The sequence below is a fragment of the Pan troglodytes genome, chromosome 3 (genome assembly GCF_028858775.2).
Source record: "Pan troglodytes isolate AG18354 chromosome 3, NHGRI_mPanTro3-v2.0_pri, whole genome shotgun sequence".
Classification (NCBI taxonomy): Eukaryota; Metazoa; Chordata; class Mammalia; order Primates; family Hominidae; genus Pan; species Pan troglodytes.
This window is the reverse complement of record NC_072401.2, coordinates 72,998,868-73,063,459: the sequence shown is the minus strand read 5'-3', so window position 1 is coordinate 73,063,459 and position 64,592 is coordinate 72,998,868. Positions and strand designations below refer to the sequence as shown.

Genomic DNA, 64,592 nt, shown 5'->3' with positions numbered 1-64,592 from the left:
TGGCGAAACACCATCTCTACTAAAAATACAAAAATTGGCCAGGCATGGTGGCAGGCACCTATAGTCCCAGCTACTTGGGAGGCTCAGGCAGAAGAATCGCTTGAACCCAGGAGGCAGAGGTTACAGTGAGCCGAGATCACGCCACTGCCCTCCAGCCTGGGTAACAGAGCGAGACTCCGTTTCAAAAAAAAAAAAAAAAAAAAAGAAGAGGAGACAGGGAATCTTCCTCTCTGCTCACCAACATTTGAGGATACAAGACAGCCATCTACAAACCAAGAAGTGGGCCCTCATCAGACACTGGATCTGCCAGCACCTTGATCTGAGACTTCCTAGCCTCCGGAGCTGTGAGATGTAAATTTCCATTGTTTAAACCATTCAGTCTGTGTTATTCTATTATAGTAGCCCAAACTAAGACCTCCTTTCTTCCTTGCCAATGAAACTTTTACTTTATTGCAAATGTCAATATGACCAGTTTAAGAAAATTACTTTTCCCAGTCTTCCAAGCAAATAGGCATGAGTAAGTGGCAAAATTTTGGCTGGCAAGATGGGAACAGAAATTGTTGAATAGGACATCTGTAAAGCTTCTTAAAAGGGGGAAATGGCTCATTTGCGGGCCCCTTAATATTTTTCCCTTCTTCTTTCTTACTTATGCATACTAAGCACAAACACGGCACCACTACATATATTACAAGGATATGTGTATATTCAAGAGCACATCTCAATCACACCAGAGCGGGATGCCCGCAAAAGGCAGGCAATGGGAATAAGTGGCTGGTATGAATGGGAAAAGCAATTTTTTGGTGGGGGTTGTGGATTTCATGTCCAAAAAGTTGCTCATCTTTTAAAAACACGCACACACACACACACACACACACAATTTTAGGTTTGGGGGTACATGTGAAGGTTTGTTACATTTGTTGTACAGATTATTTTATCACTCAGGTATTAAGCCCCATACCCAATAGTTATCTCTTTGTGGTTTTGATTTGCATTTCTCTAATGATCAGTGATATTGAGCTTTCTTTCATATGCTTGTTGGCCACATGTATGTCTTCTTTTGAAGTATCTGTTCATTTCTTTTGCCCACTTTTTAATGGGGCTGTTTGCTTTTCTCTTGTAAATTTGTTTAAGTTTCTTATAGATGCTGAATACTAGACTTTTCTCAGATGCATAACTGCAAATATTTTCTCCTATTCTGTAGATTGTCTGTTTACTCTGTTGATAGTTTCTTTTGCTGCAGAGAAGCTCTTGTTTACTTAGAATCTACTTGTCAAATTTTGCTTCTGTCGCAATTGCTTTTGGTGTCTTTGTCATGAAATCTTTGCCCATTTCTGTGTCCAGGATGGTATTGCCTAGGTTGTCTTCCAGGTTTTTTATAGTTTTGGGTTTCACCTTTAAGTCTTTAATTCATCTTGAGTTGATTTTTGTATATGGTGTAAGGAAGGGGTCCAGCTTCAATCTTCTGCATATGGCTAGCCAGTTATCCCAGCACCATTTATTGAATAGGGAGTCTTTTTCCCATTGGAAAAGCAAATTTTTTAAAAGAGAGGGGAGGTCAAGGAGGAAGATCAGGCCGGGCATGGTGGCTCATGCCTGTAATCCCAGAACTTTGGGAGGCTGAGGCAGGTGGATCACCTGAAGTCAGGAGTTTGAGACCAGCCTTGGCAACATGGTAAAACCCCATCTCTACTAAAAATACAAAAATTAGCTAGGCATGGTGGCACGTGCCTGTAGTCCCAGCTACTTGGGAGGCTGAGGCAGGAGAATTGCTTGAACCCGCGAGGTGGAGGCTGCAGTGAGCCGAGATTGTGCCGCTGCACTCCAGCCTGGATGACAGAGCGAGACTCCATCTCAAAAAAAAAAAAAAAAGAGGATCAGTCACACCTGTAATCCCAGTAATCCCAGCACTTTGGGAGGCCAAGGTGGAGGCTTGCTTGAGGCTAGACGTTTGAGACCAGTCTAGGCAACATGGCAAGACCCCATCTCCACACACACACACAAAATTTTAATTTAGCTGAGCATGGTGGTGCGTGCCTGTAGTCCTGCACATAGTGATACACTCCTGTAGTCCCAGCTTCTCAGGAGGCTGAGGAGGGAGGATCACTTTATCCCAGGAGTTCGAAGCAGCAGTGAGCCCTGATAGTGCCACTGTATTCCTGCCTAAGTGACAGGGCGAGACCTTGTTTCAAAAAAACAAACAAACAAAAAACAGTAAAAAGGGCTCTGTACAGACTGTTGATAAAAATGTTTTCTGAAATAGGTGTTATGGGTGTTTTTATTTAACTCAGCTCTCTGCACCTTATGTCCTGGAAGGGAGGGGGAACGGGGAGAGGAGAGATGAATAATCAGAGCCAAAAGCTATGGTCAATAATCATATGAAATCCTGCGGTGGTGCAGCAGCCTCTGCTCTGTGGGTGACTAAGAGGCGAACTCTCCACTTCCAGTACTATTCCTTGAAGATGTGAGCAGCAACCCCATGCTGTCCTGCAGGAAAGACGTGGGCTGCTGGCCAGCCCTTCTATCTCAAATCCAAACATGCATTCCCTTTCCAGATCCTCTGTCCTAGGCGGTGGGCAGGGGCAGCCGGGGGAGGGCGGGCGCCTAGCTTCAGATCCTTGATCCATCTTATCTTTGCACAGCTGTCCCTTTTAGGACTCAATAGACTTAACTTCCTGTTTAGGTTCTCTTTTCCATCAGGAGAGACTGCTGGCTGTCTTCTTCCTCTAAGCAGAGGTGCATAAAATTAAATGTTACCTAAAGTCTCTGTGTTGTGGGAGAAGTTAAAGGAGCAGTGTGGTAGGCTGTCACACAGGTGACCCCTGCTGAGCCATGCCTCCTTGTATACTCCCCTGCCCTTGAATTACAGGCCAGGGGACCTGGCCTATGACCTGCTTTAATCAGTAGAAGCCGGCAGAAGGGGTGCTGTTTGGAGCCTGGGACTTAAGGCCTGGAAGCTTCCGCTTTGGCTATCTGAGGGAAGCCAGCTGCCCTGTAGGAAGACGACTGCCCTAAGCCCAGCGTGCTGTGAAATAGCCCTCATTAAGTTTTACAGTGGTTTGTTATGAACACTAGATAACGAAAACAAAGAGCCACCCTACTGCGTTATATTTAGGGCCTGTGTTTCCACCTTAGGGGAACAGCAGCTTAGGGGAGAAGGTAGTGTTTCTTCTCACAGGGAAAGAGAGTGGTTGTTTAACAGACGTCTTCCATGCATAAGAGGATGCATAACACTGCAAAGCATCATCAAATGCTGACTTCCCCTCTCTGCATTTCTCTCCTCTGGCTCCTTTTCTCCCTCCACCCACCCACCCACAGCGTTTTTTTTAGACAAGGTCTCACTCTGGTTGCCCAGGCTGGAGTGCAATGGTGTGATCTCAGCTCACTGCAGCCTCAGCCTCCTGGGCTCAGTGATTCTCCCAACTCAGCCTTCTGAGTAACTGGGAATACAGGTGCACTCTATCAAGCCCGGCTAATTTTTTTGTATTTTTAGTAGAGAAAGGATTTCGTCATGGTGCCCAGGCTAGTCTCAAACTCCTGGACTCCAGCAGTCTGCCCACGATCAGCCTCCCCAAGTGCTGGGATTATAGGTATGAGCTACCACGCCCGACCTCCTCCCCCTTTTAATGAGCTGATCCCCCCGCACCCCGGATTTGCCTTCTGCTTCTTCCCACTCCTGTCGCTTTGCCTGTGCTGTGCCATCCACCTGCAACACTCCTCCTTTATCAAAATCACTCCAGTTTTTCTGAACCATTGTAAAGTATAACTTTTTTTTTTTTTTTTTTTGAGACAGGGTCTCACTGTGTTGCACAGGCTGGTCTTGAATTTCTGGGCTCAAGTGATCTTCCTGCCTGTGCCTCCCAAAGTGCTGGGGTTGCAGATACGAGCCACCGCATCTGGCCTAAGTATAACTGTTTTAATAGTTTTCCATGAATACCTCAGCCCCAGCAAAAGCTGTTCCTTTCCTCTGAAATCCATCCCCAAAGCAATTCTAAGTGGAAAATTGATTTGGCCATTAGTCAATTTGTAACATCATTTCTCTTATTGTCTTGAACTAATAAGCAAATGTACCTTGATTTAACTTTACAGTAGTCTGTTTCTTGTTCACTGAATCAGATCGTAGTTCATTAAGAACAAGAATATTGGGCCAGGTGCAGTGGCTCACGCCTGTAACCACAACACTTTGGGAGGCCAAAGTGGGCGGATCACGGGGTCAAGAGATCGAGACCATGCTGGCCAACATGGTGAAACACTGTCTCTACTAAAAATTCAAAAATTAGCTGGGCATGGTGGCGCACACCTGCAGTCCTAGCTACTTGGGAGGCTGAGGCAGGAGAATCACTTGAACTCGGGAGGCGAAGCTTGCAGTAAGCCGAGATTGCACCGCTGCACTCCAGCCTGGTGACAGAGTGAGACTCTGTCTCAACAAACAAACAAACAAAACAAAACAAACAGGAATATTGGCTGGGTGTGGTGGCTTAGGCCTGTAATCCTAGCACTTTAGGAGGCAGAGGTGGGGGGATCACTTGAGGTCAGGAGTTTCAGACCAACCTGGCCAACATGGTGAAACCCCGTCTCTACTAAAACTGCAAAAATTAGCTGGGCATGGTGGCGCCTGCCTGTAGTCCCAGCTACTCAGGAGGCTGAGGCAGGAGAATTGCTTGAACCCAGGAGCCAGGGGTTGCAGTGAGCAGAGATCATGCCATTGCAGTACAGCCTGGGGGACAGCAGCGAAACTCTGTCTCAAAAAAAAAAGAACAGGAATATGTGTTGTCATCCACTCATTAGAAAGTTAGTAAATATCTATTGATTTCAACTGTATTTACCAGTTCTATCCAGAACAGGCAGCCAAATAGTTTTCTTTTTAAAGCTCTCATATCCTATCAAAATGATTGCAACAATTTTAAACTTTTGCCTAAGACTAGGGGATTTCTGGGAATGAGAAACTTCAGTTTTAAAACTGAAAAATTAGCCGAGTGTGGTGGTGCGCACTTGTAGTCCCAGCTACTCTGCAGGCTGAGGCAGGAGAATCACTTGAACCAACGAGGCAGAGGTTGCAGTGACCTGAGATTGTGCCTTTGCACTCCAGCCTGGGTGACAGAGCAAGACTCTGTCTCAAAAATAAATGAATAAATAAAATAAATAAGACTGAGAACATCCCATGCAAACCAGGACAAGTTGGCTACCCTACTTATAAGTTTATTGCCCCATCTAATTCACATGGTACCCCACCCAGGGTTTCAAACAGCAGAACAGTTGCCCAATCCTGTTTTCACATAAACCATTCTCGTAAGTTCTATTAGTTCAAACAGGTGGTCTCCTAAACAAGTTTCACTGTCATTTAAATTTGATAGGCTTTTGAAAATCATTTGTGATAATTATACGTTACCATAATGGAGGTTGTTTTCATAGTAGAAGCTATAAAAAGGAAGGATAAAAACTTGCTGGATTTTCTCCAGTTTGGTTGTTGGAGGGAAGGTGTATGTGGCAAGCACATGTCATTCAGCCCCAGATGGTCTTAGTATATTCCATCCTGCTGCAGAGGAAGTTCAGGGCTTCACTAAGACCTTAGTTAGACCTTTTGCTACATTGTATTGAAACATTTACCTGTCACTCTTTACCTCCCAGTATTGTGAGCTGCTTTTTTTTTTTTTTTTTTAGACGGTGTCACCAGGCTGGAGTACAGTGGTGTGATCTCTGCTCACTGCAGTCTCCGCCTCCCGGGTTCAAGTGATTCCCCTGCCTCAGCCTCCACAATAGCTGGGACTACAGGCATGCGCCACCATGCCCAGCTAGTTTTTTTGTGTTTTAGTAGAGATGGGGTTTCACCATGTTGTCCAGGATGGGCTCGATCTCCTGACCTCGTGATCTGCCCGTCTTGGCCTCCCAAAGTGCTGGGATTACAGGTGTGAGCCACCCCGCCCGGCCTACTGTGAGCTTCTTAAAGCCAAGGGCTGGTATATTTATATGACAACATTTATAAAACACATTCAGTGTGTCAGATAATGTTTTTTGCTTTTTACAAATTTTGTGTGTGTGTGTTTTTAAGAAACATGTTGTAATAACATGTTCTCAAAGTTTGCTTCCAAAGATGTTTCTCTGTCAAACTCTTATATTCACTAACTGAAAACAGCTTTTGATGCATCTTTAAGAAATCATGCTTACATTTGCCTTTTTTTGGTATAAATTTATGGGGTACAAATGTAATTTTGTTTCATGCATAGATTGTTTAGTGGTGAAGTCAGGGCTTTTAGAGTATCTATCACCCAAATAACATACATTGTACCCATTAAGTGATTTCTCATTATCCGTGCCCTTCCCACTCCCTCCCTCTTCTGAGTCTCCATCGTCTATCACTCTGCACTTTAATCCATGTGTCCACATTATTTAGCTCCTACTAGTAAGTGAGAACATGCAGTATTTGTCTGTTTCTGAGCTGTTTCACTTAATGGCCTCCAGTTCCAACCATGTTGTTGCAAGACATGATTTCATTCTTTTTGTGGCTGAATGGTATCCCAATGTGTATGTATACATATATATATCACATTTTCTTTATCCAACTATCCATTGATGGACAGTTAGGTTGATTCCGTATCTTTGCTATTGTGAATAGCGGTGTGATAAACACATGAGAGTAGATGTCTTTTTGCTGTAATGATTTCTTTTCCTTTGGGTAGATACCCAGTAATGGGATTGCTGGATTGGTTGGTAGTTTTATTTTTAGTTTTTTGAGAAATCCCCATACTATTTTTCATAGAGAACACACTAATTTACATTACCACCAACAGTGTATTAGAGTTCCCTTTTCTCCACATCCTCACCAACATGTTATTTTTTGTCTTTTTAATAATGGCCATTCTGACTAATATAAGATGATCTGTCACTGCGGTTTTAATTTGCATTTCTCTGATGATTAGTGTTGTTGAGCATTTTCTCATATGTCTGTTGGTCATTTGTATGTCTCCTTTTGAAAAATATCTGGGAGGCTGAGGTGGGCAGATTGCCTGAGCTCAGGAGTTCGAGACCACCCTGGGCAACATGTTGAAACTCCATCTTTACTAAAATACAAAAAATTATCTGGGTATGGTGGTGTATGCCTGTAGTCCCAGCTACTCAGGAGGCTGAGGTGGGAGAATTGCTTGAGCCCAGTAGGTGGAGGTTGCAGTGAGCCAAGATCGTGCCACTGCACTCCAGCTTGGGCAACAGAGTGAGACTCTCTCTCTCAAAAAAAAAAAAAAAAAAAAATGTCTATTCATGTATTTTGTCCACCTTTTAATTTTTATTAGAGACAGAGCCTTGCTCTGTCACCCAGGCTAGAATGCAGTTGCATGATTATGGTTCATTGTAACCTTGAACTCCTGCTTTGCCCACTTTTGTTTTGTTTTTTGTTGTTGTTTGTGATGGAGTTTCACTCTGTTGCCAGGCTGGAGTGCAATGGTGCGAACTCAGCTCACTGCATCCTCCGCTTACCAGGTTCAAGCAATTCTCCTGCCTCAGCCTCCAGAGTAGCTGGGACTACAGGCTTATGCCACCACACCTGGCTAATTTTGTATTTTTAGTAGAGACAGGGTTTCTCCATGTTGGTCAGACTGGTTTCGAACTCCCGACCTCAGGTGATCCGCCCACCTCGGCCTCCCAAAGTGCTGGGATTACAGGCCTGAGCCACCGCACCCGGACTTTGCCCACTTTTTCAGTGGAGTTATATGTTTTTCATTGTCGAGTTGTTTGAGTTCCTTGTAGATTCTGGCTATTAGTCCCCTGTCGGATGCATAGTTTGCAAAATTTTTTTCCCATCTGGCAGGTTGTCTGTTTACTCTGTTGATTATTTGATTATTTCTTTTGTTGTGCAGAAGCTTTTTAGTTTAATTAAGTCCCATTTGCCTATTTTAGTTTTGTGGCCTGTATGTTTGAGGTCTTAGTCATAAAATTTTTGCCTAGATCAACGTCCAGAAGAGTTTTACCTAGGTTTTCTTTTAGTATTTTTATAGTTTCAGGTACATGTAAGTCTTGTAATTCATCTTGAATTCATTTTTGTATATGGTGAGAAATAGGGGTCCAGTTTCATTCTTCTGCATACGGCAATCCAATTTTCCCAGCACCATTTATTGAAAAGGATGTCCTTTCCTCAATGTACGTTCTTGTCAATTTTGTTAAATATCAGTTGGCTGTGCTTTCTTACAAATGTTGACTCATTTAATTCTCATATGACCTTTATCAGAAAGGTGCAATTATTATTCCCATTTTACAGATGAGGAAACTGAGGCACAACTTGACAGTGGTTAACCAACTGTCAAGCTAGTAAATGGTAGAGTTGGAATTTGAATTCAGGCAATTTGGCTCCAGAATGTGTTTTTTTTCTTCTTCTTCTTTTCAATGTTTAAAAATTTTCAATAGAGGGCCGGGTGCAGTGGCTTAGGCCTGTAATCCTAGCACTTTGGGAGGCTAAGCTGGGCAGATTACCAGAGGTCGGCAGTTCAGGATGAGTCTGGCCAACACGGTGAAACCCTGTCTCTACTAAAATACAAAAAAAATAATTAGCCAGGCATGATGGCGGTGCCTGTAATCCCAGCTACTTGGAGGCTGAGATGGGAGAATTGCTTGAACCTGGGAAACAGTGACTGCAGTGAGCCGAGATCACACCACTGCACTCCAGCCTGGGCAGCTGAGCAAGACTCCATCTCAAAAAAAAAAAAAAAAGTCAATCGAGATGGGGTCTCACTATGTTGCCAGGCTTGTCTCGAACTCCTGGCCTCCAGTGGTCCTCCCTACACAGCCTCCCAAAATGTTGATATTACAGGCATGAGACACCAAGCCTGACCCCCAGAATGTGTTTTAATCACTACATAATCCTGCCTAGTCCTTATTTATTGTACCACAGCACCTAGCTCCATCTCTGGCATGAAGTAGATGTTCAACAGAATATTTATTAAAGAAGAAACAAGTGGCTGGGCATGGTGGCTAATGCCTGTAATCTCAGCACTTTGGGAGGCCAAGGCGGGTGGATCACCTGAGGTTGGGAGTTCGAGACCAGCCTGACCAACATGGAGAAACCCCATCTCTACTAAAAATACAAAATTAGTCAGGCGTATCAGCGCACATCTGTAATCCCAGCTATTCGGCAGGCTGAGACAGGAGAATCACTTGAACTCAGGAGGCAGAGGTTGCGGTGAGCTGAGATAGTGCCATTGCACTCCATCCTGGGCAATAAGAGCGAAACTCCATCTCAAAAAAAAAAAAAAGAATAAACAAGTAAATGATTCCCTTTTGTACAACAATCACATTCCAGGATAGGTTATTCTTGGGGAGTTCTAATTTAAAACATTCTGCCATGTTTTCAAAACATGTTAAATTAGGCATGAGATGATACATCTGGATTTAGGGATCAGAAACCGTGGCACAGTTTCCATAAGATTATTAATTCTATTTACTCTGATTCTATGTTCAACACATCATCTTCAAATTGATAATTCTTAGTCTGCCATCTTAATACCAGGAATGAGGTGCCCTGGGATAATGGTTGTCAAATGCCAAGCACTGGAAAAATATCAAGTGTTGACCAGGTGTGGTGTCTCATGCCTGTAATCCCAGCACTTTGGGAGGCTGAGGTGAGAGGATCACCTGAGACCAGGAGTTCATGGCCAGCCTGAGCAACATAACAAGACCCCATCTCTAGAAATATATTTTTTTATTTTTTATTTGAAAAGTATAGAACGTTTTGTTTTAGAGATGAGGTCTTGCTATATTGCCCAGGCTGGAGTGCAGTGGCTGTTCACAAGCACAATCCCACTACTAATCAGCACAGGAGTTTTGACCTGCTCCATTTTCGACCTGGGCTAGTTCACCCCAGGTGAACCTGGTGGTCTCCTGCTCCCAGGAGGTCACCATATTGATGTCAAACTTAGTGTGGACGCCTGATCGACATAGCACAGCACAGCCCAGAACTCCTGGGCTCCAGTGATCCTCCTAGCTCAGCCTCCCGAGTAGCTGGGACTACAAGCATGCGCCACTGCGCCTGGCCTCTAGAAAAAATGGTGTGGCAGTGTGAGCCTATAGTTCCAGCTGCATGGGAGGACAGCTTGAGCTCCGGAGTTCAAGGCTGCTGTGAGCTATGATTGTGCCACTGCCCTCCAGCCTGGGCAACAAAATGATACATTGTCTCAAAAAAAAAAAAAAAAAGAGAGAGAGAGGAAGAAGAGGAAATTTGGACACAGAGAGGTACAGAGGGAAGACCATGTGCAGACTCAGGGGGAAGATGGCCATCTTCAGAGCCAAGACAGGCCTTAGAAGAAACCAGCCCCGGAACACTTTGATCTTGGATGTCTAGACTCCAGAACTGTGAGAAAATTAATTTCTGTTGTTTAAGCCATCCAGTCTGTGGTACTTTGTTACAACAGCCCTAGCAAACTACCCCAAGGCCCTAGCCAGGAATGTACCTTGTTAGGATACTATTTTATGGTAGGGGCTGCTTATCTTGTATTATAATCTGGTCTACAGAATCTTTCAGCTAAGGATTCCATGGTCCAGAAAACTTTCTATGCTAGTGGTTCTTATGTATTCCCTGACCAGCAGCATCAGCAGCTCCAAGGAACTCATTAAAAATACAAATTTTCAAGCCCATTCTATAACTATGAAATCAGAAACTGGGAGTGGAGCTTAGCAATGTGTGTGCCCTCCAGATGATTCGGCTGCAAGCTAGAGTTCAAAAGTCACTGATCAGCTGGGAGAAGTGGCTCATTCCTGTAATCCCAGCACTTTGGGAGGCCGAGGCAGGCAGATCACTTGAGGTCAGGAGTTAAAGACCAGCCCGGCCAACATGGTGAAACCCCATCTCTACTGAAAAAAAATACAAAAATTAGCTGGGCGTGGTGGCAGACGCCTGTAGTCCCAGCTACTCGGTAGGCTGAGGCAAGAGAATCGCTTGAACCTGGAAGGCAGAGGTTGCAGTGAGGTGAGATCATGCCACTGCACTCCAGCCTGGGTGACAGAGTGAGACTCCATCTCAAAAAAAGAAAAGAAAAGAAAAGAAAGCTACTGTTCTACAATAATAACTAAATTTGGTTTGTTTTTCAACTCAACTTTATTAAAAGAGAAAGAAAAAGAGATGACAGGTACATCCCAAGTTCCAAGAATCCCCATGAGGTTAAAGGGGCATTTGTTTCATGTATAATCAATCAGAGGCTGCCCCTCCTCTACCAATGGTGCCTTGGTGCCCTGTCTGCTCTAGCTGTGCCTTCAAGACTAATTCTGGCACACCTTGCCAGAGTGCTCCCAGAATGCCTTTTTCTCCTTAAAGAAGCCTGCAGGGAAAGGAGCTTTGGGCCCTGCTCCACGCTTCTGGGGAACCCCAGGTGTTCTCATGAGCACACCCAGGCCAAGGCTGGACCCTTTTTCAAGGGGCCAACCACTGCCGCCTCCCCATTTTCCCCTACCGACCATTCCGTACAAGCGCTGCTGCCTATTACAGTGCCTTCTTTCAGGCTGGGGGCTCTCAGCCGTCTCTCTCTCTGCCGTCACTGCTCTTGGGGTTGTCTCCCACCTTGAGATGCTCTCTCCCCTTTGCAAGGAAGGAGCCACAGAATCCTAAGAAGATGAATGTTCCCTAACTTGCCCTTACGTGCCAGGGCTTATGCAACTACTGACCACCTCAGCCTCCCTGCTCCTGGGGGCCTTTCCTGTCCCCCAAGAGCATCAGTAAACTCTTCTGACTCTGGGTGGTGGGGGGATGATAGGACTGATTATACTTTCACAGCTGTAACTACTGCTATTATCTATCAGAGCTTTGTTCACTTTCAGGGTGCTTCCTGTAACATGCCAGCTGTAGCTCCCACTCTCTTAAGTGGGCTTCTTTCTTTCTGTGTGATTTTTGCTCTGCTTTTATATCAGAGAGGTCATGTACACTGACTTTGGGACAGGAGGAGAACAAATTCTAGTAGTTCATCCAAAGTACCTGGAAAGTCTACCGCAATGTGCAGGAGATATTGACTTCATTGTTATTTTCTGGGTGACACTATCCAACTCCCCTTGGCAATAGCTCCTCAACACTTCCCCATTTAACAATTCATGCCCACTATGTGTGGGCTTCACTTATCCTAGGGTTAGAAGACTATCTGTGTGCAAGCCTTGATGAATGAGCTATTTGAAGACAGCTAGTTGCTTAGAAAGGCCTGAAAATGTTTCACTATTTTAAAGTAAATATTCCTAAAGTATTCTTTTGTAGTTCTGCCACCCTTGTTTGTTATTTCTGCCATTAAAATAGAGTGGCCAGGCGCAGTGGCCCATGTCTGTAATCCCAGCACTTTGGGAGGCTGAGGCAGGCAGATCGCAAGGTCAGAAGATCAAGACCATCCTGGCTAACACGGTGAAACCCTGTCTCTACTAAAAACACAAAAAATTAGCCAGGTGTGGTGGTGGGCACCTGTAATCCTAGCTACTTGGGAGGCTGAAGCAGGAGAATCATTTGAACCCGGGAGGTGGAGGTTGCAGTGAGCCGAGATTGTACCACTGCACTCCAGCCTGGGCAACAGAGCAAGACTCTGTCTCAAAAAAAATATATATATATATATAAATATATATATATATAGAGAGAGAGAGAGAGTGTTAGGCAAAAAGCCTAGGATGCAATTGTGATGTAGAACAAGATTGACCTTAATATTTATCCTCCTTATGCCCTTATCATCCAGTTTGCTGGTTTCTGGAACCCTGACCATGAAGATAATATATTATCAACTCATCCAGATTATGCTGCTAAGGTAGGGAGGGATACCATATAGACTTCTACTCATATGCCAACATTGACTAGCCTGCATAGGTGGCCAGCAGAACTGTGTTGAGGATTCCCTTTTTTTTTTTTTTTTTTTTTTTTGAGATAGAGTCTCACCCTGTCACCCAGGCTGGAGTTGTAGTTCACTGCAACCTCTACCTCCTGGGTTCAAGCGATTCTGCTGCCTCAGCCTCCTGAGTAGCTGGGATTACAGGTGCCGGCCACTATGGCCAGCTAATTTTTGTATTTTTTTTTTAGTAGAGACGGGGTTTTACCATGCTGGTCAGGCTGGTCTCAAACTCCTGACCTCACGTGATCCACCTGCCTCAGTCTCCCAAAGTGCTGGGATTATAGGCATGAGCCACTGTGCTCGGCCTTTTTTTTTTTTTTTGAGATGGAGTTTTGCTCTTGTTGCCCAGGCTAGAGTGCAATGGCACGATCTCGGCTCACTGCAACCTCCACTTCCCAGGTTCAAGTGATTCTCCTGCCTCAGTCTCCCGAGTAGCTGGGATTGCAGGCACCCACCACCATGCACAGCTAATTTTTGTATTTTTAGTAAAGGCGGAGTTTCACCATGTTGACTGGGCTGGTCTCAAACTCCTGATCTCTGGTGATCCACCTGCCTCGGCTTCCCAAAGTGCTGAGATTACAGGCATGAGCCACCATGCCCGGCCACCTTGAGGATTCTAAGGCTAATTCCAGACTCTGTGAGGAAGCTTGCGATGATAGATTAGTAACACCTGCTGTCAACTGGCAGCATGCCTGGGAACTTGCCTAGAATTTGCCATCCCTGTGTTAAAAACTTAATATATTACCTTTCTATAGGACATTTGCATGTTAAAAGAAGAATGTGAAGAAGACAACCATTTATTAAAAGACTGATGAAATATGGAGGCTCAGACATTGGTAGGTCAGTGGGATATATTAAATACATTTTGCAGGAGCCATAGAGATAGTTGAGGAAGGTGGAAGCAACATCTGTTCCACAAGAAAGAATCAGCTTGAAAGCGTGCAGAGAGAAATTGCTTATCCTAGCCTTACTAACTACCATTTTATAGACCTAATATTAACTCAAAATTCTGGTTAAATGTATAAAATATGTCCAAGGTGCTGTGATTTATTTTGTGATTTATTTAGTTTCTATTTAAAAAACAATTTTCCAGGCTTCGCATTGTGCCCTGGCTAAATTGTTTATTTTATTCTCCTTTGTCTGATGTGAGCCAAGATGCCTGGGAAGGCGGGCTTATAGAAGGCATGGAAGGTACTGTGTGTGATTTTCCTACTGGACTGAGCACATCTTTGGTGCTCAACAAATAATAAACCACCTAAGTGCTGCCACGTACTTGGGAACCAGCTTTTTTCCCCAACAGAGTCTAAATGAGAAGCTCCTGGCTCAGCAGCACTGAGAACTAAATCCTTTCAGCACCTTAGTTGTTTATGTAATCCCAGCACTTTGGGAGGCCGAGGCGGGGAGATCACTTGAGGTCAGCAGTTCAAGACCAGCCTGGCCAACATGATGAAACCCTGTCTCTACTAGAAATTCAAAAATTAGCTGGGTGTGGTGGCGCATTCCTGTGATCCCAGCTACTCAGGAGGCTGAGGCAGGAGAATCGCTTGAACCCCAGAGGCAGAGGTTGCAGTGAGCTGAGATTGCGCCACTGCACTCCAGCCTGGGTGACAGAGTGAGACTCCGTCTCAAAAAAAAGAAAAGGAAGAAAACAGTAACAGTAGCCACCAAATCCACTGCAAAGAAAGGAAACAAAGGTACTGTTGATTACAAGTCCCAAATATATTTACAAGCATTTATTTAGTGTGTAAAACCACACTACCCTAAAAACTCTGTAGCAAATGCTCCTTTTGAAAGATTTTTCTGCATGAGTAAGACTTGTTGCAACTTTTGAAAATATATGGTTTAGAAAGACAACTTTCCCTAATAAATCACCTGTGGCAAACAAAGGAATTCTTCACTCTTCCAAAGACCTCCAAACCACATTGAAAATGAAGGTCATCTGTCTCACACGTATTCATTGCCGATTTGATGTGCACAGATGCCTGTGAAAGTCTTTGAATAGAAAACGCTTCTACAGTGTCGCCTTGCTCTTCCTTTTCAGAAAGAAATTCGCTGCCAAACTCCATATTTGAGATCCTGGACCTTCCACGCTGCCCACATCAGGAGCTTTAGCCAGCAGCCTGGTCAGTGTTCTCAGGCCAATGCGATGTCATTAGGGCTTGGTCCGGTAATCCAGTGGTTTCTAGTATTAGCTTTAGTCACTTAGGGTGTACTTATTTCCAATATAGTGAAGGTCTTTAACGTGGGAGTCGAAAGCCCAAACCATTTCAAATCATGGGTGGAAAACACGCATGAAAATGGTTTATAAAGTATAAACAACTTTGTAAACAGTATAGCCAAGCAAAGATAGAATGTTATATGCATTGCCTGAAGTAATGCATAAAGGCAGAAGTTTTAGCCAGAATGAAAGATTGTGAACTGGGGGTGGGACAGGGGGCGGCAGTGTTGAGGCAGAAAAGCTGGAGAAGAAGAGTGGGAACTTCCTCCTCAACTTGCTGCCCATAGAGAAGCACGCCCCTCTTCCTGATGGCTGTGGGAACTAGGTCAACCTGGACCGCTAAGTTTGAACCCTATCGTGGCAGCTTTTCAAATCCCTTTCCCGGACTCCTACTCCAGAAGGCAAAATGGTTTCGGTTTGTCTTTATTTCCCATCTTTTCACCCAGGTCCTCAACTACATGCTAATCCCCGCCGGACCATCGTTCAGTTTTATTCACAGAAACGGTGCCTTCAAGAAATCAAAGCATAAGAGCCTTCGGAAGCAGCATGTAAGTGCAACGTAACTTTCCCGAGTTTGGTGACGATGAATCGATGAATCGTAGACCGCAGGCTGAGCCGCCTGAGCTGGGAGCAGCAGCAGTTCTCAGGGAGCCACTGCCCCCTGGTGTCTCCACACTGGCCAGGAAGCATTTTTGGTCATGATCTGTAAGATATTATTGCTGGGCTCTTTCTGACTCGTGGCTTCATCTCATGGCTTTTAAAATCAGACCTTTCTTCCTCCTCTCCCCCACTCTGATTTTTAATAAGAGCCATTTTATTATAATTAGCAAAATAGTGTATACTCCTTGAAGAAAATTTGAGTATGATTATTTAATTTCATTAATGTTTTAATGTATTTCCTCCCCCAATTTTTTTTCTTTCTATGTACAAGGAAATCTAATTTTACTTGGGGACAGAAGAAAAGCCAAAAAACTGTGAAATCTAATTTTATCATAAATGTCACATAAACACGATCCCCTGCACAGTAAGAAAACCAGTTTTTGAATCTGCTAGAGTACTAAGAAACAGAGTTGATGTTTCTCTCTTAAACAATATAAAACATAAAGGATAGCACTTTAGATCATAGGCCCTCATAAAATGTGCCTGTAGTTTCAATACTATGGATTAAGAATACTGGAGCAGGTTTTGGCCGGGCTGGGTGGCTCACGCCTGTAATCCCAGCACTTTGGGAGGCCAAGGTGGGCAGATCACGAGGTCAGGAGTTCGAGACCAGCCTGGCCATATGGTGAAACTCTGTCTCTACTAAAATACAAAAAGTAGGCGGGCATGGTGGTGCGCACCTGTAATCCCAGCTACTCAGGAGGCTGAGGCAGGAGAATCACTTGAGCCAGGAAGGCAGAGATTGCAGTGAGCCGAGATTGCGCCACTGCACTCTAGCCTGGGCAACAGAGTGAGACTCCAAAAAAAAAAAAAAAAAAAAGAAGACTGTAGTGGGCCAGTGGGCCAGGCATGGTGGCTCACACCTATAATCCTAGCACTTTGGGAGGCTGAGGCGGGCAGATCACTTGAAGTCAGGAGTTCAAGGCCAGCCTGGCCAACATAGTGAAACCTTGTCTCTACTAAAAATACAAAAATTAGCCAGAAATCGCTTGAACCTCGGAGGCAGAGGTTGCAGTGAGCCAAGATTGTGCCACTGCATTACAGCCTGGGCGACAGAATGAGACTCCATCTCGAAAAAAAAAACTGCAGTGAATGCAACTATAGACACTCATTAAATTAAATATTATCTCATTTTCAACACAGAAAAATAAAACTCCCTGCTCTAAAGAGAGAATGTGTCAATTATGTAATGTGGCAGTCTAAATGGTCCCGTTATTGGCAACTGCTTTCACATGTGATTGATCATATTGCTAAATATTGTGTAGGTATGTTGCTTCCTCTCACTATGGAGAATATAGAAACAGAGGCTTAGATCTGGGTATTATAGAAGGAGGTGAGAACGAGGTCTTTGCTTCCCCAAGTTCCTTTTCTTCTGTATTTTATTCATTGTGTGTGTCAGTTAAATGCGTATACAATACAATATAAACGTAGTTGTATGATGTCAGAGAGTAACTGTGGAGGAGAACTGGAATGGGGTAGAAGGAAGCTTAATGGTTTCAATATTTTGTCTGATGCTTTATTTTCTTTGAAGACCCTGCGACTAAGAGAGGACATTTCAGTATGAGCCGGAATTTGATCTCAACTAGGAGTTTAGAGAGGGACAGGTGAAAGAAGCCCTGGAACATGGGTTCTCAATTTTTTTTATGCTGAGATCACTTTAATTCTATGGGAAGAAAACTCCATGGCTGGATGTGGTGGCTCACTTCTGTAACCCCAGCATTTCAGGAAGCCAAGGTGGAAACCTCATTTGAGCCCAGGAGTTTGAGACCAGCCTGGGCAACATAGTGAGACTCCCATGTCTATTATTTAAAAATAAAAATAAAAATAAAAAAGGCCAGGTGCAGTGGCTCACGCCTGTAATCCCAACAATCTGGGAGGCCGAGGCAGGCAGATCACTTGAGGTCAGGAGTTCGAGACCAGCCTGGCCAACGTGGTGAAACCCCATCTCTACTAAAAATACAAAAATTAGCTGGGCGTAGTGGCGCATGCCTGTAGTCCCAGCTACTCAGGAGGCTAAGGCAGGAGAATCCCTTGAACCTGGGAGGTGGAGGTTGCAGTTAGCCAAGATTGCACCATTGCACTCCAGCCCGGGCAACAAGAACAAAACTCCGTCTCAAAATAAATAAATAATAAAGACAAATAAAATGCTTTTTTTGTTGTTTTTATTTTTTTAATTATACTTTAAGTTCTGGGTTCCATGTGCAGAACGTGCAGTTTTGTTACATAGGCATACACGTGCCATGGTGGTTTGCTGCACCCATCAACCTGTCACCTACATTAGGTATTTCTCCTAATGCTATCCCTCCCCTAGCCCCCCACCCCCTGACAGGCCCCAGTGTGTGATGTTTCCCTGCCTGTGTCCATGTGTTCTCCTTGTTCAACTCCCACTTATGAGTAAGAACATGTGGTGTTTGGTTTTCTGTTCTTGTGATAGTTTGCTGAGAATGATGGTTTCCAGCTTCATCCATGTCCCTGCAAAGGACATGAACTCATCCTTTTTTATGGCTGCATAGTATTCCATGGTGTATATGTGCCACATTTTCTTTATCCATTCTGTCATTAATGGACATTTGGGTTCCAAGTCTTTGCCATTGTGAATAGTGCCACAATAAACATACATGTGCATGTGTCTTATATAGTAGAATGATTTATCATCCTTTGGATATACCCAGTAATGGGACTGCTGGATCAAATTGTATTTCTAGTTTTAGATCCTTGAGGAATCCCCACACTGTCTTCCACAATGGCTGAACTAATTTACACTCCCACCAACAGTGTAAAAGCATTCCTATTTCTTCACATCCACAAAGTGCTTTCTTAAAAACAAATAGTGTTGGCCAGGTGCGGCATGTCACGCCTGTAATCCCAGCACTTTGGGAGGATGAGATGGGAGGATCGCTTGAGCCCAGGAGTTCAAGACCAGCCTGGGCAATATAGCAAGACCCTGTCTCTACGAAAAAAAAGTTAAAAAGTGTTAGCTGGGCATGGTGGTGCATGCGTGTAGTTCAAGCTACTTGGAAAGCTGAGGCAGGAGGACTGCTTGAGCCTGGGAAGTCAAGGCTGCAGTGAGCTGTAATCTTCACTCCAGCCTGGGTGACAAAGTAAGACCACGTCTGAAATATATATATATACACACACACACACACACACACACACATACACATACAGTGTTCAGCAAATAAATGTTCAATAAACTAAGACATAGGTCCCCTTTTTTTGAGGTTTATGGCCTGGGTGAGCTCACCTCCAAGACATAGTGAGGAAGTGGCTCCCCTGAAGGTTGAATGAGAGTGATTTATATCTAACTGTTGCCACCTGCTTTGCTGCCTGAAGCTCAGCTTCTCCTTTTGTCCAAAATACTCTTGCCATTGTAAATCTAGCCACAGAATGCAGAAGCCATCAGAATGAAACTGACTTCAGTAAGCCCGCCCACGAGTACTTATTAGGTTTTTATTGTGTGACAGGCACTGTGCCAAGTGCTGGGAATTCAGTAGGGAACACAACAAATACTGGTTTTAACCTCATGGAACTTAAAAGTCTACAGCAGACATCAGATTCTTGGTTTTCAGAAGTGAGAGTTGTTCTGCTTTTCAGAGAAAAAAGAATGATCCTATAAGTTCTGCATGTACAGGAGCTAAGGGTCATTTGTCATTGTATACCCCATGCTCATCACATGGTAGATATCTGTAAGTGTGTACGACATAAATGAGTGAATGATCAGATGTAAAGATTTTTTGTCATTAAAAAAATCTAAGGCAGGGCCGGGTGCTATGGCACATGCCTGTAATCCCAGCGCTTTGGGAGGCCAAGGCAGGCGGACCGCTTGAGCTCAGGAGTTCAAGACCAGCCTGGGCAACACGGCCAGGCCTCATCTCTACAAAAATTAAGAATAATTTTTAAAATTAAAAAAAGGGCCGGGCACGGTGGCTCACATCTGTAATCCCAGCACTTTGGGAGGCTGAAGGGGGTGGATCACGAGGTCAGGAATTCAAGACCAGCCTGGCCAATATGGTGAAACGCCGTCTCTACTAAAAAATACAAAAAATTAGCAGGGTTTGGTGGTGGGCACCTGTAATCCCAGCTACTCGGGAGGTTGAGGCAAAAGAATTGCTTGAACCTGGGAGGTGGAGGTTGCAGTGAGCCGAGATCACACCACTGCACTCCAGCCTGGGCAACAGAGCAAGATTCCATCTCAAATAAATTAATTAAATAACAAAGAAGAATCTAAACCAGTTTAAGGTATGCTCCTGGAACTGTTCAAAATCTTCTGGGCATGAAGCATTGTTATCTTTTTCAGAGTAACATAGGAAAAAATGAAATTCACTGTTGGGCAAGTCAAAACGTTGTTTTCTTTGTGGTGTGTGGGATTTCTGGTTTGAGTTATCTTGCCTGTTCTTGCAGGAAGGAAATTCATGGAGGTTAGTGGTTTTGTTGTCATTATTTTGTGAGCTTCCTAAGCTGTATTTTCATGTCCTCAACCAACAAATATGCACTGTGCTAGGTGCTATTCTGGGCACTGAAAATACCATGATGAGCAAGACTTAGAGGATCTCCATCCTTGGGCAGCTTCTATTCTAGAACTCTCCATAGACTGTTGCACTTTCTTCTCACCATTTACTTGAGACAACTATAATTACTATGCCACTTTTAAAGAAGAACATTAGACCAGCCTGGCCAACAAGGTGAAACCTCATCTCTACTAAAAATACAAAAACTAGCCAGGCATGGTGGTGTGTGCCTGTAACCCCAGCTATTCGGGAGGCTGAGGCAGGAGAATCACTTGAACCCAGGAGGCAGAGATTGCAGTGAGCTGAGATCGCTCCACTGCACTCCAGCCTGGAGCGAGCCTCTGTCTCAAAAAAAAAAGAAAAGAAAAAAAAAAAAAGAAGAAGATTAAAGGGAAAAAACGAATTTTTCAATAAAGAATGAATGCTAGCCAGGTGCAGTGGCTCATGCCTGTAATCCCAGTACTTTGGGAGGCTGATGCGGGCAGATCACCTGAGGTCTACAGTTCGAGACCAGCCTGGCCAACATGGTGAAACCCCATCTCTACTAAAAATTCAAAAATTAGCCGGGCGTGATGGTGGGGACCTGTAATCCCAGCTACTCTAGAGGCTGAGGCAGGAGAATTGCTTGAGCCCCAGTGATGGAGGTTGCAGCGAGCCGAGATGGCGCCACTGCACTCTGGCCTGGCTGACAGAGAGAGATTCTGTCTCAAAAAAAAAAAAAAAGAATGGATGCAAACTGAGTATACAGAACAACTCTAACTGAGCAGATTCGGGGCAGCACTACTTCTTTAACTCAATGGTAGTAGAAAGCAGAACTAGGCACTCATTTGTCACAGAGGATGTAGATAGGTACACGCTTTTCAAAAATATTTTGAAATCTCTTTCAATGTTTTAAGTTTGTGTATCTTCTGACCAAGTAATGCCAATCTTATGCATTTGTCCTACAGAATGTGCACAAAGAAGGAAGGGCATGAGTACAAAGACATAAGTTTAGCCAGGCGTGGTGTCACATGTCTGTAGTCCCAGCTACTCCGGAGGCTGAGGTGGGAGGATTGTTTTGAGTCCAGGAGTTCTGGGCTGTAGTGTGCTATCCCTATGGGTGTCCACACTAAGTTTGGCATCAATATGGTGACCTCCTGGGAGCAGGGGACCACCAGGTTGCCTAAGAAGGGGTGAACCGGCCCAGGTTGGAAACAGGGCAGGTCAAAATCCCGGTGCTGATGAGTAGCAGGATCTCACCTGTGAACAGCTACTGCACTCCAGCCTGGGCAATATAGTGAGACCCATCTGTATTAAAAGAAAATTTTTCACTTTTTAAAAAATAAATAGGCCAGGTGCGGTGGCTCACACCTATAATCACTACACTTTGGGAGGCCGAGGCGGGTGAATCACCTGAGGTCAGGAGTTCAAGACCAGCAAGGCCAACATGATGAAACCCCGTCTCTACTAAAAATACAAAAAATTAGCTGGGCATCATGGCTCATGCCTGTAATCCCAGCTACTCAGGAGGCTGAGGCAGGAGAATCACTTGAACCCGGGAGCCGGAGGTTGCAGTGAGCTGAGATCGTGCCACTGCACTCCAGCCTGGGCAACACAAGCAAAACTTCACCTCAAAAAATAAATAAAAATTTATAAATAAATAAAAATAAAAGACATAATTTCAGCATTAGTGATAGTGAAAAATGAGAAATAATGTAAGTGTCTATCAGGATGAGATTGAATAGACAAATTATGGTATGTCTATATAACAGAATACTATGCAAGTGTTTTCAATGATGTAGATCTATATGTATAGATTTGGAAAAACATCCATGAAATATTAAGTCAAAAGAGCAAACTGTTTTTGCAAAAAAAGGTATAGTTTTCTATAATACAGCCAACATTTCAAGTGTCCTGAGCACCTTACATGCATTATCTTAAGTAGATACTATTATCTTCCTCACTTTATAAATGAGGAAACTGAGTTAAGCAGTAATTTGGTCAGTGAATGCAGATATCTGGCTTTGAACCAGTGTGCTTAGTCACTTCACTATATCAAGGAAGTAATTAATTCCCCTTTTAGCTTAGGCTAGTTTGAGTTGGGATTTCCCACTTTCAATCAAGAGAATCCTAATAATCCAGATATAGGTCAATAGAGACTGGATAAATTATGGCACAATAACAGTATACTGTGTAGCTGTTTAAAAGAAGAAACAGGCTGGGCACGGTGGCTCATGCCTGTTATCGCAGCACTTTGGGAGGCCAATGAGGCAGATCCCTTGAGGTCAGGAGTTCCAGACAAGCCTGGCCAACATGGTGAAACCCTGTCTCTACTAAAAATACAAAAATTACCCAGGTGTAGTGGTGGCATGCCTCCAATCCCAGCTACTCCAGAGGCTGAGGCAGGAGAATCGCTTGAACCCGGGAGGCAGAGGTTGCAGTGAGCAGAGATCATGCCACTGCACTCCAGCCTGGGCCACAGAGCAAGACTCAGTCTCAAAAAAATAATAATAAATTTGTTTAAAAAAGAAGAAACAATATATATCAACATGAAAACAAACCCAATATTTAAGAGTAAAAGCAAGTTTACAGGACTTGTGTGTGCACATGTGTAATTTTGTATACACGTGTACTTAGAGAGAGAAAAAGACATTTCAAAACAGTCTTGGGTGCCTCTGGAGGCTAGGATGGGCAAGACTTTCACTCCATTTTTATATACTTCTGTATCTAATTTTTTTCATTTATTTATTTATTTAATAGAGACGGGGTCTTCTGTGTTGCCCAGGCTGATCTCGAACTTCTGGCCTCAAGTGATCCTCTTGTCTCAGCCTCCCAAAGTGCTGGCATTACAGAGGTGAGCCCCTGCACCTGGTCTGTATTTTTCAATTTTCCAAAAAGCATATATGACTTTTTTTTTTTTCCAAGATGGAGTCTTGCTCTGTCAACGCAGGCTGGAGTGTAGTGGTGCGATCTCAGCTCACTGCAACCTCCACCTCCTGGGTTCAAGCGATTCTCCTGCCTCAGCCTCCCGAGTAGCTGGGGTTATAGGCACTTGCCACCACGCCCAGCTAATTTTTGTATTTTTAGTAGAGACGAGGTTTCACCATATTGGCCATACTGGTCTCGAACTCTTGACCTCATGATCTGCCCGCCTTGGCCTTCCAAAGTGCTGGGATTACAGGCAAGAGCCACCATGCAGGCCCAGGCTCAGTTCTATCACCTTAGGCAAATGTGTTTGCCTTTGTGGGCCTGTTTTCTCCTCTCTAGGAGGGGTGTCTGAAACAATAGTAGCACCTATTTCAGTGGCTTCTATATGTCAAGCACTATGCTAAACAGTTTCCTCATCATAGCTCCAGGAGCTAAACATCAACCCCATTTTCAGATACGAAAACTGAAACACAAGTGTTGGAATCAGAATGAACTCATATTTAGCTCACCCCCAAAAGCCATGTTCTCCCCACGATACCACTCTCCCAGCCACCTCTTGCCTCGTGTCTCACCATTTCCTGGTGCTCGAATGTATTTAAACCTAGGCCTTATGACTAAAATTCTCTACCTGGAAAATGCTATCATTCTAAATCCCTGGTCACTTATATTATTGTTATAAAATGTTTATGCTGTATCAAACTCTAAAACAGGGTGTCTCAACCTTAGCACTACTGACATTTGGATTGGAAAATTCCTTGCTGTTGGGGGCTGACCTATGCAATGTAGGATGTTTAGAAGCATCCCTAGGTAGCACCCCACACCTCAGCAGTTATACCAAACATTCCTCCAGACATACTACCAAATGTCCCCTTGGGGAAAATCACCCTGGATTGAGAACCACTGCTCTGAAAGAAAGAAAAAGCCAAACTCCTGTATGAACTCAGAATGAAAACTGTATTGAAAGGAAATTTTGAATCTAATAAATATTTGTACCTCCATGATTCTTTAACTTTACGAGTTTGGGTTAATGTTAACGCCAAGTATCTTACAATTATTGGCCATGTGCAGAACACTGTACCAACTACACATAAAGTAATTACCCGAGAATTAGGGAAAGAAGGAGTTAGGATAAATCTTGCCCTCTCAACAATAACTCCACTTCACACCTACTGAAATTCATCCACGCCTGAGAGGAACAGGGCCATGTGAGGCCGCTGATGATGAAGGAGTTAATATGCCAACCCAAAATATGCTGCCCTGGCATATTAACTATTTTGAGTTAAAAGCACTTGAAAAACAGCAGGTGCAAGAAGATCATTCTGACTTTCCTTCTGTTTCTTAAAAGCAGGAGATAAAATTCCCCTGTGAAAGATGTCCTCCCTATGCCAGAAGTAAAGTAACATTCTTATCATCAAGGACTGGGGGAAATTGGAAATTGAGGTCAAGGGAAATGTGTACAAACCAACCTTGTTAGACTAATGCTTATCCTCAGCCACTTCTCTACCCAATTAACTCAGCCCAAGCCCCTCTGCCATGTCACACTTTCATAATTCACTACTCTTTGTCTAATTCAGCATATAAGTGTTCAACTCTGTGTCTTTGAGCGTTTATTTATTTATTTATTTTTGAGACAGAGTCTCGCTCTGTTGCCCAGGCTGGAGTGCAGTGGTGTGATTTCAGCTCACTGCAACCTCCGCCTCCTGGGTTCAAGCGATTGTCCTGCCTCAGCCTCCCAAGTAGCTGGGACTACAGGCTTGTGCCACCACACCCAGCTAATTTTTGTATTTTTAGTAGAGACGAGGTTTCACCATGCTGGCCAGGATGGTCTCGATCTCTTGAGCTCATGATCCACCCGCCTCAGCCTCCCAAAGTGCTGGGATTACAGGCGTGAGCCACCATGCCCCGCCGAGTGTTTCTTTCTTTATGAAGGCTCCCATGCCAAGTGAAACTTGTATTAAATAAGTCTGTATGCTTTCCTCCTGTTGATCTGTCTTATGTCCATTTAATTCTCAGGCCCAGCTGAAAAACTCTTAAAGGATAGAGGTAAAACTCTGCCTCCTCTGGAATGAGAATGGTATTTTCAACAGAGAACAGTAGGAACTGAATTCAATGCTGATTTTATTTCAACTAAATAAAGCAATGCACAAGTCACCTGGGCAGTAAGCTTAACTCCAGGAGCAAAAGCCAAGAAACAAGGATTCTTTTTTTCTTTAAATTATCCATCACTACACATGGCTGTCTTCCATACCTGCTCTCAGAAAATGTGTGTTAACAAATCTCATGTAAAGAAACACAGGAAAAGGGAAAAAGGGGAAATGCAATTTATCTAGTCTGCCAGTGAAGGTGGTCTCTCCATCTTCTTTTCTGTACACTGCTCCATCAGCAGGGTCCATTTCGAATGATTTTAATATTATGACCACCTTCCCTGCAAATTGAACAATCACAGAAATACATTTATTACCTACCATACTGAAACTGTCTCATTATTTGTGTTAAAAAGACCCATGTAGATAGATATATATTAGATTCCTTCCACAGCTACACTTATTTAATCATTTTTTAAGCTAAATCTAGGAAACAAAGAGGGTGAAAGTCCCCACTCTGCCATTTTTTCCCCTAACGCTAGGGCACAGGACACTAACCCCAAAGAATCACTCAGAGAGCTGGGCATGGTGGCTCATGCCTGTAATCCTAGCACTTTGGGAGGCCAAGGTGGGTGGATTACTGGAGGTCAGGGGTTCGAGACCAGCCTGGCCAACATGGTGAATCCCCACCTCTACTAAAAATACAAAACTTAGGCTGGGAGCAGTGGCTCACGCCTGTAATCCCAGCACTTTGGGAGGCCGAAGTGGGTGGATCACCTGATCACCTGAGGTCAGGGGTTTGAGACCAGCCTGACCAATATGGTAAAACCCCATCTCTAACAAAAGTACAAAAATTAGCCAGGTATGGTGGCACATGCCTGTAATCCCAGCTACTTGGAAGGCTGAGTCAGGAGAATCGCTTGAACCTGGGAGGCAGAGGTTGCAGTGAGTCGGGCGACAAGTGAGACTCAGTCTCAAAAAAAAAAAAAGAATCAGAGAAAACTGACTAAGGTCAAATAATGAATCCCTGCTACATACAAAGCTGCATACCTGAAGGAGCAGTGACAGTCACCTGGTCAGGTGTGCTACATGAAGCACATCAAGTATCATACACTCATTACTTAGCATTCTACTAAGCAGAGTCAGTAAGTCCCACTTCCCGACTACTAATACAGGGTGTGCAGACCACCTACACATGCCCTTTGAATTAAAAATAAAATTTAATACTCCACAGAGTTTAACTATTAAATAGACTCTTAATTTTAGGAAATTTCACATTTGTGGGCAATAACATAATTTGATTACCTGGCCTATAGTTGACTAATCACACATCTCATTGTTTAACTTGACCTGAAAAATTCACTGAGGATTTTGCATCTCTTTAAGCATGACCCTGAAAACTGAGAACTACCATACCACCTTTGATTCTTACATCCAAGAAAATTGTCACTACCTCCTAAGTAATCAAAATTCAACAAAAGAAATGAAGAGGTCAGGTGCGGTGGCTCACGCCTGTAATCCCAGCACTTTGGGAGGCCAAGGCGGGTGGATTACTTGAGGTCAGGAGTTCGAAACCAGCCTGGCCAACATGGTGAAACCCTGTCTCTACTAAAATTAAAAATTAGCCAGGTGTGGTGGCAGGTGCCTGTAATCCCAGCTACTCCAGAGGCTGAGGCACAAGAATTGCTTCAACCCAGGAGGCAGAGGTTGCAGTGAACCAAGATTGCACCACCGCACTCCAGCCTGGGTGACAGAGTGAGACTCTGTCAAAAAAAAAAAAAAAAAAAGAAGAAGAAAAAAAAAAGAAATGAAGAAAACTTGGCTAGTCTACAGCTGTAAAATCATGTTACCTGATTTTCATGCACAGAGTACATTCATTGGCATAAGTGGACATGTCACTGCCACACACAGGGTTAAAGTGTCTGGGACATCCTGGTAATCTATACTGAGAGCAGTTTGGCTGGAAAAAAGAAAGAGAGAAATTCGAGAATGACTTGAGACACACTCATATAAAATAGTTCAGAGGAGAAAATGTCCCAGATCTCCCTAGATTTCCTAGACTCATTTAATAAAAATATTTTTATTTTCCAGAAAAATTTTTTCTTTTCTTTTTTTTTTTTTTTTTGAGACAGAGTCTCGCCCTGCAACCTCCACCTCCTGGGCTCAAGCGATTCTCCTGCCTCAGCCTCCCAAGTAGCTGGGATTACAGGCGCGCGCCTCCATGCCGCTAATTTTTGTATTTTCAGTAGAGACAGGGTTTCACCATGTTGACCAACCTGGTCTCGAACTTCTGACGTCATGATCCACCCGCCTTGGCCTCCCAAAGTGCTAGGATTACAGGCGTGAGCCACTGCGCCTGGCAAAAAAATATTTTCTAATGCAAAAATCAGATACAATGTTGGTGTGACGGTTCAATACATATTATGTTAAAAAAGGACTTTGGCCGGGAGCAGTGGCTCACGCCTGTAATCCCAACACTTTGGGAGGCCAAGGTGGGCAGATCACCCGAGACTGGGAGTTCGAGACCAGTCTGACCAACATGGAGAAACCCTGTCTCTACTAAAAAATAAAAAATTAGCCGGGCATGGTGGCGCATGCCTGTAATCCCAGCTACTCGGGAGACTGAGGCAGGAGAATCGAATGAACCTGGGAGGCGGAGGATGCGGTGAGCAGAGATCACGCCATTGCACTCCAACCCTCCAACCTGGGCAACGAGAACGAAACTCCATCTCAAAAAAAAAGAAAAAAAAAAAAAAAGAAAAAAAAAAAAAAAAGGACCTCAGAGGCTTCAATCTGGCTGATTTTTAAATGCAAGTCTAAGACATGCCACCACACCTACTTTTTTATTGTCTAGCTTCATAATTTGCACTTCACTAAAATCTCCATGTGGATGTTTATTAAATTCCACCTTAATCCCTTGCCTTAATGCCAAGACAAAATCAGGAATCTAATCTTTCAACCTGAACTTTTAAGGCACTGACATTTAACCAAAAACATTAAAGAAAGCAGGAAATTGAGAATTGAAGCAAATTTGTGCCAAAGGAAAAATGTTCAAAACAGGTTCATCATCTATGGAGACTCCAAATTTCACCGCACAAGATACTAACTACAGGAAGAGAGTTCAATCTGGGCAGACATTGCCCCAAAACTTCCTCTCTGCTCTCTGGAAGAGGGCCACTGCACATTTATTATTCCTTAATGTCATTTTAATTCTCATAGAAGAGCAGAGCGTGGTGGCTCATGCCTGTAATCCCAGCACTTTGGGAGGCTGAGGCAGGTGGATCACCTGAGGTCAGGAGTTCAAGACCAGCCTGGGTCAACATGGTGAAACCCCGTCTCTAGCAAAAATACAAAAATTAGCTGGGGGTGGTGGCGCATGCTTGTAATCCCAGCTACTTGAGAGGCTGAGACAGGAGAATCGTTTGAACCTGGGAGGCAGAGGTTGCAGTGAGCCGAGATTGCACCACTGCACTCCCGCCTAGACAACAAGAGCGAAACTGTCTCAAAAAAATTACAAATTAAAATAAAAATAATTCTTATAGAAGGATATGATAAAATTTTAAGCAATTCTCTGACCTTTATACTCTAGAGCAGGGGTTTCCAACCATCAGATCACAAACTGGTACTAGTCCATGGCCTGTTAGGAATTGGGCCTCCTGTTAGGAGGAGGGAAGTGGCTGGCCAGTGAGCGTTATCAACTGAGCTCCGCCTCCTGTCAGGTCAGCGATGGCATTAGATTCTCATAGGAGCACGAACCCTATTGTGACATGGGCACGTGAGGAATCTAGGTTGTGCATTCCTTATGAGACTGTTTTTTTTTTTGAGACAGAGTTTTGCTCTTGTTGCCCAAGCTGGAGTGCAATGGTGCCATTTCGGCTCACTGCAACTTCTGCCTCCCAGGTTCAAGCAATTCTCCTGTCTCAGCCTTCCCGGTAGCTGGTATTACAGGCGCATGCCACCACGCCCAGCTAAATTTTTGTATTTTTAGTAGAAACAGGGTTTCACCATGTTAGCCAGGCTGGTCTCAAACTTCTGACCTCAGGTGATCTGCCCGCCTCAGCCTCCCAAAGTGCTGGGATTACAGGCATGAGCCACTGCACCTGGCCCTTTTTTTTTTTTTTTTTTTTTGAGACGAAGTCTCACTCTGTCGCCCAGGCTGGAGTGCAGTGGCGCGATCTTGGCTCACTGCAACTTCTGCCTCCCAAGTTCAGGCGATTCTCCTGCCTCAGCCTCCCATATGGGTAGGATTAAAGGCACCCACCACCACGCCCAGCTAATTTTTGTATTTTTAGTAGAGACTGGCTTTCACCATGTTGGCCAGGATGGTCTCAAACTCCTGACCTTGTGATCCGCCAGCCTCAGCCTCTCAAAGTGCTGGGATTACAGGCATGAGCCGCCGCACCCTGCCGAGACTCCTAACTAACGCCTGATGGTCTGAGTTTCATCCCAAACCATCTCTGCCCACCCCACCCCATTCCTCAGTCCATGGAAAAATTGTCTTCTACAAACTGGTCCCTGGTCCCAAAAAGGCTGGGGACCGCTGCTCTAAAGCTTTTTTCCTGAAAGGTTCTTATACCGTTTACTGGTATAATCACTCATTTACAGATGTTACGGGAGACACAAAGACAAAGAAAAGTTGGATCCTGCCTATAAGAAGCTTAGGGTCGAATAAGGCAATTGAGAAATACACATGCTGGTCTTGAAGAAAGGGTAAAATTTAATATAGAAGGCTGGGAGAATGTCTACCGCAAGGAAATAAAATTGATCAAGCAAAGGCACAGTGGCAAGAGAAGTGGTTGGCATTGGAGTTAACAGTTTAAAGGAACCTCCAAAACTCTTTTATGATTTTTTTTTAAAAAAAGAGGTGGCTGGGCGCGGTGGCTCATGCCTGTAATCCCAGCACTTTGGGAGGCTGAGGCAGGTGGATCACGAGGTCAGGAAATCGAGACCATCCTGGCTAACACGATGAAACCCCGTCTCTACTAAAAATACAAAAAATTAGCCAGACATGGTGGTGGGCGCCTGTAGTCCCAGCTACTCGGGAGGCTGAGGCAGGAGAATGGCGTGAACCCAGGAGGCACAGCTGGCAGTGAGCCGAGATCATGCCACTGCATTCTAGCCTGGGTGACAGAGCAAGACTCCGTCTCAAAAAAAACAACAACAAACAAACAAAGGCTGAGGCAGGAGAATCACACAGGAGGCAGAGGTTGCAGTGAGCCAAGATCACTCCATTGCACTCCAGCCTAGGGGACAAGGGTGAAACTCTGTCTCAAAAAAACAAACAAACAAACAAACAAAAAACACAGCACTCAACGAACCAGGAACAGAAGAGAACTTCCTCAACCTTATAAAAGTCATCCATAGAAAAAACAAAAACAAAAATAAAATAAAATAAAAGGCATCCATGAATAACCTAAGCAAACATTCTACTCAATGGTAAAGGACTCAATGCTTTTCCCTAAAATCAGAAAAAAACACAAGAATGTCCACTTTCACCTCTTCTATTCAACACTATACCGAAGTTTCTTGCCAGGACAATTACCCAAGAAAAATAAATAAAATGCAGCTAGATTGGAAAGGAAGAAGTAAAACTATCTCTATTCAAAGATGACAGAGGGGCTCATGCCTGTAATCCCAACACTTTTGGAGGCCAAGGCGGGCAGATCACTTGAGGCCAGGAGTTCGAGATCAGCCTGGCCAACATGGTGAAACCCTGCCTGTACTAAAAATGCAAAAATTAGCCAGGCGTGGTGGCAGGCACCTGTAATCCCAGCTACTTGAGAAGCTGAGGCAGGAGAATCGCTTGAACCTAGGAAGCGGAGGTTGTAGTGAGCTGAGATTGTACCACTGCCCTCCAACCTGGTGGAAGAGTAAGACCGTGTCTCAAAAAACAAACAAACAAACAACAAAGATGACACAATCTTGTTATATAGAAATTCCTAAGAAATTCACACACACACACACACACACACACACACAACTATTATTACTAATAAACAAGGCCAGGTATGGTGGCTCATTCCTGTAATTCCAGTACTTTGGGAGGCTGAGGTAGGAGGATGACTTGAGGCCAGGAGTTCAAGACCTGCCTGGGCAACATAGCAAGACCCCATCTCTACAAACAATTAAAAATTAGCCATGTGTGGTGACCTGTGTGTGTAGTCCTAGCTTCTCAGGAGGATGAGGCAGAAGGATCACTGGAGCCCAGGAGTTCAAGGTTATATTAAGTTATGATCATGCTATTGCACTCTAGCATGAGCCACAGAACAAGACTCAGTCTTGGAAAAAAGAAAAAGGACTAATAAACAAGTTCAACAAGGTTGAAAGATACAAGATCAATATATAAAACTCAATTTTATTTCTATACACTAACAATGAAAAATCTGAAAATAAAACTAAGAAAACAATTCCACTTACAATAGCATCAAAAAGAATAAAACATCTCTAGGGCCAGGCGTGGTGGCTCACACCCTTAATCCCAGCACTTTGGGAGTGCTGGGATCAGCCTGGCCAACATGGTGAAACCTTGTCTCTACTAAAAAAATATAGGCCAGGCACAGTGGCTCACACCTGTAATCCCAGCACTTTGGGAGGCCGAGGTGGGAGGATCACTTGAGGTCAGGAATTCAAGACCAGCCTGGCCAACCTGGTGAAACCCCGTCTCTACTAAAAATAGAAAAATTAGCTGGGCGTGGTGGTGGGTGCCTGTGATCCCAACTACTCGGGAGGCTGAGGCAGGAGAATCGCTTGAACCCAGGAGGTGGAGGTTGCAGTGAGCCGAGATCACACCATTATACTCCAGCCTGGGTGACAGAGTAAGACTCCATCTCACAATAAATAAATAAAATATATATTTTATATCTATATATCTATATATAGATATATATACATATATACACGAAAAAAAATTAGCTGGGCATGGTGGCGGGAGCCTGTAATCCAGCTACTTGGGAGGCTGAGTCAGGAGAATCACTTGAACCTGTGAGGCGGAGGCTGCAGTGAGTCGAGATGGCTCCACTTCACTCCAGCCTGGATAACACAGTGAGACACTGTCTCAAAAAATAAAAAAAAATAAAACATCTAGAAAGACCAGGTGCAGTGGCTCACGCCTATAACCCAGCACTTGGGGAGGCTGAGCCGGGCAGATCACGAGGTCAGGAGTTCGAGACCAGCCTGACCAACATGGTAAAACCCCATCTCTACTAAAAATACAAAAATTAGCTGGACGTGGTGGCACACACTTGTAATCCCAGCTACTCAGGAGGCTTAGGCAGGAGAATTGCTTGAACCCAGGAGGCAGAGGTTGCAGTGAGCCGAGATCATGCCATTGCACTCCAGCCTGAGCGATAGAGCGAGACTCCATCTCAAAAAACAAAAACAAAAACATTAGGAATAAATATTTACAAAGTGTAAGACATGTATACTGAAAACTACAAAGCATTGTTGAAAGAAATTAAAGGCCTAAATACATAGAAAGACATCCCATGTTCATGGATCATAAGACTTAACACTTTTAAGATGGCAATACTCTCTAAATAGATATACAGGTTCAATGGAATCCCCAACAAAATCTTAGCTATCTTTTTTTGCAGCAGAAACTGACAAATTGATCTTAAAATTCAGATGGAAATATAAGGGACTCCAAATAGCCAAAACAGTCTTGACTAAGAAAAAAAAGGTTGGAGGATTCACATTTCCTCATTTTGAAACTTACTATAAAACTACAGTAATCAGGCCGGGTGCAGTGGTTCACACTTGTAATCCCAGCACTTTGGGAGGCCGAGGCGGGCAGATGACCTGAGGTCAGGAGTTTGAAACCAGCCTAGCCAACACGGTGAAACCCTACTTCTACTAAAGATATAGAAATTAGCCGAGCATGGCAGTGCACACCTGTAATCCCAGCTACTTGGGAGGCTGAGGCAGGAGAATCGCTTGAACTCAGCAGATGGAGGTTGCAGTGAGCCGAAATCGTGCCACTGCACTCCACCCTGGCAACAAGAGTGAAACTCCATCTCAAAAAAAAAAAAAAAAAAAGTATGGCACTAAGGATAGAGGAGGATAAACTATGAGAAAGCACCAGAAGGTACAGGTAGAAAAGTAGGCTGTGTCGATGAGGTTAGACTTTCTCTGTGGGCAATGAGAAGTCCTTGAAGATTTTGCACAGAGACATGCTACATTCAGTTGAGGTTTTAGAGACTAATTGAAGCAGCAGTGTGTAGCAGGAAGTGGAAAGTGAAGATACCAAAAGGATGGGGAAAACCCATTGAAAAGCCACTATGCTAATCTAGGTAAGAGATAATGGGGGCCCTAAATTAGAGCAGTGGCAATGGAAATAAGGAAGAAAAACCAAAGATCAATCTCTCTGTCTCTCTCCCTTTTTTCTTAAGACTGGTCAAGTGAAGCAGTGGAATAGAAAAGGAACAGAGAAATCTGTGGTTGTGATCAATTAGTTGTAAACACCACTGCACAAAAACCAGCCAAACCAAAGATCTCTTGTGTGAGTCATCCTTTTAACAATCTTGTCAAAAGACAGCAGGTCCAGGCCGGGAGCGGTGGCTCATGCCTGCAATCCCAGCACTTTGGAAGGCCAAGGTGGGTGCATCCTGTGAGGTCAGGAGTTCGAGACCAGCCTGGCCAACATGGTGAAACACTGTCTCTACCAAAAATACAAAAAAATTAGCCGGGCATGGTGGCACATGCCTGTAGTCTCAGCTACTCAGGAGGCTAAGGCAGAAGAATCACTTGAACCCGGGAGGCAGAGGTTGCAGTGAGCAGAGATCTCGCCACTGCACTCCAGCCTGGATGACAAAGCAAGACTCCGTCTCCAAAAAAAAAAAAAAAGCAGGTCCTGCAGCACTTGCCTTGCCTCCTGAGCGTGAGTGCCTTCTTAAATTCTACATGTAGGAACTCACTCACTTTACCCTAATCCCAGCCTTGAAACGAAGGTACCATAACTCCCATTTTCTAAAAGAAAATCAAACCCAAGCAAACTGAATCACTGACTAAAAGTGTTATTGGGCATCCGTGAGATGCTGAAGACTGAGCAACAAATAGCAAATAAGACATTATACCTGACAACATGCATACAGTTTCCTGGAGGACATAGGCAAACAGGCAATTACAACCTAATGCTGTGACAGGGTAGAGAAAAGCACTGGATCTGGAGTCAGACTGCCTGGATGAGAAGCATAGCTCCACCACTTCCATGTGACCTTGGCCAAGGGGATAATAATGAAATAATGATCCCTACCTCACAGTACTGTGAAAGATGAAATTAGTTATTATATATGAAGCATTTAGAACACTGGTGTGGCACGTAGGTATCTAAGTATTTATTATTATGATGGTGATGATGATGCAGTATAGGTAAGCACAGAGAAAGTGTGTGTGTATATATATCTACATCTCTAGAGGAAGGGAATCGCGTGGGAAGGCTTCCTGGAAGAAGTCTACTCTGAGCTGAATGCTCACAGTTAACCTGCTGAAGTCAATATCCTCATATGTCAAATAATGTCTATCTTACAACATCATTGTGAGAATTGAGAGACCAAATATACAGACAATGACTAGTCCTTATATAAAACAGAACTCTGACCCACAACCTGCAGCATCCTGTCCAGGAACCCAAACCATTATTTAGAATAACCAGGCCAGGAGGCCAGCCGGCTATAAGCCAGACTTGAAGGAAATCAGACTGCTATCTCTAGTGACAGTCCAGGAAGCAAAACAATAACCCCTTTAACAATCAGCCCAAAATGGCTAGGACTTTCTTTTCTTTTCTTTTTCTTTTTTTTTTTTTGAGATGAAGTCTCACTCTGTTGTCCGGGCTGGAGTGTAGTGGCATGAACTCAGCTCACTGCAACCTTTGCCTCCCAGGTTCAAGCGATTCTCCTGCCTCAGCCTCCCCAGTAGCTGGGATTACAGGCACGTGCCATGATGCCTGGCTAATTTTTTGTATTTTTAGTACAGACGGGGTTTCACCATGTTAGCCAGCATGGTCTTGATTTCCTGACCTCGTGATCTGCCCACCTCGGCCTCCCAAAGCACTGGGATTACAGGCGTGAGTCACTGGGCCCAGCCGCAAAATGGTTAGGATTTGATTACTAACTGACAGCTTCCGTAATTTCTGTCCTTGATTCCAACTTAGGACAACCAGAGAAAACCAAATACACACCCCTAACACATACCATAGAATGTTGTGCTTCTAGTTAGCTCACCTACAGCTTCCCTGTGCCAACAGCCTCCAATCAGGCCATACCTGAAGCCATTCCTTTTTTCCACTATAGTTTTCCCACTCCTCTCTTTGACTCGAGTCCCTACTCAAATGCAAGTGACAGTGGCTGACTCTCTTGCTATAACAAGCCCTGAAAAACATAGCCTTTGCTTGTTCTCATTTGGTTGGTCTCCATTTACATCCTCAGAATTTAATTTGATAAAGTACATAAAATATCTAGTACACGGCATAACTTTTTCTAAGGACCTTTTGAATCTTTAAAGGAAATATTAACACAAAGACTGAGCTGTTTTCAACTAAAACTTACACTTTTATCTGAATCAAAAGGCCTGCCTGACAACCTGGTTTTAAACGCAGTCCTCAATGGTTTCAAAAGTGGCAGGTCAGACCTGAAAGCCAGCCTCCCTCCCAAACGGTTTTGGGCTTCACTGTATTAGTAGAAACAGTAGAAGTGCTTTCCTACTTACCGTTCTATATTTTGAAAACAGACCAACTTGAGGGATCAGAGAGGCTGTAAGAAGAAAGCATAGACATTTTACAGTATAGGATCAAGGTAAGGTATTGTTCATGAAGTTTTTTTTTTTTTTTAATGAAGTCTTGCTATGTTGCCCAGGCTGGTCTTGACCTCCCGGGCTTAAGCGATCTTCCTGCCTAGGCCTCCCAAAGTGCTGGAATTTGAGGCATTAGCCACCACATCCAGCTTCATAAGGATGTTTTAAAATCCAGTTTGGGATTTATCCAGGCCACATCTTCTATTTTCCCCTCTAATGCCTACCTTCTTTAAACTGTCCCCATCCCACTTCCCCCAGAAAGGATATTCAGTTTTTTATGGCACCTCTCCCCAAAAGCACATAGAAATAACATTTGGTTCTGTTCCCATTAGGGTTGGTTGAGAAAGGACTTCGAAGCTATGGAATAAAAGTCGCGCTAGCGCACTGCAGCTTCAATTCCTGGTCTCAAGCGAGCCTCCCGCCTCAACCTCCAGAGTAACTGGGACTACCGGCCCAAGCCACTACACCTGGCCAAGGAAGTAACCCTTAATTAATAGTTCATGATGTTATTTTCCTTTGCAACTCGGGGTAACAAATACAAAATTTAATACAAGATGTGAGCATTTTAACTTCATTTTAAGAGAGGTGTCCAGTGTGGTTGGACTAAAGCCCCTTTCTCGTAAGCATCCACAATTCCTCATTCCTGCACATCTCCTCCCGTGGGACCATACATAAAAACTCAACTCCTCATCTTGGGCACCTGAAAATCTACTTTAACAGAGAAAGCGCTCTAGATGGCAGGTGTCCTTACAGCTGGGAGCGAAGCCCAAGCAAGAACTAAAGAGGGTGGCTGACTCCACAAAGCCACCCCCACAACCCCCAGTTCGCGTTCCTCCACCTGGCAGGTCCTCTGGGGAACCGCCAGTAACGGGCGCGCGGGTACCGTCGCCGAGGCCGCCCGGAGCCGGGCAGGGTCCGCCGCCGGCCTGACTCCCAATCCCGCTTTTATCCGGAGGTCCCCGCTCGCCAGGACCGCTCCGAGCGCTACCTGCGAAGGTAACTGCCAGGAGCAGCAGCGCCAAGCGCAGCACCGCCAGCGCCATCCTCCTCCCGCGCCGGCTGTCTAGCCCCTGCGGTCTGTTACCTGCGCCACTCGCAGGGAGCGCTCGTGCGACGGGGCGCGGGGAGGGCGGGGGAAGAGGCGGGGCGAGAGTGGGAGGAAAAGCAGCGGTAGGTGGCGAGGGAAGACGGGCGGCGGGAAGAGGAGCCGTGAAGGGTCGGGGGAGAACCGGGAAGGGCTGGGAAGGAGAAGGGTAGAAAGACGGGGGAGGGGGCCATGGGGAAGGAGGGGCGAGGGAGATAGAGGAAGGGGCAGTTGTTCCCCAACACCTTCCCCTCCCCCCGAGGAGACGAAGGGGAAGACCTCTCCCTCCGACATACAAGAACCTGTGAGAGTCCTAGGGGGACCCTTGTGGAGCTCTTGGGAGCTCTGTCAATCAACACCTATTTCTTAAGCATGTACTAAGTCCCAGATAGTGTTTCGTTGCTGAAGACACAGCCCTGACCTCGACAAAGGAGGTCCTTGCTCTCAGGAAGCGTTCTGCCTTTCCCTCTTTTAATATATTTTTTAACTATTTGAGTTGACACATAATGATTGTACATATTTATGGGGGTACATAGTGATATTTGGATACATACAATGTGTAGTGATCAAAATAGGATAATTAGCATATTCATCACCTCAAACATTTATCATTACTTTGTGTTGAGAACATTCAAAATCCTCTCATCTAGCTACTTGAAAATACATAATAAATTATTATTATTATTATTTAAATTTCAGACAGGGTCTCGCTCTTTTACCCAGGCTGGAGTGCAGTGGCACGATCTCAGCTCACTGCAACCTCCACCTCCCAGGTTCCAGTGATCCTCCCACCTCAGCCTCCCTCCCAAGTAGCTGGGACCACAGATATATGCCACCATGCCAAGCTAATTTTTGCATTTTTTGTAGAGAGGGGTTCTCACCATGTTGCCCAGGCTACTCTCAAACTCCTGGGCTCAAGCAATCCGCCCACCTTGGCCTCCCAAAGTGCTGGGATTACAGGCTTGAGCCACCGTGCTCGACCTTTATAATATATTATTGTTAATTGTCGGCACCCTACAATGCTATGAAACACTAGCACTTATCCTTTCTACCTAGCTGTAATTTTGTATACTTTAACCAACCTCTCCCTATCCCCCTATCCTTCCCAGCCTCTAGTAACTACTGTTCTACTCATTACTTCTGTGAGAAATAATTTTTGCCAAAGAGGCTGAGCAAGTTAGTGCATTAAGGCCAGGCGTGGTGGCTCACGCCTCTAATCCCAGCACTTTGGGAGGCTGAGCCTGGTGGATCACTTGAGCTCAAGAGTTTGAGAGGAGCCTGGGCAACAGGGCAAAACCCCGTCTCTAAAAAAAGTACAAAAATTAGCCAGGTGTGGCCATTGAGCTGAGATTGAGCTACTGCGCTCCAGCCTCAGTGGCAAAATGAGACCATGTCAAAAAAATTTGGCCAGGCACGGTGGTTCATGCCCGTAATCCCAGCACTTTGCGAGGCTGAGGCAAGTAGATCACTTGAGGCCAGGAGTTTGAGACCAGCCTGGCCAACATGGCAAGACCCCATCTCTACTAAAAATACAAAAATTAGTTGTGCATGGTGGTGCGCACCTGTAGTCCCAGCTACTTGGGAGGCTGAGGCATGAGAATTGCTTAAACCCAAGAGGCAGAGGTTGCAGTGAGCCGAGATGGTGCCACTGCACTCCAGCCTGGGCGACAGAGTAAGACTCTGTCAAAAAAAAAAAAAAAGTGCATTAGCAGATCCACTTTTTTTTTTTTTTCTGCTTCTTATGCCTGTGTGTCAAATGATTCTGTGACATGTTGCCTTATCAGTAAGGGTCCAGTCTGGAAAACACAAGGTTTACTAGGTATTTCACCAGAGATAATTTAGTATAAGGAATTGGCTAATCCAGTAGGGATAACTGAAAAAAGCAGAAAGGGAAAACGAGGTAACACAGAGATAAAGCCTTTAGGAAGTAGGCATCATGCCTCGATCTAGGGGAACAAACGGATTAGGTTGGGATTCTCAGAACTAGAAATTTGGAGGAGAGGTCCTGGAAAGCTGGGACTCAGACCCATGGGAAGGGGGTGTTGCTTGGCTATGCAGGTGGCTCTAAGAGTGTGTGGAAAAGCTGAAGACTGGAGCCAGGTGCAGTGGCTCACACCTGTAATCCCAGCACTTTGGGAGGTTGAGGTGGGTGGGTCACTTGAGGTCGGGAGTTCGAGACCAGCCTGGCTAACATGGTGAAACCTTGTCCCTACTAAAAAATACAAAACTTAGCTGGACATGGTGCCATACTCCTGTAATCCCAGGTTCATGAGAATCTCTTGAACCTAGGAGGTGGAGGTTGTGGTGAGCAAAGCACACCACTGCACTCCAGCCTGGGCAACAGAGTGAAACTCTGTCTCAAAAAAAAAAAAGAAATGCTGGAGACTGGAGCCAGCTGATTCTATCAGAGTGATGAAGAGTCATTGCTGTGGCACTGCTGAAAGAAACAGCCAGCAGGCAGGAGCCAGTCCCTTCTCCCTCCTCCTGCCTTCCGGTGTCCCCCTGACAGACCCTATGGGCATAACCTTCTGGAAGCCAGCTGGAAAAGCAGAAATGAGGTCTGCTGAGACCTGACACCACATAGCAGAGTGTAGAAGGGGGTTGTAGAGCTGATGGAGAATCATCTTATGACTGGCATGTTCCCATGCCCACCCTTGACCTTAGCAACCTCAAGGGCTGGAACAAGAAGACACTGTGCAGTTTTTAACTCCACTTGGCACCACACATGGCTGAGTTCTGGCTGGAATCCTGTCTGAGGCCAAGGGGTAAATTTGAAATGAGTGTTAGTACTTCTCTAAGTCACATCACATTCAGTTCTTTGAATAACAGTCATAAAATGGTCATGGGTCATTTTGCTGAAGATTCTTATCAAGGATTGATAAAATATAATTTATATATAAAGCTTTTCTCAACTGTGCTGGATGTCTGTTACCAAATGACATGTGCACTTGCTTACAAACACCTTTGATGCTCTGGGAACACAAATCTGACCCAGACTCAGGGGCAATGCTCAGAGGTGTGTGAGTAGGAATTTCAGCTTCAAAAGAAAAGCCATTTACCCCTCAAGATAGATTTCTTATAAATGTATGTGTGTGGATACAGCTGCCTTTAGGTTATTTTGTTTCAAAGAGTTGACACTGACTGGCAGGGTGGCTCATGCCTGTAATCCCAGCACTTTGGGAGGCAGAGGCGGGCAGATTGTTTGAGCCCAGGAGTTGGAGACCAACCTGGGCAACATGACAAAACCCTGTCTCTAAAAAAATACAAAAATTAGCCTGGTGTGGTGGCGCGCACCTGTAGTCCCAGCTACTCAGGAGGCTGAGGTGGGAGGATCACCTGAGCCTGGGAGGTGGAGGCTGCAGTGAGCCATGATCACACCACTGCATTTCAGCCTGGGTGACAGGAGTGAGAACTTGTCTCAAAAAAAAATGTTGATAATTATACCTTAGAAATATTTTCTATCATGGTGCTTTTCACATGTTGTCTCAGCATTTGTGAGCCAAGAACAAGGGTCAAAAAACATTTTCTGTAAAGGGCCAGATAGTAAATACCATTGACTTCTTGTCACAACTAAACTCTGCCATTGCAGTGCAAAAGGAGACATAGACTATAACTCAATGAATGGGCATAACTGTATTCTTTTTTTTTTGAGAGAAGATCTTGCTGTGTCACCCAGGCTGGAGTACAGTGGCGCAATCTCAGCTCACTGCAGCCTCAACCTCCTGGGCTCAAGTGATCCTCCCACCTCATCCCCACAAGTAGCTGGGAATACAAGCATCCGCCACCACACCCAGCTAATATTTTTGTATTTTTTGTAGAGGTAGGTGATATGGTTTGGCTGTGTCCCCACTTAAATCTCAACTTGAATTCTATCTCCCGGATTTCCCAACTGTTGCGGGAGGGACCCAGGGGGATAATTGAATCATGGGGGCCAGTCTTTCCCATGCCATTCTCATGATAGTGAATAAGTCCAGGAGATCTGATGGGTTTATCAGGAGTTTCCATTTTTGCTTCCTCCTCATTTTTTCTCTTGCTCCCGCCATGTAAGAAGGGCCTTTCACCTCCCACCATGATTGTGAGGCCTCCCCAGCCATGTGGAACTGTAAGTCCAATTAAACCCTTTTTTCTTCCCAGTCTCATGTATGTCTTTATCAGCAGCATGAAAATGGACTAATACAGTAAATTGGTACCAGGAGAGTGGGGCGTTGCTGAAAAGATACCAAAAATGTGGAAGTGACTTTGGAACTGGGTAACAGGCAGAAGTTGGAACAGTTTGGAGGGCTCAGAAGAAGACAGGAAAATGTGGGAAAGTTTGGAACTTCCTAGAGACTTGTTGAATGGCTTTGCCCAAAATGCTGATAGTGATAAGGAGAATAAGGTCCAGGCTGAGGTGGTCTAAGATGGAGATGAGGAACTTGTTGGGAACTAGAGTAAAGGTGACTCTTGTTATGTTTTAGCAAAGAGACTGGTGGCATTTTGCCCCTGCCCTAGAGATTCGTGGAACTTTGAACCTGAGAAAGATGATTTAGGATATCTGGCTGAAGAAATTTCTAAGCAGCAAAGCATTCAAAGGGTGACTTGGGTACTGTTAAAGGTGTTCAGTTTTATAAGGGAAGCAGAGCATAAAAGTTTGGAAAATTTGCAGCCTGATTATGTGATAGAAAAGAAAAGCCCGGACAGGCACAGTGGCTCACACTTGTAATCCCAGCACTTCAGGAGGCTGAGGTGGGCTGATAACCTGAGGTCAGGAGTTTGAGATCAGCCTGGCCAACATGGTGAAACCCTGTCTCTACTAAAAGTACAAAAATTGGCCAGACGTGGCGGCGGGCACCTGTAATCCCATCTACTCCGGAGGCTAAGGCAGGAGAATCGCTTGAAGCCGGGAGGCAGAGGTTGCGGTGAGCAGAGATGATGGCGCCATTGCACTCCAGCCTGGGCGGCAAGAGTGAAAGAAACTCTGTCTCAAAAAAAAGAAAGAAAGAAAGAAAGAAAAGCTGGGCGTGGTGGCTCATGCCTGTAATCCCAGCACTTTAGGAGGCCAAGGCGGGCCGATCACCTGAGGTCAGGAGTTCGAGACCAGCCTCAACGTGGAGAAACCCTGTCTCTACTAAAAATACAAAATTATCCAGGCATGGTGGTGCATGCCTGTAATCCCAGCTACTTGGGAGGCTGAGGCAGGAGAATTGCTTGAACCTGGGAGGCGGAGGTTGCAGTGAGCCGAGATCACACCATTGTACTCCAGCCTGGGCAACAAGAGGGAAACTCCGTCTCAAAAAAAAAAAGAAAAAAAAAAAAAGGGCCAGGTGCAGTGGCTCATGCCTGTAATCCCAACACTTTGGGAGGCCAAGATGGGTGGATCACATGAGGTCAGGAGTTTGAGACCAGCCGGACCAAGATGGTGAAACCCTGTCTCTACTAAAAATACAAAATTAGCCAGGTGTGGTGGTGCATGCCTGTAATCCCAGCTTACTCAGGAGGCTGAGGCAGTAGAATCGCTTGAACCCGGGAAGCAGGGGTCGCAGTAAACCGAGATCACTCCATTGCACTCTAGCCTGGGCAAGAAGAGCAAGACTCTGTCTCAAAAAAAAAAAAAAAAAAAAAAAAAAAAAAAAAAAGGAAAGAAAGAAAGAAAGAAAAACCCATTTTCTGGGGGGAAATTCAAGCCGGCTGCTGAAATTTGTATGAGTAGCAAGGACCCTAATGTTAATCCCCAAGACCATGGGGAAAATGTCTCCAGGACATGTCAGAGACTTTCACTGCAGCTCCTCTCATTACAGGACTGGAGGCCCAGGAGGAAAAAGTGGTTTTGTGGGTGGGGCCCAGGGTCCCTGTGCTGTGTGCATCCTAGGGACTTGGTGCCCTGTGTCCTAGCTGCTCCAGCCATGGGTGAAAAGGGCCAACATACAGCTCAGGCTGTGGCTTTAGAGGGTGGAAGCCACAAGTCTTGGTAGCTTCCATGTGGTGTTGAGCCTGCAGGTGCACAGAAGTCAGGAACTGAGGCTTGGGAACCTCCGCCTAGATTTCAGAAGATGAATGGAAATGCCTGGATGCCCAGGCAAAATTTTGCTGCAGGCCAGGGCCCTCATGGAGAACCTCTGCTAGGGCAGTGTGGAAGGGAAATGTGGGGTGGGAGCCCCCACACAGAGTCCCTACTGGGGCACTGCCCAGTGGAGCTGTGTGAAGAGAGCCACCATCCTCCAGACCCCAGAATCATAGATCCACTGACAGCTTGCACTGTGTGCCTGGGAAAGCTGCAGACGACAACGCCAGCCTGTGAAAGCAGTGGGAGGGAGACTGTACCCTGCAAAGCCACAGGGGCAGAGCTGCCCAAGACCATAGGAACTCACCTCTTGCATCAGCGTGACCTAGATGTGAGACCTGGAGTCAAAGGAGATCATTTTGGAGCTTTAAAATTTGACTGCCCCGCTGGATTTTGGACTTGCCTGGGCCCATAACCACTTTGTTTTCACCAATTACTCCCATTTGGAATGGCTGATTTATCCAATACCTGTACCCCCATTGTATCTAGGAAGTAACTAGCTTGCTTTTGATTTTACAGGCCCCTAGGCAGAAGGGAATTGTATTATCTCAGATGAGATTCTGGACCGTGGACTTTTGGGTTAATGCTGAAATTAGTTAAGACTTTGGGGGACTGTTGGGAAAGCATGATTGGTTTTGAAATGTAAGAACATGAGATTTAGAGGAGCCAAGGGTGGAATGATATGGTTTGGCTGTGTCCCCACTCAAATCTCAACTTGAATGGTATCTCCCAGGTTTCCCACGTGTTGTGGGAGGGACCCAGGGGAAGGTAATTGAATCATCGAGGCTGGTCTTTCCCATGCTATCTTGTGATCGCAAGTCTCATGAGATCTGATAGGTTTATCAGGGGTTTCCACTTTTGCTTCCTCGTTTTTTCTCTTGCTGCTGCCATGTAAGAAGTGCTTTTCGCCTCCCACCATGATTGTGAGGCCCCCCTAGCCATGTGGAACTGTAAGTCCAATTAAACTTTTCTTCCCAGTCTCGGGTACATCTTTATCAGCACTGTAAAATTGGACTAATACACGGGGTTCTGCCATGTTGCCCAGACTGGTCTCAAATTCCAGGGCTCAAGTGATCTGCCTGCCTCAGCCTCCCAGAGTGCTAAGATTACAGGCATGAGCCACTGTGCCCAGCTGGCATAGCTGTATTCTAATAAGACTTTACAAAAATAGGCAGCAGGCCGTATTTAGACTGTGGGCCTTAGTTTACTGACCTTAAGCCAAACATACCCAAAAAACGGCCATGCAGACCACTGGCATGTTTGTTAGAGGGTAAAACCAGGTGCAAGCTAAGAGATCTGTTTTGTGGTTAATCCCTGTGGTTTGGTTTTTAGTCATTTTTTAGGTATTCATTGCTGCTTAGGTCACCATAGCTCAAAATGAATAAAAAATTGATAAAGTGTCTAGACAATTTAGGCAAAAGAAAAATTTTTTTTCAGTCTTATTATCTGGTCACTACATTAAAAATCATGTTTTTTATCGTGAATTATCTAGCTAATTCTGCCTATAGAAGTCTGACTTTCAACTTTAGTTTTCTGTCAATTCCTGCTGCTCCCCTTGTCATCATAGGGGCCTACAGAGGAGCTTTCACTGTTTCTCATGCTACAGCCTACTGAGATCTTATTACTAACCCCATCAAAGCATATTATCCAATACCTGTTTAATAATCAATTCTAGGCTTTTGAAATGCAGCCATAGGCATAAAAAAGCAAGCTCTGTTATACTAAAATTAGCTCAAAATGAAACATGGACTTAAAATATGAAACTTTAAAATTTTAGAGAAAAACATAGGAGAAAGCATTTGCTCTCAAGGAAAACAGCAACAACAAACAAACAAAAAACAAAAAACCTATACAGAAAATGAGGCTGGGTGCAGTGGCTCATGCCTATAATCCCAGCACTTTGGGAGGCCGAGGTGGGTGGATCACCTGAGGTCGGGAGTTTGAGACCAGCCTGGCCAACATGGTGAAACCCCGTCTCTACTAAAAACACAAAAAATTAGTCGGACGTGGTGACGCATGCCGGTAATCCCAGCTACTCGGTAGGCTGAGGCAGGAGAATCGCTTGAACCCGGGAGGTGGAGGTTGCAGTGAGCCAAGACCACACCATTGCACTCCAGCCTGGGCAACGGAGTGAAACTCTGTCAAAAAAAAAAAAAAGGAAGATGAAAAGTAGCAAGCCTCAGTGGCAAGCACCTGTGATGTCAGCTACCTGGGAGGCTGAGGCAGAAGGATCACTTGAGCTCAGAAGTTTGAGGCTGTAGTGTAGGCCGGGTGCAGTGGCTCATGCCTGTAATCCCAGCACTTTGGGAGGCTGAGGTGGGTGGATCACCTGAGGTCAGGAGTTCGAGACCAGCCTGACCAACATGGAGAAACCTCGTCTCTACTGAAAATACAAAATTAGCCGGGCATGGTGGCACATCTCTGTAGTCTCAGCGACTCGGGAGGCTGAGGCAGGAGAATCACTTGAACCTGGGAGACGGAGGTTGCAGTGAGCCGAGATCATGTCATTGCACTCCAGCCTGGGCAACAAGAGTGAAACTCCATCTAAAAAAAAAAAAAATTTTGAGGCTGTAGTGCTTAATGATCTCACCTGTGAATAGCCACTGCACTCCAGCCTGGGCAACACAGGGACACTCCATCTCTAAAAACAAACAAACAAAAAGGCAGAAGTCTGAGGCGCAAGAATCACTTGAACCGGTGAGACAGAGATTGCAGTAAGCCGACATAGCGCCACTGCCCTCCAGCCTGGGCAACAGCAAGACACCATCTCAAACAAAAAAAAAAAAAAAGAGAGAGAGAGAAAGAAAAGAAAGAAATTGTAGACCAGGGAACATATTTTGTCTAGAATATATAAAGAGATCTTAAAACCCAAGAGTAAAAAAAATATATATATGATTAGAAAGTGGGCAAAAAGATATGAATAGACATTTCACTGGAGAGGATATACAGGTGGCAAATGAACATAACATTGTAAGCCATTAGGGCAATGCAAAATAAAAACTGCAATAACACTACACACCTGTCAGAATGACTAAAATAAAAAACAGTGGTAACATCAAATGCTGGCAAGGATGTGGAAAAAGTGGATTACTCATTGTTCATGGAAATGTGAAATAGTACACCTACTCTGGCTGAGCACAGTGGCTCACGCCTGTAATCCCAGCACTTTGGGAGGCTGAGGAGGGTGAATCATTTGAGGTCAGAAGTACAAGACCAGCTTGGTCAACATGGTAAAACCCCATCTCTGCTAAAAATACAAAAATTAGCCGGGCATGATGGTGTGCACCTGTAATCCTAGCTACTCAGGAGGCTGAGATAGGAGAATCACTTGAACCCGGGAGGCGGAAGTTGCTGTAAACTGAGATCGCACCACCGTACTCCAGCCTGGGAGACAGAATGAGACTCCCTATCAAAAATATAAATAAATAAATAGGCTGGGCGCGGTGGCTCGTGCCTGTAATCCCAGCACTTTCAGGGGCCGAAGTGGGCAGATCACCTGAGGTCAGGAGTTCGAGACCAGCCTGGCCAACATGGCGAAATCCTGTCTCTACTAAAAATAGAAAAACAAAATTAGACGGGCGTGGTGGCATGCGCCTGTAATCTCAGCTACTCAGGAGGCTGAGGCAGGAGAATCGCTTGAAACCAGGAGGTGGAGGTTCCATTGAGCCGAGATCGAGCCACTGCGCTCCAGCCTGGGCGACAGAGCAAGACTGCATCTCAAAAAATAAATAAAATAAGATAATAAAATAAAATAAAATAAAATAGTACGGGTGCTCTGGAATAGAGTTTGGCAGCTTCTTAACAATCTAAGTGGCTGGGCGCAGTGGCCCACGCCTGTAATCCCCATACTTTGAGAGGCTGAGGCGGGTGGATCACCTGAGGTCAGACTTCGAGACCAGCCTGGCCAACATGACAAAACTCCGTCTCTACTAAAAATACAAAAATTAGCTGGTCTTGGTGGCGGGTGCCTGTAATCCCAGCTACTCAGAAGGCTGAGGCAGGGAGAATCCCTTGAACCTGGGAGGCGGAGGTTGTGGTGAGCCGAGATCACGCCACTACACTCCAGCCTGGGCAACGGAGCGAGATTCTGCCTCAAAAAAAAAAAAAAAATCTAAGCATACAAATACCATATGACTCAGTAATTGCATTCTTGGGCATTTATCCCACAGAAAAGAAAACTTGGGGCCAGGGGTGGGGGCTCATGCCTGTGATCCTAGCACTTTGGGAGACCAAGTCAGGTGGATCACTTGAGGTCAGGAGTTCGAGACTATCCTGACCAACATGGTGAAACCCCATCTCTACTAAAAATACAAAAATTAGCCAGGTGTGGTGGTACATGCCTGCAGTCTCAGCTACTCGGGAAGCTGAGGCAGGATAATCACTTGAACCCAGGAGACAGAGGTTGCAGTGAGCCAACATTGTGCCACAGCACTCCAGCCTGAGTGACAGAGTGAGACTCCATCTCAAAAAATAAAAATAAAATAAAATCAATCAATCAATTGATCAAAGCAGGCCAGACGCGGTGGCTGTTTCTTATTTTTATTTTTGAGATGGAGTCTCTCTCTGTGACCTAGGCTGGAGTGCAGTTGTGCAATCTCATCTCACTGCAACCTCCGCCTCCTGGGTTCAAGTGATTCTCCTGCCTCAGCCTCCCAAGTAGGTGGGATTACAGGCGTGTGCCACCACGCCAGGCTAATTTTTGTATTTTCAGTAGAGACAGGGTTTTGCCATGTTGGCCAGGCTGGTCTCGAATTACTGACCTCAGGTGATCCACCCGCTTCAGCCTCCCAAAGTGCTGGGATTAGAGGTGTGAGCTACCAAGACCAGCCCTTTTTTTTAAAAAAAAAAAAAAAAAAGGAAAAATTAAGCAAGCCCTGGGTTTTTTAAATTCTGTTCTGTATCTTCACTGGGTTGGTGGTCACAGGAATCTTCAAATGCGGATACAATTGCATAGAATTAAATATACACACAAACACACACAAATGAACATTGGTAAAATTGGTGAAATCTAATTAAAGTTAGTAGACTGTATTGTCAGTTTCCTGTTTTCTACATTATAGTTACGCAAGATGTTACTATGCTATTTTCTAACAACTACGTGCAAGTCTACCATCATCTCAAAATATAAAGCTTAATAAAATGAAGCTCTGAAAATTATCTATAGAATCTGAATAGTAAAGGGACATAATTCTTTTTTTTTTTTTTTTTTTTTGAGACAGAGTCTCGCTCTGTCCACAGGCTGGAGTGAAGTGGTGTGATCTTGGCTCACTGCAATCTCTGCCTTTCGGGTTCAAGTTATTCTCCTGCCTCAGCCTCCCAAGTAGCTGGGACTACAGGTGCACACCACCATGCCCAGCTAATTTTTGTATTTTTAGTAGAGATGGGATTTTACCATGTTGGCCAGGATGGTCTCGATCTCTTGACCTCATGATCCACCTGTGTTGGCCTCCCAATGTGCTGGGATTACAGGCGTGAGCCACCGCGCCCGGCCTTCGTTTTTTTGGGTTTTGTTGTTGTTGTTGTTGTTTTGAGATGGAGTGTCGCTCTGTTCCCCAGGCTGGAGTGCAGTGGCACAATCTCGGCTCACTGCAACCTCCACTTCCCGGGTTCAAGCAATTCTCATCATGCCTTCGCCTCCCGAATAGGTGAGACTACAGGCCTGTGCCACCACACCTGGCTAATTTTTGTATTTTTAGTAAAGATGAGGTTTCACCATGTTGGCTTGACCTCAAGTGATTCCCCTTCCTTGGCCTCCCAAAGGGCTGGAATTATAGGCATGAGCCACTGTGCCCGGCCATAAAGGTATATAATTCAAAATATTCTGAGCATACAGATTCTCTTTTCCTTCTTTAACATCATCATGATTTAAATGAACCTGAGTAATTAATGCTGATCTAGTAAATCGTAGTGGCCTTAAGTCTAAGTATTGAGAATAGGTAATTTTAGCCGGGTGTGGTGGCTCAGGCCTGTAATCCCAGCACTTTGGGAGGCCGTAGGCAGTAGGATCACCTGAGGTCAGAAGTTTGAGACCAGCCTGACTAACATGGAGAAATCCCATCTCTACTAAAAAAAAAAATACAAAATTAGCCGGGCGTGGTGGCGCATGCCTGTAATCCCAGCTACTCGGGAGGCTAAGGCGGGAGAATTGCTTGAACCTGAGAGGAGGCGGAGATTGCAATGAGCTGAGATCTGGCCATTATTACACTCCAGCATGGGCAACAAGAGCGAAACTCCTTCTCAAAAAAAAAAAAAAAAAAAAAAAAAGAATAGGTAATTTTATTATATTCTACAATGAAGGGCAATTTAAACATAATGTAATTTAATGTTTAGACATTTGTGAAACTTTCAACTAAAAGATTCCCAAATTTCTATGAGAAAAATTAAAACAACTTTTGTCAGAGTAGGCAGTAGGCATCCCAATTATTTTACAAAATATGCTCACCATAAACAAAACAATTATATGACTTAGAATTAAATGTTAATATAACCTTTCTTGCCCTGCTTTCTACAAGGTATTGTGAAATTATGTGTTCTGGGTATTTTTGACTTGTATGTGCTTCTGATTAGCTGGAAAACAGCTAGGAAAATACAGTGTTCAAAACATAGAATTTGGCTGGGTGTTCTAATCCCAGCACTTTGGGAGGCGGAGATGGGAGGATCGCTTGAGGCCAGGATTTGAGACTAACCTGGGCAACATTGTGAGAGTCCCATCTCTACAAAAAATTAAAAGACAAGCCTAATTCAATATGGTTTTCCTTACCATTCAGCTCTGTGATGTAGATAGAAACTTTACCCCTGAAGCTAACATAATTCAAATTCAATTGTGGATCAAGTTGGCAACCCAACATGTATGCTCCATATTGCCTCTGGCACCAAGTTTAAACATTTAAGAAAAATTATCCGGCCAGGCGCGGTGGCTCAAGCCTGTAATCCCAGCACTTAGGGAGGTCAAGGTGGGTGGATCACGAGGTCAGGAGATCGAGACTATCCTGGCTAACACAGTGAAACCCCATCTCTACTAAAAATACAAAAAAATTAGCCTGGCATGGTGGTGGGCACCTGTAGTCCCAGCTACTCGGGAGGCTGAGGCAGGAGAATTGCTTGAAACCACCGGAAGGCAGAGGTTGCAGTGAGCCAAGATCACGTCACTGCACTCCTGCCTGGGTGACAGAGACAGACTCCAACTCAAAAAAAAAAAAAAGAAAAATTATCCTAATGTGTCCTCCAAATATGTCCTTTTTTTTTTTTTTGAGACAGAGTTTCGCTCTTGTTGCACAGGCTGGAGTGCAGTGACATGATCTTGGCTCACTGCAACCTCCGCCTTCCGGTGGTTTCAAGCAATTCTCCTGCCTCAGCCTCCTGAGTAGCTGGAACTACAGGCACATACCACCACGCCCAGCTAATTTTTTGTATTTTTATTAGAGATAGGGTTTCACCATGTTGGTCAGGATGGTCTCGATCTCTCGACCTTGTGATCCGCTCGCCTCGGCCTCCCAAAGTGCTGGAATTACAGGCGTGAGCCACCGCGCCCGGCCCAAATATGTCCTTTCAAAGTCATACTAGAGTACTGTCTAAAAGGCCGGCATGGAAGTTGTCTGATTGTAGAGGAAGTCATTTCATTTCATTTATTTACCATTGATAGGGTCCGGAGTCTGTAAAGTTAGATGTTAGCTTATGGAAAATAAGTGGCAAATGATTTTGTTGGGTAGAAAAGATATCTCCAGGCCAGGTGCGGTGGCTCACGCCTGTAATCCCAGCACTTTGGGAGGCCGAGGCGGGTGGATCACTTGAGGTGGATCACTTCAGGAGTTTGAGATCAGCCTGGCCAGCAGGGTGAAACCCAGTCTCTACTAAAAATACAAAAATTAGCCAGGCTTGGTGGCACATGCCTGTAATCCCAGCTACTGGGGAGACTGAGGCAGGAGAATTGCTTGAATCCAGGAGGTGGAGATTGCAGTGAGCCAAGAGCGCGCCATTGCACTCCAGCATGAACGAAGAAGTGAGACTCTTGTTTAAAAAAAAAAAAAGAAAAAAAAAGATATCTCCAAAGGTTGCCATTTCATTGCTCTGTGAATATTAAGCAGTGTTATATTTCATATTGCAGTCTTATCCCAGCATTCTTTTTCCCACTGACTATATATTTACCAGTCTCCCCTATCTTTCTTCTTTTGCCGGTTCCCTGATGATTAGTTAAATAAGAAGGGTAAATAAGAGGCTAGCTTGCCTAGCAGATAGAGAAAGGGGTATTTCTGACTTGGGAAGACCAGCATGTGCAAAGGCGAGCGTGACTCCTTTAGAGAATTCCAAGAGACTCCATGTGGCTAAAGCAGTGCTTCTCAAACTTTGATGTCCATATGAATCACTCAGATTCAGTGAGTCTAGGGCGAGGCCCAGAATTCCACCTGTCTACAAGCTCCCAGGTTAAGCTGCTGCTGCTTGTCTTTGGACCATACTTTGAGTAACAAGGGGGTAGGGTTAAAGCACTTCCAAAGATGTGCACATCCAAAAATGAAGATGGGGCCAGGCACATTAGCTCATGCTTGTAATCCCAGCACTTTGAGAGGCCGAGGCGGGCAGATCACTTGAGTCCAGGAGTTTGAGACCAGCCTGGCCAATATAGTGAAACCCTGTTTCTACTAAAAGTACAAAAAGTTAACCAGGCATATTAGTACAAACCTGTAGTCCCAGCTACTCAGGAGGTGGAGGCAGGAGAATCGATTGAACCCAGGAGGCAGAGGTTGCAGTAAGCCAAGATCACGCCATTGCACTCCAGCCTGAGCAACAGAGTAAGACTCTGTCTCAAAAGCAAAAATAAAAAACAAAGATGTGCACATCCAAAGATGAAGATGGAAACTGAGGGAGAGGGGTATGGAACAGGCTCTATACTAAGAATAATCATTTTTCACAATCCACATCAAACAAAAATATTTCTAAGCTCAAGCAGGTAGTTCATGCATTTGAAATCGTACAAAAACTCCAACCACATTTCAATATAGTCACAAAAACAAGACCAGTTAAGTCATTCCCTAAAAATGTACGTTCTCCAGCAGCTAGTAGAGCTAAGCTGGTTTTGGCGATGTCTACTGCCATCTAGTGGAAATGGATTGACATAACTAGTGCATCATTTAGTGGTAAAGCTTTCAAATTAAAGTTTTCAAAGTACTCTCATTTTATCTCCACAGTAACCTGTGAAATAGACATTGTTATTCAGTTTGTTTTAACTTATTAAAAAATTTAAGGCCGGGCACAGTGGCTCACGCCTGTAATCCCAGCACTTTGGGAGGGGAATTCGAGACCAGCCTGATCAACATGGTGATACCCTGTCTCTACTAAAAACACAAAATTACCCGGGCGTGGTGGCATATGCCTGTAGTCCCAGCTACTCGGGAGGCTGAGGCAGGAGAATCGCTTGAACCCGGGAGGTGGAGACTGCGGTGAGCCGAGATCGTGCCATTGCACTGCAGCCTGGGCAATAAGATCAAAACTCTGTCTCAAAAAATAATAATAATAATAAAAATAAATAAATAAACTTTCAGGCCGGGCGCGGTGGCTTGCGCCTGTAATCGCAGCAATTTGGGAGGCTGAGGCAGGCAGATCACTTGACCTCAGGAATTCAAGACCGGCCTGGCCAACATGGTGAAACTGCTTCTCTACTAAAAATATAAAAATTAGCCAGGTGTGGTGGCGCAAACCTGTGGAGGCGCAAGCCTCAGCTACTCTGGAGGCTGAGGCGGGAGAATGGCTTGAACCTGGGAAGGTGGAGGTTGCAGTGAGTCAAAATTGTGCCACTGCACTCCAGCCTGGGCGAAAGAGCGAGACTCCATCTCAAAATAATTAAATAAATAAGGCCGGGCACGGTGGCTCACTCCTGTAATCCCAGCTCTTTGGGAGGCTGAGGTGGGCAGATCACTTGATGTCAGGAGTTCAAGACCAGCCTGGCCAACATGGCAAAACCCCATCTCTATTAAAAATACAAAAATTGGGCCAGGCGCAGTGGCTCACACTTGTAATCCCAGCACTTTGGGAGGCTGAGGCAGGTGGATCACTTGAGGTCGGGAGTTCAAGACTAGCCTGACCAACATGGAGAAAACCCCATCCCTACTAAAAATACAAAAATTAGCCGGGCATGGTGGTGCATGCCTGTAATCCCAGCTACTTGGGAGGCTGAGGCAGGAGAATCGCTTGAACCCAGGAGATGGAGGTTGCAGTGATCCAAGATCGTGCCATTGCACTCCAGCCTGGGCAATAAGAGCGAGACTCCATCTAAAAAAAAAAAAAAAGAAAAAGAAAAGAAATTAACTGAGCATCATGTCAGGTGCTTGTAATCCCAGCTACTCAGGAGGCTGAGGCAGGAGAATTGCTTGGACCTGGGAGGCGGAGGTTGCAGTGGGCTGAGAACGCGACACTGCGTTCCAGCCTGGGTGACAGAGCAGGACTCTGTCTCAAAAAAAAAAAAAAACCTTCGTATTAGGCCAGGCGTGGTGACTTATACCTGTAATCCCAGCATTTTACAAGGCCAAGGCAGGAGGACTGCTCGAGGCCAGGAGTTTGAGACCAGCCTGGGCAATATAGCATGACCCTGTTTCTACAAAAAAAAAATTTTTTTTTTTAATTAGCTGGGTGGAGTGTCTGTAGTCTAGCTACTCAGGAGGTTGAGGCAGGAGGATCACTTGAACCCAGGAAGTCAACATCAGCCTGGGCAACGTAGCAAGACCCTATCTTACAAAAAAACTTTTTTTGGCTGAGTGGGGTGGCTCACCCCTGTAATCTCAGCACTTTGGGAGGCCCAGGCAAGCAGATCACTTGAGGTCAGGAGTTCAAGACCAGCCTGGCCAACATGGTGAAACCCCATCTCTAGTAAAAATACAAAAAGTTAGCTGGGCGTGGTGACACATGCCTGTGATCCCAGCTACTCAGGAAGCTAAAGCAGAGAATTGCTGGAACCTGGGAGGCAGAGGCTGCAGTGAGCCGAGATCGTGCCACTGCACTCCAGCCTGGGAGACAGAGCAAGACTCCATCTCAAAAAAAAAAAAAAAAATTAACGCTTCATATTATCAAGCACTTATTATAAGCACTGTACATGAATGATCTAATTTATTCTCCATTACAATCTAATATGGTAAGTATTATCTGGTTTATTATTCCCACTTACAGATAAGAAGCCAAGACTTAGAGAATTTTAAGAAGAATGCTGAAAGTCCAGCAGCTAGTAAAGTGGGAGCATCAGGGTCAAAGTAGGGGATCCTACAAGGCATGTATCGTTAACATAAATTATAACCAACATCACAAAATGTGTCAGACATTCTCCTAAGCAGTTTGTTTATAGGTATCAGCTAATTTAATCTTCACAAAACCTGAACCAGGCAAGGTGGCTCATGCCTATAATCCGAGCACTTTGGAAAGCAGAGGTGGGCGGATCACTTGAGGTCAGAAATTCAAGACCAGCCTGGCCAATGTGGCAAAACCTCATCTCTGGCTGGGTGCGGTGGCTCACGCCTGTAATCCCAGCACTTTGGGAGGCCAAGGCGGGCGGATCACGACGTCAGGAGATCGAGACCATCCTGGCTAACATGGTGAAACCCCGTCTCTACTAAAAATACAAAAAAATTAGCTGGGTGTGGTGGCGGGCACCTGTAGTCCCAGCTACTCGGGAGGCTGAGGCAGGAGAACGGCGTCAACTCGGGAGGTGGAGCTTGCAGTGAGCTGAGATCGTGCCACTGCACTCCAGCCTGGGTGACAGAGCGAGACTGTCTCAAAAAAAAAAAAAAAAAAACCTCATCTCTACTAAAAAGACAAGAAATTAGCTGGGCGTGGTAGCACCTGTCTGTGGTCCCAGCTACTCTGGAGGCTGAGGATCACCCGAACCCGGGAATTTGAGGCTGCAGCGAGCCATGATCGCGCCACTGCATCCAGGCTGGGTGACGGGAATGAGACCGTCTCAAAAAACAAAACCAAAACCAAAAATGTATGAAGTATGTATAATTATTATTCCCATTTTATAGATCAAGAAACCAAGAGGAGTTAAGCAAGATATTCAAGGTCACCAACTAGTGAAAAGCACAGCCAGAATTGGAATCCAGGAAGTTTAATTCTAGGGCCTATGTTCTCAACCAGTAAGCAATTTTTTAAAAAGTTATTATAACTTGGGCCAGGCGCGGTGGCTCATGCCTGTAATCCCAGTGTTTTGGGAGGCCAAGGTGGAAGGACTTTAAGACCAGCCTGGGCAACATAGTGAGACCCCCATCTCTATAAAAAATATGTATTTTTAAATAGCTGGACATGGTAGCACATGCCTGTAGTCCTAGCACTTTGGGAGGCTGAAGCAGGCAGATCACTTGAGCTTGGGAGTTCAAGACCAGCCTGAGCAACATGGCAAAGCCATGTCTCTAAAACAAACAAACAAACAAAAACCCAGGCGTGGTGGCTCACGCCTGTAATCCCAGCACTTTGGGAGGCCTAGGCGGGTGGATCACTTGAAGTCAGGAGTTTGAGACGAGCCTGGCCAACATGGTGAAACCCCGTCTCTACTAAAACTACAAAAATTAGCTGGGCATGGTGGTGAGCACTTGTAATCCCAGCTGCTCAGGGGGCTGAGGCAGAAGAATCAATTGAACCCAGGAGGCGGAGGTTGCAGTGAGCCAAGATTGCACCACTGCACTGTAGCCTGGGTAACAGGGCTAGACTCTGTCTCAAAAAAAAAAAAAAAAGCAAAAATGCAGATTCTGATGCAGAAAGCCTGAGGTAGGGCCTAAGATTCTGCATTTCTATAAGGCTCTCAGTGAGGACAGTGCTGCTGGCCAAGGTGGATCACACTTTGAGGAGCAAAGTTCTGGCAAGGGGAGGGAGGGGAGAGGAGCAACATTAGAACTGTTAAAAGAAAAATTCTAGACAAATTAAATTTAACAGAGGGTAATTGAACAAAGAATGATTCCTTAAAAATATATATATACTTTTAGAGACTGGTCTCTGTTGCGCAGGCTGGAGTGCAGTGGCACAATCATAGCTCACCACAGCCTCAAACTTCTGGGCTCAAGGGACCCTCCTGAGTAGCTAGAACCACATGACACATGCCATGATGCCTAGCTTTTATTCATTTATTTCTTTTCTTTTCTTTCTTTTTTTTTTTTTTTTTGGAAACATAGTTTTGCTCTTGTTGCCCAGGCTGGAGTGCAATGGCCTAATCTTGGCTCACTGCAACCTCTGCCTCCTGGGTTCAGACGATTCTCCTGCCTCAGCCTCCTGAGTAACTGGGATTACAGGCATGCGCCACCACACCTGGCTAATTTTGTATTTTTAGTAGAGATAGGGTTTCCCCATGTTGGTCAGGCTGATCTCGAACTCCCGACCTCAGATGATCCACCCCGCCTTGGCCTCCCAAAGTGCTGGGATTACAGGCGTGAGCCACCGCACCAGCTATTTATTTATTTTCATAGAGACAGGCTGTTGCTGTGTTGCCCAGGCTGATCTCGAACTCCTGGCCTCAAGCCATCCTCCTGCCTAAGCCTCCCAAAGTGCTGAGATTACCGATGTGAGTCACCATGCCCAGCCTAAAGAACAATTCCTGAATCGGGTGGCTCTGGGAACAGGCAGAGCTTCAAGAGCTCCACTCTGCCAGGTAGGCAGGGATCACTTATAGACAGAAAAAAACAAATGAGGTGTGGAAAACAGCTTGATTGGTTACAGCTCAGTATTGAGACATGGTCTGATCAGTTGGTAGCCTGTGACTGACTGAAGCTCAGCTGCTGTGCTTGGCTGACACTCAGCTATTTGTTATAAAACAAAACTTCTATATTAGGCTCTCAGTTTACCTGCTGAAGTTAGGTTGCAGTTCTTTCAGTAGGAACTCAAGGTATGGAGGCAGCCTCTGGCCAAACTTAGTTTAATTTACTAGGACCCTTAGTAACGCCTATGTTATTGGGGTAGGAGGGGAATAAAAGGAGGCTCTGAAGGAGCCTGAGGGTGACAGGGGACTTGGCCTGAAAATGTCCTTGGAGAACCAGGACAGCATGTTGTCAGAAAAGATACTATAGAAGCATTTCTTTCTTTCTTTCTTTTTTTTTTTTTTTTTTTTTTTTTTGAGCTGGAGTCTCACTTTGTCGCCCAGGCTGTAGTGCAGTGGTGCGATCTTGGCCCACTGCAGCCTCCACCTCCCAGGTTGAAGTGATTCTCCTGCCTCCGCCTCTGAGTAGCTGGGATTACAGGCGTGTGCCACCAAGTCCAGCTAAATTTTGTATTTTTAGTAGAGACAGGGTTTCGCCATTTTGGCCAGGCCGATCTCGAATTCCTGACCTCAAGTGATCCGTCCCGCTCGGCCTCCCAAAGTGCTGGGATTACAGACGTGAGCCAACGCACCCGGCCTATAGAAGCATTTCAAGGCAAAATAGTCAACAGCAATACAAGCTAAGTGATGGTAAGGGGCCCTGCTGGTTTCTCAATTAAGAGGCAACTACAAAAAAAAAAAAAAAGAAAGAAAAGAAAAAGCTACTGATCAATGTAGTAAATGTGGTTTCTGTGAATAATAGAAGCTGAAAGATTTTGTGATGTTGTGGTGTAGGGAGTGAATAGGGGAAGTAGAGCTAATCTCTTTTTCTAGAAAGAGAAAGAACAGTAGCTAAGGTGGATGGCAGGGGCAAATGAGAGAAAGACAGTGGGGCAGGGATGGCTTATGGGGAAGCTTGTTTGGTTTGGTTTTGCAGGTGTGACACCAGAAGCTATGGAGTTATGCAGAAAGGGAAAGGCATGAGGGAGAAATTGACCCAGAGAATGTGGGTGGCTTCTCCTCTCCTAAATAGACCATCATGTTTACTGAATGTCTGCAGTGTGGCAGCTCCAGGAATAAATAGGACACATCCTTGAGCTTCAAAGTCTTGGTACTGAGGGAGCTTTGTGCCTTTTCTGTGAAACTTTGAGAGACGGCAGTAAAATGGGCGTGGGGTTCACGATGAACAATCTTTTCTACATGAGGCCCAATTCAAGAAAGATACACATGTATCTGGTAACCAGTTTTCCTCACAATTGAGTTGAAACATTCTTTATTTCTCCATCACTGGAGAGTTCAATTTTTAACCTAAAATTCCAAAACAGCGCCATACTGTTAGAATAGGTAGTTAGGCAGATGTAGGCAGGACAGGAGAGGAGTCCCCCCACCTAGGAATGTCAGGCCATGGTCAGCCGACCGTCAGGTGATGGTCAGGCAGCTGTTAAACTGTGTCTCTAAAATAATAATTGGGCCAGGAGCTGTGGCTCACGCCTATAATCCCAGCAATTTGGTAGGCCGAGGTGGGCAGATCACCTGAGGTCAGCAGTTCAAGACCAGCCTGGCCAACATGGTGAAACCCCATCTCTACAAAAATACAAAAATTAGCTAGGCATGATGGCGGGCACCTGTAATCCCAGCTACTCAGGAGGCTGAGGCAGGAGAATCATTTGAACCCTGTAGACGAAGGTTGCAGTGAGCCCAGATTGTACCATTGCACTCCAGCCTGGGCGACAGAGCAAGACTCCATCTAAAAAATAATAAAATAAAATAAAATAAAATAAAAATTGGTTACAGCAGGCACCAGGGAAAGGCAGTCTCCCAATAGATAGAAAACACCTGACGCTGGTCATCCACAGCTTCCCGATAAGATCTCAGGAGTTGGGGGAGTGGGCTCAAGCGTGTGCACTAAGAGGCAAAATGGCAGAGTTTAACTGGTATATGACCTTCCTCCAGGAACACTCAACTGGTAAGGGAAGAATGCCTCAAATGAGCATGCGCATAACTTCAGTAACCACACTGCGCACGCGGCCCCTCCCAAGTATCCGCAGGCCACTGCGCGAGGACAGCCCACACCGAAGGAGGAATCAGGGTAGAAGAAAGGCACACCCCAGAACCATGCCAATGTATAAACCTCAAGCCAAGGTCAGTTGGAGCACTTGGATCTCTCAAGTTGCTCGGTTGGCCCTCTTCCAAGTGTAGTTTACTTCCGTTTGTTCTTGCTCTGAAGCTTTTTAATAAACTTTAACTCCTGCTCTAAAACTTGCCTCAGTCTGTCACTCTGCCTTATGCCCCTTGGCTGAACTATTTCCTCTGAGGAGGCAAGAATGGAGTTCTTCTGACCCCTGGGAATCGCCGCTGCTGACATTATCAGTAGCACCCCCTGCAGTACGAAGCAACAACACTGGGTCTCTAGAGCAATGTTGAGTGAGACAGGCCACATGGGGTTATTGAAGGGGATAAAACATGGGGTTAGGTTAGAGATTTGGTGCTGAAGGACTGGGCAAGGTGGCCCATGCCTGTAATCCCAGCATTTTGGGAAGCCAAGGCAGAAGGATCACTTGAATCCAGGAGTTTGAGACCAGCCTGGGCAACATAGCAAAACATCATCTTTACAAAAAAATTAAAAAAAAAAAAAATTGGCCTAGCGCAGCCCACGCCTGTAATCTCAGCACTTCAGGAGGCCAAGGCAGGTGGATCATCTGAGGTCAGGAGTTTGAGACCAGCCTGGCCAATATGGTGAAACCCTGTCTCTACTAAAAATACAAAAATTAGTTGGGCATAATGGCAGATGCCTGTAATCCCAGCTACTCGGGAGGCTTTGGCAGGAGAAATGCTTGAACCCGGGAAGCGGAGTTTGCAGTAAGCCAAGACGGTGCCATTGCACTCCAGCCTGGGCGACAAGAGCAAAACTCCATCTCAAAAAAGAAAAAGAAAAAGAAATTAGCCAGGCATGCTACATTACTATGTACATGCTACAGGCATTAGTGCATGCCTGTAGTCCCAGGTACTCAGGAGGCAGAGGTGGGAGGATCGTTTGATTCTGGGAAGTTGAGGCTACAGTGAGCCACGATTGTGTCACTGCACTCCAGCCTGCGTGACAGAGCGAAACCCTGTCTCAAAAAAAAAAAAAAAAAATTTGGCATTGCGATGCAGTCACAGACCAGGGACAATGGCAAAAATTCCAGCCCTTTGGAAAAATTCGACATCTGATGTCAACTGGAGGCAGAGGCTGCTATCTTAGTGGTAGCGAGTGGGTTACAGAGTAAAGTGTAGTGTGCAGGGCCTAAATAAGAGGGTGAGGGCCATGGTGCAAAAGCCTTCCAAAAACCTCCTAGCTTCTCTCAGCCTAAACAAAGATAAAAGAGAATTCAAGTATTCAGACCCCACCCAGCCCATCCTTCTGAATAGACTCTGCAGTCCATTAAGTTGCTCTGCAGATTTCCAGAGGAGTTGAAGTTCGATCCTCCCCCAATTCTGCAACCCACATCAGCCTCCTAGGGGTTTATGTAACTATTGTTTCTGGTTTTCATTCATATGCAAATGTTCAAAACCTGACCATCACAGAACTGCCCCCAGGGAGCAAACAAGCTTTAGATGCATCATAAAGGTGCTCATTTTCCTTCCAGCTTGAAAGTGTCTACAGGTTTCCAGAATCAGACAATTGGAGATTCAGGGATGCCTCTAGCAACTTGGCTTTAGAGGAGCTCAATGCCTCTAGCCCTGGGCCAATGCCTCCTCTGCTATGCTCTCTGGGGCCTTCTCTGTCCTCTGCCCCTCTACATCCCCTCGGCATTCAGAGCCCTCTTAAAGCAGTTGGGCCCAAATAAAGGAAGAACAATTGCAGTTCTTTCCTTCAAGGATAAGTGCTTATATAGGCAGTGATGTATGATGCATGGTTCAGGATTGGCTCTACAGATAGTGAGTTTCAGGCTGCAATAAGCCATGATTGCGCCACTGCACTCCAGCCTGAGCCACAGAAGGAGACCCTGTCTCTAAACAAACAAAACAAAACAATTGAGGTTTTCCCAGGTGGGCAGAGGCCAGGAATTTTGTCCAGGCTTTTGTCTGTCTATTTTGCCTGCCTGGGATGCCCTCCCTCATTTATCTTCCAGAAAGCCTTTCTAGGACCCCTGAGTCTGGGTTAGTTTTCCATGGTACTTGGAGAACACCCCAAAGATATCACCTACTGTATAGTAATGTAGTTCCTTGGGCATAGAACTGTTCCATTTTATTCATCTTGGAATTCGAGTGCCTTTCAAAAGTTCCAGGCACTCAGTAGGCCCTCATAAATGTTTTCTTTTTTTTTGAGACGGAGTCTTGCTCTGTCACCACGCTGGAGTGCAGTGGCGCGATCTCAGCTCACTGCAACCTCCAACTCCCTCTGAAGCGATTCTCCTGCCTCAGCCTCCCGAGTAGCTGGGATTACAGGCGCCCGCCACCATGCCCGGCTAATTTTTCTATTTTTAGTAGAGACGGGGTTTCACCATGTTGGCCAGGATGGTCTCCATCTCCTGACATTGTGATCCGCCCACCTCGGCCTCCCGAAGTGCTGGGATTACAGGAGTGAGCCACCGCGCCCTGCCCTCTCTCTCTTTTTAATAGAGATGCGATCTCACTATGTTACCCAGGCTGGTCTCAAACTGGGTTCATCGGATCCTCCCATCTTGGCCTCCCAAACTGCTGGGATTACAGGCCTGAGCCACTAGGCCTGGCCTCATTAATGTTTCCTGAATGAATGAGTGTAATGAGGGTGAGCTGAATCCAGAGGGTCAGCTGGCCTGGAGGGTAGGGGCAGGCAGGACAAGACTGCAGTGGAGGCCAGGACCAAAGCATGGAGGAGCTTATGAGCCATGCTAAGGAATTTGGCCTTGGGAAGGTAGGCCATTTAGGAAAATTAATCTGTGTTTTTTTTGTTTGTGTTTGTGTTTCTTTGAGATGGAGTCTCACTCTGTCGCCCAGGCTGGAGTGCAGTGGCGCGATCTCGGCTCACTGCAAGCTCTGCCTCCCGGGTTCACGCCATTCTCCTGCCTCAGCCTCCCTAGTAGCTGGGACTACAGGCGCCTGCCACCACGCCCAGCTAATTTTTTGTATTTTTAGTAGAGACGAGGTTTCACCGTGTTAGCCAGGATGGCCTCAATCTCTTGACCTCGTGATCTGCCCGCCTCGGCCTCCCAAAGTGCTGGGATTACAGGCATGAGCCACTGCGCCTGGCCAAAAATTGCTCTGTTATATGATGAATGCATTGGTTGAGGTGAGGGGACTGCTAGAGTGAAGGTGTCTCACACAGGGTTTGACACAGCAAGAAATGGATGACTATTTCCTTATGAAGAGGCAGCTAGAAGGCTACTGAAGTTAGGCTGGGTGCGGTGGCTCACATCTGTGATCCCAGCACATTGGGAGGCCAAGGTGGGCGGATCATCTGAGGTAAGGAGTTCGAGACCAGCCTGGCCAACACAGTGAAACCCCGTCTCTACTAAAAATACAAAAATTAGCCAGGTGTGGTGGTGCCTGTCTATAGTCCCAGCTTCTTGGGAGGCTGAGGCAGGAGAATCACTTGAACCTGGGAGTCAGAAGCTTGCAGAGGCTGCAGTGAGCTGAGATCACGCCACTGCACTCCAGCCTGGTGACAGAGCAAGACTCCGTCTCAAAAAAAAAGGCTACTGAAGTTATCCAGGTGAGAGTTGACTGGGCTGAAGCTAAACAGATGACTGCCTTTGAGGCAAGAAATATTATTTCACTGTTTCTGCGGGTCAGGATTCTGGACATGGTTTTGCTGGGTCCTTTGGCTCAAGGTCTCTCACAAGGAAGAAATTATGGTGTCAGCCAGGGAAATAGTCATCTCAAGGCTCTACTAGGGGAAAGTCCACTTCCAAGCTTAGTCAGTAGTTGTTGGCAGGTCTCAGGGTCTCCCTGGCTGTTAGCCCAAGTCACCAGTTCCTTGCCATGTGGCCCCTCCACAGGGCTGCCGACAACATGTCAGCTGGCTTCCCCCAGAATGAAGGCAGAGAGAATGAGAGAATACAAGATAAAAATCACATATTCTTTTTGCATGCTAATCTTGGAAGTGCCATCCCATTACTCGTGCCCTATTCTATTTGTTAGAAGCAAGTCACCTTGTTCAGCTGACACTTAAAAGAAGGGGAGGGAGTACACAAGGGCATGAATACCAGGAGGGTGAAATGTTGGGAGCTATCTTAGAGGCTCCTATGGCAACTCTCAAAAAGGAAGGGAAGGAGAAGCTGGGGAGAAAGAGAGAGAAATGTAAATACCGGCCAGGTGCAGTGGCTCACGCCTGTAATCCCAGCACTTTGGGAGGCTAAGGTAGGTGGATCACTTGAGGTCAGGAGTTTGAGACCAGCCTGGCCAATCTGGTGAAACCCTGTCTCTACTAAAAATACAAAAAAAAAAAAATTAGCCAGGCCTGGTGGCAGGCGCCTGTAATCCCAGCTTTTTGGGAGTCTGAGGCAAGAGAATCTCTTGAACCTGGGAGGCAGAGGTTGCAGTGGGCCGAGATCACGCCATTGCACTCCAGCCTGGGTGACAGAGTGAGACTCCATCTCAAAAATAAAAATAAAAAGAAGAAAAGAAATGTAAATGCCTTCTCAATGCCATATTTAGGAAGAGCTTAGAGAAGGGCAGAAAGAAGGAATTAAGTAGGAGGCAAGGGCAGCCTGAAGGACTGGTGAAATGGCTTGATCTTCCATGTTTTTTCTTTTATTTTTCCATATGTTAGGCAGATATTTTTTCCACATGGAAAAAATTATTATAACTAAAGACTAAGAGAAATAATACAGTGAAAGTTCAGGAATCTACCATGCAGTAAAAAATTTAATAAATTCTCAATATGAAAAACATGCAAATAAGGCTGGGTGCGGCGGCTTATCCTTGTAATACCAGCACTTTGGGAGGCCAAGGCTCAAGGATCACTTGAGGTCAGGAGATCAAGAACAGCCTGGACAACATGGCAAAACCCCACCTCTACTAAAAATACAAAATTAGTGGGACATGGTGGTGCATGCCTGTAATCCCAGCTACTTGGGAGGCTGAGGCAGGAGAATCACTTGAAACCAGGAGGCGGAGATTGGCAGTGAGCCGAGATCATGCCACTGCACTCCAGCCTGGCAACAGAGTGAGACTCCATCTCAAAAAAAGAAAGGGCCAGGAGCGGTGGTTCATACCTGCAATCCCAGCACTTTGAGAGGCCGAGGTGGGCGGATCACGAGGTCAGGAGATAGACACCATCCTGACCAACATGGTGAAACCCCGTCTCTACTAAAAATACAAAAATTAGTTGGGTGTGATGGTGCACACCTGTAGTCCCAGCTACTCAGGAGGCTGAGGCAGGAGAATCGCTTGAAGCCAGGAGGTGGAGGTTGCAGTGAGCCAAGATCACGCCGCTGCACTCCAGCCTGGTGACAGAGCAAGACCCCGTCTCAAAAAAAAGAAAGAAAGAAAGAAAGAGGCTGGGCGTGGTGGCTCACGCCTGTAATCCCAGCACTTTGGGAGACCGAGGCAGGTGGATCACGAGGTCAGGAGATCAAAACCATCCTGGCTAACATGGTGAAACCCCGACTCTACTAAAAATACAAAAAAAATAGCCGGGTGTGGTGGCAGGCACCTGTAGTCCCAGCTACTCGGGAGGCTGAGGCAGGAGAATGGCGTGAACCTGGGAGGTGGAGCTTGCAGTGAGCCGAGATCACGCCACCGCACTCGAGCTTGG

The 64,592-nt window shown here is 45.3% G+C and overlaps 1 protein-coding gene across 5 annotated transcripts; it reads right to left on the bottom strand.

Moving 5' to 3' along the window:
• Positions 1–25,221: 25,221 nt before the first annotated feature.
• On the bottom strand, positions 25,222–37,114 carry SPINK2 (serine peptidase inhibitor, Kazal type 2). 5 transcript variants are annotated; one of them, XM_024356146.3, is made up of 4 exons: positions 36,978–37,114; positions 35,906–35,949; positions 27,055–27,164; positions 25,222–25,545 (listed from the first exon to the last, which is right to left on the bottom strand). In XM_024356146.3, the coding sequence occupies exons 1-4, from the start codon at positions 37,030–37,032 to the stop codon at positions 25,500–25,502; spliced, it is 255 nt and encodes an 84-aa protein (XP_024211914.1). In that variant the 5' UTR covers positions 37,033–37,114; the 3' UTR covers positions 25,222–25,499. The 5 variants fall into 5 exon arrangements, with proteins under 5 accessions (XP_024211914.1, XP_016807159.2, XP_016807160.2 ...); XM_016951670.3 differs by having other exon boundaries at positions 36,828–37,080; XM_016951671.3 differs by having other exon boundaries at positions 36,873–37,071.
• Positions 37,115–64,592: the final 27,478 nt, after the last annotated feature.

What these genes read in the sequence shown, in the direction of transcription:
- SPINK2 (XM_054683102.1), bottom strand. Translation starts at nt 37,032, where the DNA reads ATGGCGCTGGCGGTGCTGCGCTTGGCGCTGCTGCTCCTGGCAGTTACC. An exon ending in CTTGGGCTTCGCTCCCAGCT is followed by an intron (nt 35,950 to 36,740) that starts GTAAGGACACCT and finishes TTCTTCTTACAG; the next exon opens with CCTCTCTGATCCCTCAAGTT. An exon ending in ACTCTGTGCATGAAAATCAG is followed by an intron (nt 25,546 to 27,054) that starts GTAACATGATTT and finishes TTCAATTTGCAG; the next exon opens with GGAAGGTGGTCATAATATTA.